Source organism: Oryza glaberrima, chromosome 2 (assembly GCF_000147395.1).
Source record: "Oryza glaberrima chromosome 2, OglaRS2, whole genome shotgun sequence".
Classification (NCBI taxonomy): Eukaryota; Viridiplantae; Streptophyta; class Magnoliopsida; order Poales; family Poaceae; genus Oryza; species Oryza glaberrima.
Genome location: NC_068327.1, coordinates 12212691 through 12273638, shown reverse-complemented (window position 1 = coordinate 12273638; position 60948 = coordinate 12212691). Strand labels below are relative to the sequence as shown.

The 60948-nt window shown below is 45.0% G+C and overlaps 6 protein-coding genes across 7 annotated transcripts in view; 3 read left to right on the top strand and 3 right to left on the bottom strand.

Annotated features, from left to right (window-relative positions):
- The first annotated feature begins 971 nt into the window (after nucleotides 1–971).
- Nucleotides 972–6106, top strand: LOC127763468 (putative F-box/LRR-repeat protein 23). Its single transcript, XM_052288176.1, has 2 exons — nucleotides 972–1392; nucleotides 4529–6106. Exons 1-2 carry the CDS (start codon nucleotides 1085–1087, stop codon nucleotides 5211–5213), a joined length of 993 nt encoding a protein of 330 aa, XP_052144136.1. The 5' UTR covers nucleotides 972–1084; the 3' UTR covers nucleotides 5214–6106.
- Nucleotides 6107–6146: 40 nt separating this feature from the next.
- Nucleotides 6147–10325, bottom strand: LOC127763469 (coatomer subunit zeta-2). Of its 2 annotated transcripts, none has more exons than XM_052288178.1 (7): nucleotides 10154–10325; nucleotides 9725–9773; nucleotides 8929–9088; nucleotides 7954–8101; nucleotides 7786–7863; nucleotides 6463–6547; nucleotides 6147–6384 (listed from the first exon to the last, which is right to left on the bottom strand). In XM_052288178.1, the coding sequence occupies exons 2-7, from the start codon at nucleotides 9740–9742 to the stop codon at nucleotides 6325–6327; spliced, it is 549 nt and encodes a 182-aa protein (XP_052144138.1). In that variant the 5' UTR covers nucleotides 9743–9773; nucleotides 10154–10325; the 3' UTR covers nucleotides 6147–6324. The 2 variants fall into 2 exon arrangements, with proteins under 2 accessions (XP_052144138.1, XP_052144137.1); XM_052288177.1 differs by having other exon boundaries at nucleotides 9725–9842; nucleotides 10154–10324.
- Nucleotides 10326–20824: 10499 nt separating this feature from the next.
- LOC127764506 (putative F-box/LRR-repeat protein 23) lies at nucleotides 20825–25254 on the top strand. Its single transcript, XM_052289389.1, has 2 exons — nucleotides 20825–21263; nucleotides 23644–25254. The coding sequence occupies exons 1-2, from the start codon at nucleotides 20923–20925 to the stop codon at nucleotides 24278–24280; spliced, it is 978 nt and encodes a 325-aa protein (XP_052145349.1). The 5' UTR covers nucleotides 20825–20922; the 3' UTR covers nucleotides 24281–25254.
- Nucleotides 25255–28219: 2965 nt separating this feature from the next.
- Nucleotides 28220–29642, bottom strand: LOC127764587 (uncharacterized). The gene has a single exon (XM_052289484.1). It carries the CDS (start codon nucleotides 29640–29642, stop codon nucleotides 28386–28388), a length of 1257 nt encoding a protein of 418 aa, XP_052145444.1. The 3' UTR covers nucleotides 28220–28385.
- Nucleotides 29643–32436: 2794 nt separating this feature from the next.
- On the bottom strand, nucleotides 32437–33993 carry LOC127762511 (uncharacterized). The gene is made up of 2 exons (XM_052287024.1): nucleotides 32522–33993; nucleotides 32437–32445 (listed from the first exon to the last, which is right to left on the bottom strand). Exons 1-2 carry the CDS (start codon nucleotides 33779–33781, stop codon nucleotides 32437–32439), a joined length of 1269 nt encoding a protein of 422 aa, XP_052142984.1. The 5' UTR covers nucleotides 33782–33993.
- A 25269-nt stretch (nucleotides 33994–59262) lies between these two features.
- The window catches only part of LOC127762510 (uncharacterized), a 2917-nt gene continuing 1231 nt past the window's right edge, over nucleotides 59263–60948 (top strand). The window contains exon 1 of the mRNA XM_052287023.1: nucleotides 59263–59530. Coding sequence (XP_052142983.1) covers nucleotides 59263–59530 — 268 coding nt within the window. The remainder of the gene's footprint in view (nucleotides 59531–60948) is intronic.

The window sequence follows — 60948 nt, the reverse complement described above, 5'->3', positions numbered from 1 at the left end:
GGAAGGATATGTGAATTGTTTGCTTGGTAGAATCAAACAATTCGAGCAACTAAAACAAAACTATAGTTTAATTTTGCTAACTTAACATCCAATATGCTAGACAACACGAGATATTGATCCCTGAAGTCAAATGACCACCCTCTCTCTTCTTCTAAGTGCCACCTCTCTATCTACCGACTATGATGTTTTAGTTTTTTTTTTTCTTGTAATGTATTAGCATCTTGCTAGTAATGTTCTATTAAAATTTGTAACGTGAAAATATAAAAAAATAGTAATATTGTAAAGTTGTGGTGTATACAATGTTTTAAATAGCGGGCTAAGACATTTAGCGGTTAGCTTCTCAAACAGCTATAGCGATAGTTATAGCGGGCTAAATAGAGTTATAGCGATTAATCGTACATGAGAGCAAATAGTAAGAACCCTTCTCAAACAACTATAGCGGGAGATAGTGCAGCTACAGTGGGAGATTTAAAACCTTGGGTGTATATGCTCGCATATTCCAATGGTGTCATATACCGAGACCCGGTAGGATTCCTTCGAATAAACAGGGTTGTGTTCTTTTGGAGGGGTTAGAAACCTCTCCCCTCCGCACATAAAATGGAGTTCTATGAACCTCGTTGGTAGGATTAGGTTGTTTATGGGACGGAGGGGTAAGTATTACTAAAATAAACTTGAAAAATAGATTAATATGTTTTTTTAAAATAACTTTTATATATATATATATATATTACGTAACGTTTAGTAGTTTGGGAAGTGTGCGCGTGGAAAAAATATGAGTTGGGAAAGGTGGTGTAAGAACACAAGCGGTCATCAAACGGACGAAAACCATCGGACCTCGTCATCGGACGGGTCTTGACCCTTCACATTTCGGTCAGCTCGTGTCCCAACAACGTTCAACGCGTTCTGCCACAACCCACAAAGCCACAAGTGAAGCGGCCGCACCGATCTCTCCGTGAGAGGGACGCGTAGCACCCTCCGCCTCCGCGCCTAAACGGCTTCGCTCTCTCTCTCTCTCTCTCTCTCTCTCTCGGCGTCCCCGCCTTTACGCGAGAAGAACCCTCCCGAAACCCTCCTTCCCCGATCGATGCCGCCGCCGCCGCCTCCTCCGCCGGAATGGGCCGACCTCCCGGTGGACGCGGTCCTGGCGGTGTTCGAGCGGCTGGGCGCGGCGGAAGTGCTGATGGGCGCCGGGGTCGTGTGCCGCAGCTGGCTCCGCGCGTCAACCCGCGAGCCGCGGCTCTGGCGCCGGGTGGACCTCACCGCCTGCTTCGACCCCACCGTCGACATGGAGGCCATGGCGCGCGCGGCCGTCGACCGCGCCGGCGGACGCCTCGAGCACTTCGCCGCCGAGCGCTTCGTCACCGATGAGCTCCTCTTCTACGTCGCCAAGAGGTTCTGGTCTTCCATATTTTACGCCTTCTTTTTTTTTTCTCCCTAAACCCTGGGGTTTGGAATTTGGACGACATTGGGTTGTGAAAATTCGGGAGATTTTAGGGTTTAATCTACAGTGTTATTTGGTCGCTCTGAATTCTGATTGTGTTTTTCTTATTAGAGATTAGTGGGGTTTTGTATGATTTTACGGTATGATGATTTAAGTAGAACAAGGAGTATATATAGATAGGAGTTTTTATGCATACTGCATTATTACAAAGTTGCAGCAAAACACTGCAATGTGCCACAACGACAAAAACAAAAGCATAAGAAAATATACTGTAGTGGATTAGTGGCTCTAAGTACACATGTTCTTGATGCCTTGTGGGTTGGCTATGTTATTAGGATTAGCGGGGATTAGAGCATACATAACATCTCGCAGACTTTTTTGAAGCACGGTTCTGTCTCCCCAGGTATTGATGCTGGGTTGATTTGTTTTTGTTTTTGGCGTCACCAGTCCATTTTATTAAACTTGGATCTTGTGTTGCATTCATGCTCTGACAACTGCATTGTCTTCTCCATTGATACTACATATACCAGTTAGGTTTCTATTTCACTAGTTCTGGACTGAACCGAGGCCATCATATTGCTATCAAATTTATTCCAGGCACAAAAGAATAATCATACATTGTTATATGATCAATTAATAGTAATAATAAAAGAAGTTTTATGCCTTTATGCAAATCATTAGATGTCTCGATGCTAATTCTTTTAACCTTTCGATAGCTTGATTGTTTGGTTATTTCTTCTTTTGTTTTGGGCTTCATTTCCTTAATGAACATTTTTTGTCACCTTATTATCAATACTTCTGGCTAACTTTTTTTAGAATGCCTGAACTATTACATTATATACCTCAGATCTCTATATTGTACTCAGTCAAACAAAGTAAAGTATAATTGAAAAGCAAATACCAGTTTCTTAGATGATTATATTGATATGACATGACTTAGATTTGGTAGCTGTCTTGTAAAGATTACAGATCTGGAGTTGTGGAGTCTTTTATTGGTATAGAGCCAGAAAATTTCCGAAATGCAGTCCTGTCTCACAAAAGCGACCACTAATAATCCCATGGTGTATATGATACTTGCTACGAAAATTCTCTCTTGAGATCTCTAGTATAATTCCATGGCTAACCCTAACTTTGAGCTAACATCTCTGGCAAATATTACGGGTGATGAAACTTGAGATTGATCCTGATATCTATAATTTATAATTTACCCCACTGAACAGGAAATATTATTTAACTATGCTAGCTTTTTATATGACCTGATATTATGTTGTCTGTAATCATTTCCAATGGACCCCAATTGGTAGGGTCCTGCTTGATATCATCAGTTGTTTTTATATTTCATTTGTTTATTTTTAAATCATTTTTTTATGAACTTCCTTTTTTCCAAGGTGCCATGGCATCAAGGTTTTCACGTTCGGTTTGAACCGAAATTTCGGAATTTCGGTGCAACCGAAATTTTCGGATGATTTGGAACTTCTTTTCCCGAAATTATTTGAAGATTTAACAAAAATGACTGAACTTGAAGAAATTTTGACCAAATTCACAAAAATTTGGAAAAAAAAAACTAAAAAAATTGGGTGAGATATTTGCTTGCCGGAGGGGAGTGAAGTTACCAAAATTTAGGAAATTTCGAACAGAAATTGGAATCCCTGCATGGCATATGCATAAGATGAGAATTGATGGCGAAATTCCTCCTAGGCCATTGAATGCTATCTAGTTCCCTTGTTTGCCATAAAAAGTTTGTAATTCTTCCGTTTCTCAATTGGTTCATTTTTATCTTTCCTTTCTTGCCTATATCTTGGTTTTAACCTAGGTCAGATGGCAAGACATCTTTTCTCTTCTCCTTTCTCCTCTCTTCCTCTTTCTGTTCAATGCACAGTAGACTATTTCTGTTCATTCGCAGCCTGTCAAGTCAGTTAAGGCCAACCCTGGCAGGGAAGCTGACAATCCTGCTGCTTCTGTGCCAGCAGTGATACCTTGATGACCGACTTCAAGTCCATCAGAACTGGACAATGCGGACGAAGCGGTATTTGGAGTTGGCTGTGGCTGTCCTTGCATCCTCATCTTCTGGCGACATGATGATTCCAATGTGAAAAGGTTGGGCATGACACGGGATGTCTTCTAATGGTACCTAGAGCTAATGGAGTTGACTTGAGTGGCAAATAAGGGAACAACGTTGGAAATGTTTAGCATAGGATGGGCACAATTTTTTAGTGCCATATAAGGGAAGCTAATTCAATGGGATAGGAGGAATTCTCTTTCAGATAAAGACTTCTATGCAATTTTGACTATATTGTTTCAGTGGAAAACAAATGATAATTGGAATTTATTTCTTCTAGTAAGACTCAGCTAGGCTGTCATGGAGTGTAAGGCCAAAGGAAGAATCTAAACTATTCAGCATAGGTGTGTGCAATCCTTCAGATAAAATGTATGTACTTTAACCTTATGGGGGTTAGATGTAATATCGTATATGTAAGCAGGTATTTAACATGAGTTTTGTGTAACTGGGCTTTTTTGGTGTCAAAGAAGAGAGGTTAGTATGCATATATTCAGACTTAACGACCAGCTTAGTGTATTGATCAAAGTGTGCATTGGGAATCTGTAGAATCAACTAGATTGTTTTTCTCCAACCCAGCCCTTATGTTTCTAAATATTCTCTAGGAGCCTCGCTTCCTGTTTTTCTTCCAAAAAAAACACTTAATACTTGGTTTCAGATGTTGTTTACAATTTTCAACACTGATTTACTATTATTTATTGGATCTAACCTGCCAATTGTGTTGCTCATAGATAGATGCCAATCGTTTCATGATCATACATGGATTTAGGATAGAGGGAACTCGAGCATTATATTGAACTAATGAACATGCTTGAGTTCATGAGTTCTGTTAGCAATTTAGCATTACTGAATGCTTCTATATTTGACATAGGATCACTTTGTTCTGTGATTTTATTTCACAACCACAAATATTGACAGTCTCTACTTACAAGTTGTGCCTTTATTTTTTTGTTAGGGAACTAGCCTATTGTTCTTACTGTCAGGTTGCTGATTAATGTCGATTTCTCTAACTTATGTTTTAATATGTGCAGAACTAGCTGCTTGAAAAGTCTTCGGCTACGTGATTGCATAAAAATCTCAGAGAAAGGCTTGGTTGCTGTTGGCAAGACATCTCCCTGTCTTGAGGAACTTGAGCTCACTACCTGCACCATCAGTATTTTGCTGAAGGCTGTTGGCGAAGCATTTCCGAACCTGAAGTGTCTGCGACTGAACCATCATTGGTTTGATGTTCAGTTTGATGAGTTCAGAGATAACTTCCATGCCCTTGGAATAGCCTGCAGCATGCCCAGGCTACGCCATCTTCAGATCTTTGCCAATCGGCTCCGCAACAATGCACTTGCTGCCATCCTTGACAACTGCCCGCACCTTGAGTCCCTTGACTTGCGTCAGTGCTTCAACGTTGATGTGGATGCAGAAGTGAGAGCAAAGTGTGCAAGGCTGAAGGATGTGAGGTTCCCAAACGACTCAACCAAGGACTATGAGTATGAGACTTTTATTGAGACACCATCACTAGATTCGCTCCCACTTCCATTTCCCGCAGCAGTTCCTCAATGGCCCTTCCATGGGAATGACGAGGATGACGACAATGATGGTGATCAGGACGATGACGATGATGGTGATCAGGACGATGATGACTTGGGCGGTCACAGGGTGACAGAGTATGGTTTTATCATCGGTGACTACCATGTCCGCGGTCGGATCATCCACCATGAGTAACTCGACATCTACATGCCGTAATTAACAGGTTTTGATGTCCCAGCGTCTCAGTCTCAGGAAATGGAAGGTAGGTGTTCAGTAGTAGCTTACTACAACAGAAGGGCGCATTTAGAACGGTTCTGTATCCAACTGCAAGTCTGCAACCGGTCTAGTGACCTCATGTGTAGTGGTAAACCTTTGTTCCTATTCTGCGTGTCGCCATAGCGCTTGTGCAAGTTTCTTGGTTTGCGTACGATTGTGATGGTGAAATATGTTTATGTCAGCGGAAAGGCTCCCGCGAACTGGTTTCCAGCCCACGTGCGTGGTGCGTCGGGCTCATGGCTTGCTTTCTTTCCTTTATTATCCGGCGTCCAGCGACAAGCTTAATTGCAAGTTGCAAACCTTCCGGCGTTTTGCGCACTTGTGGACTTGCGATGAATGAATTACATCGTATGTCAGATTTTCGTTGTGAAAACTTTGTACATTTAAACTTCCTTTGTAGAGATCTTCAACATTGGAACCCTTTCAATATAGGTACTTTCCGCACTGAAAATTTTGGTGGAAACTCAAAACGAGTTCAAAAAATAAGTTGAAAAAGGAAATGGTATCCTAAATACTCTCTGTTAGTGAATTTTAAGGAACACAAATGTTAGTCTATTTTTCTATGAACTTTGTTAAAGTCAGAGAAATTTGACATACGACAAAACTAAAACACCAGACAATATAGAACGGAGGGAATACAAACCATTCTACTCTTTATCTTCTACTCCCTCCGTTCCGGAAAAAACAAATCTAAGACAAGATGTGACACATTCTAGTACAATGAATCTGGACAAAAGGTATGTCTAGATTCGTAATAGTAGGATGTGTCACATCCAATCCTAGATTAGTTTTTTATTATAGGATGAAGGGAGTATAACACTGGGGAGAAATTGCAACGCAGAAGCAATCATGGAAACTATCATTAGCACTTGATGAGATAAATCTGAGTACAAGTATTATATCATATTCAACTATTTTTTCCGTCACAATTACACTTTATTATGAGTAAAAGGTAACAATTACATGCTTCAACGTGCACTCGCCCAATCCTCAACGCAGAGAAGTTTTAAGGAGTCAAAAGATAAAAGATTTACTTGAGCAGAGATCTTGCAAGGTGCTCCCTAGCAGTGGCTAAAGCCTGAGATATCGTCTGCAGAGAATAGGCCATGAAAATTAATGAGATTATGGAACTAGAAAAGCAAATTTTCTCCGAATGATAAAGAAATACCTGCTCAGAGAAGGGGGCAGAACCATCAACAGCATTGGTTGCAACCTTCCCGGCAATGGTATTTGCATCTGTTTCCAGAATTATGCTGCAGGAGGACTAATGGTTTCAGTTTATATTTACAAACAGGATGGCATGTGAAACTGCAGCTTCACAAGAGAGCTGCGGCCTTAATACATGAAATTGGCAGCGATCATGCTTTTTCCCAACACCCCATGTATGCATTTAAACGGTTTTGTCCACAAGAGTAAGTTGTGAAAGAACTTCAGGGAATGTACAGCAGTACAAGGATGAGAAAGTAGTTGTTTCTACTGTCCTCCACATCAGAAGACAATTTATGAGAGACTACTTATACAAAGAGTTCTGTCTATAAGCAATAGGTACAAAATAAATACTACTGCGTCCTCTCATTAGTGGATGGAGGTAGTACTCAGTGCTCAAAATTTTACATGTTTTAGGCACTAGTTTCCTCGAAGCAATACAAGCTCTCGCTCTGATATCATATCTTTTGCCCCAAGTCGTTTGTTTAGTAAATAGATGATCTTAATCTCTCTCCTCCACATCAGCAAAAAATCTATGTGGCAGTGCTAATCATTTACTACTCCTATTAAATATCCAACTTTCTTATATGCATTTATTGAATATAATGCAATATTTTTTGATCTCTCCTTAGTCTAGAAGTATGTTCTTGGAAGACAAAAGGATTATACTGCAATGATGCTCACAGAACATTTAAAGTTATCACCATGAACTAGTTAAGCATAAAATGGTTTTTCGGGCAGAAACTTCCCAATAGCTTCAGACATCAGCGTTTGTCATTATGCAAAAGGTTGTCAACTTGACATCAAATGACAACACCTATCTAAAATATTATGCTTCTCCTGTATCTGCCCACATTTGTCAAGAGTTACAGTTCCATCGGTTATTCTGACCTAATAGCTACAACCATAGTACATTCATGTGCAATTTAGGCTTACTAATGGCATGTCAAACTAGGTCTCTACAGACAATCTGTTGTGCTGTTTTTATGCATCAAAAGAACACAATGAACAGTTTCATCCTTCTTTTCCATCTTAAAAAAATTGATATTACACAACAGATATTGATGTTTGCCTTTATGAGCATAACATATTTTATGACAGTATATTTACATGTTTAAAAAAAGTTCAAACAAATAAATAAAATGGAATATCAGATACTACTTAATTAAAAAACATGCAGCAGCGTGTGTACGAAAAAAAAGTATAATAGTCAGGAATGCTTGCATGTGATTTTTTAGAAGAAACAGGTGGTACAAATGTAGCATAGATCACAAGAAACCATTACCCGCCATCTACAATTTCATCGATGCAGAGAAGTATCAAGTCCAGATTCTCGAGTGCAGTCCTCTTCTCAACATCACCCCTAAAGCACAGTAAGCTGACTTTAAAGAAACAGCCTTACCAACATTAACAAAATACAAGTTCATGTGGAATACTGGAAGAAGTACAATACCTGAGTAAAAGACCAACAGAATCAGAGAAGCCCTGTAGTACATTTGCTATAATGAGCTCATTCTCATCATCACCAGCGGTGACAAAAAAATGAAGGTCTTGTACAAACTTATAAACGACAATATAGCCATCAAACAATGTTATCTCAGCTGGAGAGAACCAAAAACAGGTATCAAAGGAAAATTCCAAATTCAACTAAAGAATAAAGATCAGAAAAGTGGGTATATCGAGACATAATTATAACATTGAGCATAAATATGAAGATTTTTGTTCATAAAAATGAGTTGCTGGCAACAGCAAACTAACATAATCATAACAGACTGCTGGATGATTTCAAACCATTGAAACAGTATCATTTTATATGAAGGATATATTTCCTTGAAAGCTTGGAAAAGGGAATCCAAGGTATTTTGCTTTAGTTATCCTGAGTAAATGCTAGGTGTGTTTTTTTTTTAACAAGCATGGCTGAGTAGCCTATATTTTGCTCTTTGTATATTCTTTCTTCTCCCTTGTACATACATCCTTTTATTAATATATTTTCAGTAGGGAAGGGATCTTCCCTCCTGTTTATGTCGAAAGACAGAAAACTGACATGTATCTTGTACTACATTTGGTTAACCTGACCGATCCATTACATTCAACGGATAAAACAATTTGAGTTTCCTACTAAAATGTTTTGGAGTGAGACTTAAAGCACATCCAGTTCTAATGAACATCCAAGGAGATGCAAGCATCTTACAGAGCAATATAAGCAGTATAATGATTGATGGGCTCAACTTAAGACTGGATCTAGATGTGTGTGAAATTTCAGTTAAAGGTGTCAAATATGAATCCACTCTATATACTGACAGTACGACATATTAGGCTATATTCATGAAGCAGAATATGTGATGTGCCAAATTGTCAAAGTGGCAAAAGCATGTGCCATGCATGGTATGGAGGGATAACACATGCAACAAAGCTAAGAATGAAATACCTTCTGAGCGTGCATTTGTCTTCAGAGTTTTAGTAAAGACAGACTTTTCAAAGGCCAACTTTGACGCATTACTAGACCAATCATCCGAGAAGTATTTCACGGCAACACGTTTCCCTTCAGAATCCAGAAGCAAAATGTTCTTCACAGAAGGGCAAGATTCCTGTGTAACGAAAATGGACAATCATGAATCATTACATGAGCTTGTGCAAAGGACAGTAAAAGTTACTTAATGCTGCATTTCATGTTCATCAACAAAAGCATCATTGCATGAAAAAACAAAGTTAAACATTGATAGAAGGAAACAAATAAGAATGCTGATTCAGTAAAGAGTACAAAAATAAAAATAAATGATATGTATTTTTTTTAAAAAAAATGATAAACTGGATTGATAAGGGCCACTTGAACACCCAAGCAAATGGATTGAATATATCATATCTAATAGCAATCCTACTGGGTTCCATTTCTCATATAATAGTGTTTCTTAACAAAAACCTTCGATTACCACATTTTAGTTTCAACATGTAAATATGTAATACAGGATTAACGAGCATTCTAACATGTTACTCAAGCTCCTTAGCTCCATTACAAGAGAGATTTAACATTGCCATTCAATATTAAGGTTGATCTTCCCACAAAACATTACAACCATACCCTGGCATGTTTGGCATTGCCGCAGTAATAATAGTTTCACTCATTCATGATGACCAGATCTCCACCGCTAGTAATTAACACCCAGTACATTTTGCAAAAACCGGTTACCAAGCAACTACATATTAACAAATGATAATCCACTTACCTTGGAGAATTCTCCCATGGCCTCCTCTAGATCCCCGGTGCCTTCCTTCCTGTGGAGGAGACACGGCCACCGAAAGCAGTAAGATCAACCACTTGTTTGGCAAGATCCAGGCTCAAAACTGCAACCAGCAAAAAAAAAATTTTAATTTCTTGGAAACAAACTGCTGCTGCTAGTCAGGGTCGGATCTAGAGAAGGTTAAGGCGAATTAAGAGAAAAACTGCCAGATCTAGGGGAGAAGACAAGGTGAAGGCAAAGAGAAAATGGTATGGGCAGAGAGGGTTGAGAGAGGATGCGTGTCGGGGGCTGATCCAACATTTGGGTTGAACAAACAGACTGTTACTTGTATTAAGGTTAACACAAGCAAATTCGAGACAAAAGTACTCCCGGTTGGAGAGAGCGACGGATCAGAAAGAGGATGTGGATGCTCACCAGGATGCAGCGGGACGATGGCGCACCTCCTCCGCTCTGCTCTGCTCGCCGGATGGAGATGGGCGCCCCTACCAACCCTGCTCTGCTCGCGAGATGGAGATCGGCGCAGGCGCTGGAGCGGAACGGGACGGGAGATTTTCAATGACGCAGAGGGGACGGGGGAAATACTCCAGTACTCGAGATTTATGTGTTTTTCAATTTTTATCATTTGAAAACTTATTTTTCAAATAGACCTCCATAAAACTTATTTTAAAAATGGATCCCCTAGCCTCCTACGATATTTAACTTTTTACCACTTTTAAGATGTGGCAATTAATTATTTGCTACTCACTGTCTATGATATGTGGGGCCTCATGTGTTTATGACATGTGGGTTCAGTGGCAAATCTTTTATCACCACTTATAAGAGTAGCAAATAATTAATTATTCCTTGGGTAGGATCTTATTTTGCACATCTTCGTAATAAAACTTATTTCAAAAATGGATCCCATGGCCTCTCATAAAAGCTAAGATCTTATTTGGCACAGCTTCATGATAAAACTTATTTCAAAAGTGGATCCCCTAGCCTCCTGTGAAAGCTAAGATCTTCTTTAGCACAGCTTCATGATAAAACTTATTTTAAAAATGGATCCCCTAGCCTCTCGTGAAAGCTAAGATATTGTTTGGCACGGCTTCAGATCTCATATCCACGATAGATTTGAAGTTTATATATTAAATTACAATAGTTTAAAATTTTAAACTTCATCTGAAATGTGCGCAAAATAATTTATCTAAATATTATCAAACATAATTGTAGATCTTTTGTGGAGATAGAAATACCTAGCTCTAAGAAATCTTAGATCCATAGTTGTCCCAAAGAGAGCCTAAGCCATGCCAATATCATTAGCGCTGATGACCTATTTGTAAAAAAAATAAAAAAAATACTTATTTGTGATAAAATAATATTTATAAATAGGTAATCGATGCAAGTGTCAGTGACACTGATAAAAAGAACCTATTTGTAATAAAAGTATTAACAAATAGGTCATCGATGCTAATGTCCAACGATATTGGCAAAGTCCCCCTCCATATAAGTGACTTAGCATCCATGGGGAAGCTAGGGGGATTGTGCCAATGTCATTGGTGTTGTCATGTTGGACCACGACGCCAATGATGTTGGCGCTATAAAAATGATCTATTGTTGGAATAAATTTTTTAGTCTGTTTGTAAAATAAGTTTTTAAAGATCTGAAATGTACGGCCTAAGATTTCCCTTCTCTCTCACTTAATTAACCAAGTGTTACTTTGAACCGCCTTGTTCACTTAAAACCAACTATATTATACATTATTTACGATGACGGCTAACCCACACGTCAATAGTACTTGGGAAGAAAAATATAAGGAACTAAGTTAGGGATGTTGGCAACAACAAACTCAAGCCATCGGCAACCACTAACTTAACATTGTCTAGGAACAGCGGTGAAAGTGATAGCTCCCTAGAGATGGTCCACTTTATGATTCTCATGTCGCCGAACCATGCCACCATGCTGGATGTCGGATCCACGTCGATCTGCGCCAGCTTGACGGCGTTGTTGGGCCGCAACAATGAGATGCGGTCGTCCTACCAGTACACAAGACATAAGACATGAAGAATTAAAATGCAAAGCCACCAAGCATTATTATGCACGCTGGAATTAAAGGAAATAACTCAATATTCCATGTCAAAGTGTCATATACTTGAGCATCTCCATTGTGGGACTACAACACGGTATCGTCACCACCGCTTACTCTGTCGTCTCCGTGGACCATAGAGCGGATGCGCTATGCCAAAATGGGGGCGAATTGGGTAAAGGCAGAAGGGGAAAGCGAAAAAGAGAGGGGTCGCTACAGGTGGAAAAGGGAAAAAGAGGGAGCTTGAGGTGGACAATACATATGGCTACAGGTGGGTTTCCTTTTATTCTAGGTGATCGTCTAGAAAGTAGACAATACATTCGATATTCGCTGATATACTTTGGGCTGATTGCTTGTAGGCATGAATCTTGGAGTGATCTAAACTTTTCTAAACCTAGGTGTGCCTGCACCTAGGTTTAGAAAAGACTTTCTCGGGCGCCCATCCTCGTAGGCCTCGAGAGAACCGGTGGATCTTCATGATCCGCCCCGATGACGACGCTGAACTGGTCAGCCTCTGCAGCTTGGTGATCCTCTCTCTCATAGTCTCATCGCCTGCAAAGTTTCATGATGTTCTTCTAGGATGCCATGGCTGACACATACTCCTATTGCGTCAGCTATGGCGGTAGCAAGTATTGTTGCTCACAAATTAAGTGTGCGTAGGTTTTACTCTAGGTCGATGTTTTTAGCTTGTTAAGTTGTTAGGAAGGATTATCCATTAAATCTAGGGAGTCATTTATCTAGAGAAGTAGTTAATCCCCCTTTGAGTTATAAAGGGGGCACTCGATTGTATTCTTTGGCAAGCAAGATTAATCCAGTCAAGTTATTCGCACGTTAAGATCCTCTCACTGGCCAGGAAGAGCCCTGCTTTCGGCCATAGGGTGATTGTGAGCATTGTCACTATCCCCTCTGAAACCATCCACTGGAGCACTTGTTGCTTCGGCAGCCGCTGCAATATGATCTTCACCGTGCGCGTATCACTTTTATTCAGACCTAGGCAACATCTAAATAGAAAACATACCTACTAGATTTTGTAAAATGATATCTGGACACCACATTCAGAGGCCACATCTTAATTCTCGTAGAATACAAGACCATATCTAATCCTTTTTATTGGGTAAAACATACCATAACTGATGTCTTACACACCGAAATTTTTAGAAGATGAGTGGAAACAAAAAGGAATAAAGCAGCAACATATTGTCCTGTCATTCCTCCTGCATCCTGAGATGCTGAGCAATATACCTGACCTCTTCATCTTCCACATGTGCGTTTTGTTGACCTCTACATGGTGATACACGTGTAAACAGAGGGCGATGACAGAACCATAGAGGTAGAGTGGCCATATGTGGACCCCCGTTTTTTATAACAGGAATCATTCGTGTAAACAGTACCATTTCCCTGGATCAAGTAGTCTGGTACACACGAGTTCATAGCTGAAATACCCAAAAGCACATACACAAGAGTCCAGTGCTAATTATTACATCATAAGCCCGCAGGCATTCTCTTAAATCATCGAACCGAGCGGTCCGGAATACATCCAAAAGCAGAAATAGATGAGGCAGCGGAATTCAGGCAGCGGCATGTCATTGCCACAGGCAACGACCGTAACTAAGACCTACTGAGCGCCATCGTCTTCTTCTCCCTCCTGGTAGTAGGCATAGGGATCCTCCGAAGCTTCATCTCCCGCTTCTGATTAATTTTATATTTGCAAGGGTGAGTACCAACCGTACTCAGCAAGCCACCACAGCAAGAAATGCACATGATAGGGGTATTCAAAGGATAGCTATGGTTCCTTTGCGCAAAGCCGGTTTTGTAATTCTTTTCACAAGCCTAAGACCTAGCACAGACTAATCAAATTTTAGTACCAGTGTTCATATTAAACAATGACGGTTCTGTCCACCATCCATTGTGATCCCAAGGATAGCTTCCCGCCATTGAGTCGTCATGGTTTTCTGAGGACGTCCACCTTCCTTCCTCTTAGGAAGTGGCTCCATCAGCATAAAAATCATCATGCAATATCCCATCCCACACAGGTTAAGAATTTAGAGTCTAGCCAAGTGTAATACATGTCCCGGTGCTCAATAACCGCGAGCACGGCTATTCGAATAGATTTGGTTTACTCACACTGCAGTGGATGTACACTTTACCCGCACTCCGCAACTGCCTAACACATGAGCCTCGTCCCAACACATGAGACGCGTCACGGCAAAGCTTTTCGATAACCTCGCATTGGCAGTACCCGCTCCATGAACTTAAATCCTCATGCACTCTAGGTGTCCATGTTTCTAGCAGTGAGAGGAGTTCTGGCGCTCCCGGGAAAGAGAAGTCTCACACACATATTAAATTATAGTTCAAGTTAAGTTCTCTCTCTCACACACTCATGGCAGTCCTACCAATGGCGACACCGATGTAGGGCACGCCTCTCGGCCCTACCTCAACGGCTGTCCCATCGTAGCGCACCTGCCTCACTCAGGGGTGAACCATCTATGCAGGGATACTGCCTCCGCTCGGCTATCTAATCCGCTAGGTCTATACCCATTCGAGAAGTACGGTTGTACGGGGGTCGTTTCATGCTTAACTTCATGGCTCGGTCCTTAATTGACCGGGGACGGTACTAGCCTTTTCCAGATACCACCCAAATCCTCCGTCCGCCCCAGTCGAAAATAGTTGTTTAGTTTTATTTTTTTCCTTTCACAAATCATGTCATCAATATCATGGCAATGTGGCGCTCATGTCTCCACATGCCGCATCTCAATTACCTTCCCAAAGGTAATTGCCCAAGCATATAGCATTTGATAAATATGAGTATGCATAATTCTAGAATAGCATTTCTAAGCAATTGTCATAATTGACTAGGGACTCATACGTAAACATGGTTACGAAGGAATAAGGGCAAACAATAATCAAGGCATGGCATAATCACAAGTAGGATGTTCATCATTGCATGCAATTTTATTTGTAAACAAAATAATTTCGCAATTGGGATCAACATGTTCAAGGAATAGTGATGACTTGCCTTGCTCAATGTCTTGCGGGTCTTGACCTTCGCTTGGATCCGCAACTCCCTCGGGCTCTATAGTTACGTGCGAAAATTGATTTGAATTCGGTTAGAATTCAAATTAAAATCCAAATAAATCCAAATGAAAGTCGAATGCGAAAGTCGATTTCTTTATATTAACTTTATTATTTGCGAACTAAGGCAAACCCAATTTCGATTCAAACTATTTTGCGGGTATAAATATTTTGTTGTCATAAGTTTTTAATTTAATCTAACCGAGCATTATATCCATATAATAGGTTAGAAATTTTCTATCGCGAGCTAAATATCGGACGGAATCCTAGAAATATTATACGATTTAATTTAGTCTATGACTAAATGATTAAATATAATACACGGGTAACACCCTAGTAATTAAATCCGAATCGCTACCGTTAATCGATTACTTATAGAGATTACCCAGAAATAATCCATAATAATTTACGAGAATTCATACATTTGTTTAATTATTAATTACATCTAAATTAATACCGCGAATTGATTTCTTATGGAGAGTACTAAAAATAATTTATAATCTATAGGAATTCATCCAATTATATTTTCATCAATCCTATATTTAAATGCTAGTATTTTAGGTATTTAATTAGTAAGATTTCATCTAACTATATTTTCATTAATCCTATAATTAAATTCTAATATTTGTAAATATTTTTAAATTTCCCCCTAAATTTTTCCCTTTTCTTTTCCCTCTCTCTCTCTTTTCTTTTCTTCTTTTCTTTTCTTTTCTTTCTTTTCTCTCCCTCTCTCTCTTTTCTTTTCTTCTTCCTCCTCCCGGCTCCTTCTTTCTTTTCCTTCTCTTCCTCTCTTCTCTTTCGGCTTCGTCTCCCTCTCTCTCTCGTCCTGCCTACCGAGACCGGCTGAGGAAAAAGGAAAGAGGCGGCGGCGGCACGGCTTACCGGCGGCAACGGCAACGGCGGCGGCGCACGGCGGCTGCGACGGCGGCGGCGCACGGCGGCTGCGACGGCGGCGGGGAACGCGGCACGGCCAAGGCGCGGCGCGGCGCGGCGGCTTCGTGGCGGCGGTGTGGCGGCTCTATGCGACGGCGTGGCGGCGTGGAGGCGACGGCGTGGTGGAGTGGGTAGAGGAGAGGAGGTGAGGATGGAGGGAAAGAGGGGGAATAGTGGGGTTTATATAGGAGAGGGGAAGAGATAAGGGGGGGAGAGGGGAGACGCGACGGCGGCGCGGGGCGCGAGGTGGGGGCGCGCGGCGCGAGGTGACGCGACGGCTGCGGTGACTCGCGATGTGACAGCGGTGGCGGCGGCGCGCGGCGACGGGACGGCGCGCGGCGCGGCGCGGGGCGCGGAGCAGCGACGGCGACGGCTCGGCAGCGACGACGTGACGGCGGGCGGCAGCAGCGGCGATGGGACGGCGCGACGGGATGGCGGCGAGCGACGCGTGACGGCACGGGCGCGGGGCGCGAGGCGGCGGCACGGTTCTCGGGATGACGCGACGGGCGGCAGCGGCGACGCGACGGCGGCGGCACGAGGCGCGGGACGATGGCGACCCGCGGCGATGGCGACGGCGCGCGGCGCGACAGCGGCGACGCGATGGACGGGCGGCGATGGCGACGGCGCGGCGACGTTGGCGCGGCGCGGCAGGGGCGGCACGGCGCTCGGGGCGGCGTTGGCGCGGCAGCGGGGGAGGGTTAGGGCTAGGGGACCTCGTCGAACACTTTAGGTGCAATGAACAGTGCCGTTTTCTAATTAACCCGATTTTGGCCCATTTATTATTTAAATTTGATTCTTTAATTCCCAAATTTTGCATAAATGAAGTATACTCAATATTTGTGCTATTCCAATCCATGGATTCATTCTAGATTAATTTATTCCATGTTTTATATATTATTATTATAATTTACTTGAATTTAATTAGAGTTAATTCTCATTCCATTGCTCTTTAAATTTGATGGATATAAATATGGTCGTAATAATATTTTACTCATTTCTATCCATACCTAATCTTTATTTTAATTTATATTTATTTTACCAATTTATTTTTAAGGTTTATTCCTAATTAACTATTCTTTACTCACGATTAATAAACTTCGAGATCAAATCCAAAAATAGGAGAATAAGATCATCGGCATGATGCAATTGATTAAAAAAAAGTTTTTTGAAAATCCGTATTTTTAGAGTTTAGATTTTTTTTTGTCGGTCGAATTTTCAGGGTGTTACACCATAGCAAGCCATCAAAGAGGCATTTGGGTAGTGAATAGCCCCTGCCAGACAGCAAACATATGTTAGAAATTTTCGATTAGAGAAACAACATAATTCACTGAAAAATAGGCTGCTTTTCAATACAATAACATAATCAGAATTGTCCAAATGTGAATTCATTTTTATGATCTAGTAGTTTTTATAACCTAAGATGGTCCAATATTATTGGATTGAAGCCGCAACACAATGGATCTGAATTACCTATCCTCGTTCATGTTTTTTTGCTCAGAGATCCATCTCTCTAGTTCATCACCTAGGGCGAAGACATGTTTGCCAACTTGTTTAGTCAGCCTAAGGGTGTTGCCACAAATTTGGCTCTGCTTGGTGCTAAGATCAATATAGAGGGCGTGGTCTCCCAAGCTTGCGTCTAGCCTGATGCCTTTATCCACTCCGCCCAGCTCCATAGGCTCGGCCGCTTCATCGTTGCTCCATCACAAGTGGTGTTGCACCCGGATCCAGAGAAGATATGAGAGAAGGAGAAGGAGAAAAAACATGTGCAGATTGCACTAAATCTATCAAACTCACAAATTGATATATGACCACATAAATGGGTAAAAACATCACATCAGATAAGGACTATTGCAAGGGAAACGAGAACCAATTACCATCATCCTCCATGGCCATGCGGGGTGCTCGATGGGCACTCTACGTTTGCCATCACCACCTCTGGTGCTGACACCACCTCTCCTAAGAAGGTCCCTAACTAACTCGATTGTGTTCTCCCTCTCGCTGCGGTCGCGACTACCTTCTCAACAAGGCTGAACCCTGGGCGGAGGACAACACAGTCCATCTCCCCATTCTCGACGGGTTGCTAGGTCTAGTCACAGGTGATGGAGGCCATGAGTTCCATGGTCTCACCGTCGATATAGTAGACATGACAGAGCCAAGATTCCAAGCACAAGTCGGTGATGAGACAGGCACATGGATTGATGGTGATTTGGTAGGAGAGGTTCCGCGAGGCAACACGACACGTGGTGGTGGCGATGGTTAGGGTTTGATTGGGTAGGGGGTGCGAGCGAAGCTGTCGACGGGTTGAGGGGCCGATGGCAGGGAGAAGCCGATGGTAGGGTGCGGTGGAGGGAGAGCCAACGCTGTAGGATCAAGATGTCGACTAGAGGGGAGGGTGAATAGGTGATTTAAAACTAAATGACACCTAATCAAAACTAACCTAAGTTGCTAGGCTCGGTGAGGGTTAAGTCTAACTAAGCAACTAAGTTATGTTTTGCAAACCTAGGGTGATAGTGGCTCAATTAATTCTCTAGGAAAGTAAATCACACTCCTATGTCAATGTTTTGCAATCCTAGGGTGATATGATCTCAAGAATGTCTCTAGGAATGTAAATTGCACAAATGTAAATGCGACAATCAAATAAGACAAGGAGACAAGAGATTTTTCACTGAGGTTCGGAAACTCGCCGGTTTCCTACTCCCCGTTGAGGCGAGCCCAACTCCACCGCTCAACCACGAAGCCACTGCACGCCCCCTTCGTCAAGGGGTGGGCAAGGCGGGAGCCGGCCCACGGAGAGGACTACCCAAGCCTCGATCACTCGGGGTAGTTCTTCCTTCACTCCGAAGGTAGTGAACTCCAAACCACTCAAAAACCGGCACCGGGCCTCCTCCACAATCTTTTTGGAGAGGTCACCAGGCAACTCCTCCACAATCCATCTAGGAGGCGGCAACCTCCAAGAGTAACAAGCGATGACCCGGCGTGGAGATGATCAAGTGCCACACTAGCTCTACAATGAAGCAATGCACTTAACTCTTGGCTAATCAACCCTCAACACTACAATGGATGAACACTAAGCTCAAATGTGTGTGAGAGAGGTGCAAGGGGTGTATGCAAGTGAATTGGATACCAAGAGGGTCCCCTTGCTGTTGGAGGGGGAGTATTTATACTCCCACCAACCAAAACTAGCCGTTGGGGGTGAAATCCCCCAACTCTGTGATCTGCCGGTCTGACCGGAGGTATGTGGCCGGTCAGACCGTGCTACTCTACAACGGCTAGTTTGGGCTGTCATTGGGCCCCACAGCCCTGGCCGGTCAGACTGACATGGGGTGGCCGGTCAGACCGGCCTCAGCTCGGTCAGACCGCCACCAGCTCAGTCTGACCGACTTCGGCTCCGGCGGCTCTGTATCGCCACACCGAGAGCAACCATCCCGGCCATATGGCCGGCCGGTCAGACCGGCCCGCGCCCGCTGGTCATACCGGCCTTGAGGCGGTGGTCAGACCGGCTGTGACCCTGCGATCAGACTGGCTGCCCTGGCCGATCAGACCGGCACTTGGGCCGCGGTCACACCGGCCCTTGTCAGGCCGAACTCAGTGCAATCAGTGAATAGCAAGAGTTGTAATGTGAAATGTGAGCACAAGTCTAGATGCAAATGACCTAATGTGGCAATTAAAATCATCTCTTTGCTAGGTCATTACCCCTCTTAATAGTACGGTGAAGCTAAAATTAAACTAGCAAATTCGATCGCCCTACACCTCGATCAATTTAAATATAAAGCACTAGTTTACCATCTTCTCATCCTTCGCTTTGCGCCGTCAATTTTAATCCATCAATGATCATCCATGTGCACACAATAAATGGAACTAACTCAAATAAATATCTCAAAGACAACGGTTAGTCCATAATTAGTGCTTGTCATTAATTACCAAAAATTAACAACGGGGGCCTAGATGCTTCAAACGTAGGGGAGATCTCGACGACAGGTTGGGAAGGGAGAGCAGCTGGTAGCACTCTGCTGTTTTGTGGGAGCAGAAGAGGAACACAAGGATTTACGCATGTTTTTTCACGGTGGTGAGACATGGGGCGATCAAGAGAGATGGGGTGGATCATGGGATGAATCTCAGTTGCTGGATCTAAAGTGGAAGATCCTGAGAAGGATGTCAGTGTTTGAAGGGAGAATCACCATCATTATTACGATCTTTTAGAGCAAGGTCAATAAGAGAGCCAACTGTTAGCTGCACTGGCTTGCTATGTCATCTATAGTCATCTATAGTAAGCACTATAGCTAGTCTATTCAATAGAGGTACTGTATCACAAATATTATTTTACTATTTTAATGGGATCCACTATCTTCTCCCATTCCTTCTCTTTCTTCCTCCCACCTCTTCTCTTTCGTTCTTCCTTGTCTTCTTTGCCTTCGGCGGTTGCTAGCTCAAGAGACAGTGATGTCGCCGGCGGTTGCTAGCTCAAGAGACGGTGATGACGGGGGTTGGCATGACATGATGGACGTGAGCAACGATATAGTAGTGTACGGAAGTGACAAGAGTGGTTGAAGTGGACGAGGACAAGGATGACGACAACAGCGGCAAAATGAGGGCGATGGCCTGTGGGACGCAACGGTGATGACTAGGGGCAACCCCTCGTCCTCGAGCCAATCGTGCAGCCGAGCGACTAGAGTGGCTAATTTGTCGCTCGCCCATGTTCTATATATCATATCTATTATTTATTATTATAGCTGCTCTTATAGTAGTTTTTACTTTCTCCGTTTTATATTATAAGACTTTCTAACATTGTCCATATTCATATATATGTTAATGAATCTATGCATATATGTGTGTCTAGATTTATTAACACCTATATAAATATGGATAGTGCTCAAAAGTGTTATAACTGAAACGGAGGTAGTATTATTTTAGAAACCTGAAATGAATGGCAAATCTTTCAGTGTACTTTTTTTCCCCCGAAACTGTTGATGATTGCCAGAATATCACCGCGCGAGATAGGAGTAGGTGTGAGTGTGACCGTGTGGGGGTGTGACGAGCGTGAATGAATGAATGAATGATTTCTTCCACCACCTAACCCCCACCGTCTCTCCCCCCAATCTCACAAACCCTAGCCCCCATGTCATCGCCGCCGCCGCCGACGGAAATGGCGGAGGGCGAGGTCGAGAGCCGCGACTGGGCGGAGATGCCGTCGGACGCGCTCGCGGCGGTGTTCGGGAAGCTGGACGTGACCGACCTCCTGGTCGGGGCCGGGGTGGTGTGCCGCGCGTGGCGCCGGCTCGCGGCGACCGACCCCACGCTGTGGCGCCGCGTGGATATGAGCCACCAGGGAGACATCATGGAGGTCGACGAGGCGGTGGCCATGGCGCGCGCCGCGGTGGACCGCGCCGCCGGCACCATGGAGGCCTTCTGGGCTGACTCCTTCGTCACCGACGGCCTCCTCCTCTACATCTCCGAGAGGTGGCAGCAGCATTTCCCCCTCCCCATTGCATTTCTGCTTCTTGCATGTTGAATAGGACGGACGCATTAATTTACCTCTCATGCTGTGTTGTACTGTTTTGTGCGATCTTAGCCAATCTAGATGAACTCTGTACACAGTTTTATTTAACGTCTCTGTTTGTGAAAATTAAGATCTCAGTAAGTTGGATTGGTAGGAGAATGTTGACCTGTTATTTACATTTACTAGAGTGCGTTTGATGTTAAATATCCCTTTTCTAGTTAGACCCTTCTCTTATTAATTTCCATCATGGAACCACACTGTTCTTTAAATTCACTGTGTTTGTTTGGAATTTTCAATCATGTTTCTCTATTTGAACGTGAACTTTTGTTCATGTCGCCTTTAATGTGTTTGTTCTAAGTAATTCCTGATGGAAATGAGCAAGTTGTACTAACCTTCCCAAAAACTCTAGAAATGGCTGGTAGTTATTCATATAGAAGAAGGATCAAATAAACATGCTGAGGCTTGGGAGTCTGAACTGATCCAATAGTACTGTAGGTCATCTAAAAAAATATTTTTCGCATATGAAATAAATCAATCAGAGCTTAATGTTATTTTAGTGATAATCCAGTTCTTGTACCAGAAAATTGCTTATGTCTGTAGTCCTATTCCTGCACCTATCTTGCCTCCATAGAGCAAGATATTGTTTAGTTCCTAGCTTTGGACAAACTTATAGGAAACTGCATTGAACTCCTTATGAATTCCTAAATCATACTGACATGATGCACTTTCATTTGTACCAAACATATTCCCTTATACAGTTAGACATCCCTATAACATAGCATCGATATGTATTTGGGGTGGCAGAGATTTGTTATAATTGAAGAAAGTCTCTTGACAGCAAAGTATGCAATACACAGCTTTGGTATTACTTTTTATGGTTATATATGCGTTAATGCTAGTTTTACAAATATAATGATTTTGGTGTACTTTGGATGACAAATTTAATATTATGTTAAAGGTTTCACTGCCTATATGGTTAAATGACATCTGTTTTTGAACGGAGGTACCATAGCATGTCCTGGAAACTTCAATCCATTCATTGATAGAAAATCACATGCTAGATGCTGGCTCTCTCCTTATGTACTACCTATTGTGCAAGACCCTTGTAAACTTTGTTAGTTGTGGTTTAATTAAGTAACACTTATTTGCCTTTTCCTGTTTATGTTCTTCACCTAAAGGCAGGTGGTCTGACAGTCAAGAACTCCAGATCATATCTCTCTTGTTCCACAGTAATATGTAGAGCGTATATAACTTGGTAACCTCCAAAACACACATCCTGTTATCGATTTACTTTAGAATTTGTAAGGGCATTTCCAAAACAACTGTATGCATTTAAGGAAGAACATTAGAGTTAGGTTGCTCATTTTTTTATCATGTTAGGATTGTTTGTAACAAGAGCCTGATGTAAATTGTTGAACTTGACGAAATGCCTAAGCCAGGCCTGCCAAAGTGTTGGTGATACCCCCATGTTTTTGGCTACTGCTTGGATGCATACCAAATTTTAGCATGCCCACTGATAGGTCTTGCCCTTGCCCTTCCTGTCAAATATTGGCTGAGATGTGTGTAGTGGAATCTTCGCCAAAATTTTGGATAAATCGAATCACTTCTCACACTTTTGCAATATCCTTTGTTCTTTACTGCATGGTGTGATTATTTGATTAGTTTTCAAAATAAATACAATCAATGAAGGACAAACAATCAGAAAAGCACAAGCATGGTTATAAAACTGGCAATATATTTCATTGATCCAGCTCCCACACTAGCGATTTTACTAAATAAAAGGGCAAACAGTATGGTTGCAATCCAAATGAACTTGTATTCCCACTATTTCGGTTATGCCTTGGTTTAAGTCATGACCAATATTAACATAGCATAGTGTAGGCTTGTTATCACTGAAGAAATTGGCCTTTTGACAGCGCAGCAACCAATACACAGTTTATCATCCAGCTTAGTATGCATGGATTATTTTGTTTCATCTGGTCATCTAGACTACTAGCTCTAGAGACATAGACTTCTTAGTTAGTAGCTGAGATTATGTTGTCTCTATGATATGGATAGTTCGTTCATTCTTCTATGTATTGTTTCTAACTTTCTATGGTTTGACATTGTGATATAATGACATCCGCATGGTATCAGCTCAGGTGATGTTAATTTTTAGAACTGTGTGTTGAAGCTAGTTAGGCATCCAGCAGGTCGTGTATACTGCTCTGATTATTATCAATGTTTCTGCACCCAGTACTTTACTTAATGGACCATTTTACTTATTTCTACCATGAATGTTCTATAAGTGACCTTTCTTATTTTGTCCACTTACATGGATATATCTATCTTTCCATGTAGAGCCTCATTGAAGAGCCTTCAACTCAGCATGTGCCTTAATGTCAGTAATGAAGGGATGGCAGAGGCAATGAAGGGCTTTCCTCGGCTTGAGGAGCTGGATATTACATTCTGTTCTTTGTATGGTGATGTATGTGCATCTGTTGGCAAAGCTTGCCCAGAGCTCAAATGCTTCAGGCTGAACGAACGTTATACTTTACAAATGGATTATGCAGCCCCTGATATCATGGATGATGACACTGAAGCATTAGGGATTGCAAGCAATATGCCCAAGCTCAGAGAGCTTCAGCTGATTGGCAACAAGCTAACTAATGATGGGCTGATGTCAATCCTTGACCATTGCCAGCACCTTGAATCCCTGGACATACGCCAGTGCTACAGCATTCAAATGGATGATGCTCTGAAATCAAAGTGTTCTAGGATAAGAGATCTTAAGCTTCCTCATGACTCGATCTCTGATTTCAAGTACCGGGCTTACATTTTCAGCAGCAGTGCCTTTTCTGGTTCTGATTTAGAGCTTGATATGTATGATGATCTGCTGGATGTGGTCACTGATGACGATGATGCTGACTTTGATGATATGGATGATTATGATGATGGGGGCTCAGATGGTGGCATGTACGATGAATTTGATATCTGATGAGAATTGCACTGTGCATGTGAAAATCGAGAGCTAGAACGGTTTGGTGCTTCTGTGTGTTGAGAATATGGAATTAGGTCTTCATATCAGCGGCAATGTTTATCACTTACAGCAGATCTCCTGGTGTTTATATTCAGTGTTCTTTTCTGGCCTCATTATCCAAGAATCTAATTGATTATATGTTGACTTTGCTACGAGTTGTAGTTTTGCAGACATGTTCTGAGTAGGATGCTTGCAAATGTGATAATATTGCATTCCTGAGAAGCAAACTTTGCGATGTGTTCATCTGGTTCCTGAATCGTTTTGATTTAAAGTTTGTTATGGTGAGTACCACTAAAAGATAACTCGTCAGAAAATGCTGATTCCATTTCCATTACAATGTCTGGTTATGGTGAGTACCACTAAACGATAACACCTTCACGGCCTAGAAGGCTTCCTTGACTTGGTACTTGGTCGATGAGGCAATTGTAACAATGAAAAAGGAGTTTGGTTTTAGACTTTCAGTGGGGAATGTTATCTAATTCCATTACAATGTTTGGTTTGGAAGAGTCTTGTTTCACTCTGCAGCCCTGTAATTCTAATGACGGCGAGCAGATAAGAAATACTATAACAAAAGAACACTAATACTACTTCCATTTCACACCGGATAGATGAGAAAATGGAGAGCTTTGCATGCGCCAGAACTGAATTGCGTCGCATTCACCTCCATGATTGGTAAGCAGGTCATCGATTTCAGATCCTATGTCATCTTTGTGCTCTAACTTCTTCGCGCTCCTCATATCATCGGGTAATGGACATTCCGCCAGGAAACTGCGAGACGTATTTATTAAGCCTAATTAATCCGTCAATAGCAAATGTTTACTGTAGGATTAAAAGATTCATCTCACAATTTACACGCAATCTGTGTAATTGGTTTTTTTTTCTTACATTTAAACATTTGATGTGATAGCGTGAAAATTTTTGTTTTGGGAACTAAACAGGGCCTAACTAAACAGCTTGCATTCCCTCTTCTTCAGCTTAAATATTGAAGGAAATGCCACACAGAACATGCTAATTGACATTGCATATTATCCTCATTTCAGCTGAAATGAACTCATATTATGTACCGTGAGACTTATCACAGTGATATCTAGAGAATAGTTATGTGGCATTGCAAAGCACCAATGACTGTAGCACATCTGATAATTTTTCTCAGGGTGAACTGTACTTTTCCCTGTAGATATTCAGTAAAAAAATATCACAAATGTCCAGTGTTTCAAACTTTCAATAAGACTCAGGAATCCGACGCTCTTATTGTAACACTAGTACAATGTATTCTTACAATTGAGCAATTAATATTCAGTTTCTTGAAGAAAGATAGTCCAGGACATTCTGAACAAGAACACACGAAATGTAAATAGGTGCAGACAAGTAATCAAAAGACTCTACATATAATCAATACATCCAACTTTCCAACACCCAATAAATGCTAGAGAAGCAGATAATCTACCATCCTAATTCTGCAGTATTAACAAAAGGACATTCATTTCTAAAAGCAGTCATTTGCAACCAGACACAAATTATGGCTCACATTGTAATTTGTCAAATGGAACTTCAAACATTAAAGAAGTGCTACAAATGCCATTCATGATTACATCACAACTACACTGAAATGGAAAATATTCAATTCCAAACATCTGAATTCAAAAGGATGATCACATGTATTGGACAAACTCATCGAAATAAATATAGCAAAAAAAAAAAAAACAACGGATATTCCATGGCTAAAGGAGAATACCCAATTCAGCAAGTACCACCTGATATCCAGCACAACCTGAACTTCTTTGCCAGAATGGCCTAAGAAGAGGCCATCGAATGGTATTAAGACCGAGGAAAAAAATGTTGTGAAAATTTTTACAACGATAGAGGCTGTCGAGGTTGGCCGTGCACCATAGCGCGCCTAGGAACTATGCACCAACAACACAAATACAAGCCCTTGAGAGGGGGAGCCTAGCACCGAACGTACCGCCGCTATGCGTGGCCAATCGTTGCTAAGCCAACAACCACACCACATGATAGAATCTCCAAAAAAAAAGACGCCTCCACGAAGGTTACGATGTCAAATACGCCGCCATCGCCGGTCCAGGAACCTAGTCATGGTTTTCACCTAGAGATTCCCGTCAAGAGAGGCGGAAGGGAAGTACCTCTACAGTGCCCCAAGGAGGTTACGGTGCTCCGCCGGCGTCACCATTGCTGGCCCAATGAAACACTAGGCTAGACTTATGCCTGGACCCCCTCAACCCTCACGCCGTGCTCTGTCGCCCGCCATCTCAGTTACCACTGTCCAACTCTACCACAGCGAACTGATGCCCTTCGTCGGCCGACTTCCAATCCTGCCCCTGATATTACCATCGCAACATCCCGTCGCTAGCGCCTTCTACAATGCACCACCCCCTGCGCGCCGGCTCATGCCTCCTCCATCCCATCGCCCACCTGCCTCATAGCCGGATCCAGCTAAGGAGAGCACGGAATGGGTGGCTTTGCCTCGGCAGCCTAAGCTTATGAATTATGTTTTGTTTTAGCACTGCAAATACCAGCTTGCTTTCCATTTGAAATTCAGAAAAAAATATTTGAAATAATATCTGAGGAAGGAGGGGAATAATCAACAGGAACATGAAAATCGTAAGTTATTAATCAGCTGCCAGAAGTGAATCATCACAGAACAGACGCATCAGGCATGCAGGCAAGAAACAGGAACAGATAAAGGTCACAACCACAGGCTGATGCCTGATTCCTCGGTACGGAGCACAAGTGCACAACCTTTATGGGTACCCGAAATCAACTCCCATCTAAAAAAACTTAATAACAACTTAAAATCTATACCAACTTCTTACTGTGAGCACGTCGTCGATTGCAGACAATCTCAAATTTTCATCACTGCCATTCATGTCTTAAATTAGACGATTAAAATCAGACACTTAAGACTCACATTGTGAATAGAAAGCTCCAAATGAAATTTCAGGTCCAAGTGCACAAAATGCCATTCCTGCAGAATTTCAGATGTACACTGACATGCCAAATTTCAGTTCCATCCTAGTTTTAATTCAAAAGGAACATAACTTGTCCTTGACAAAAGGTTCAAAACAAATGCAAAAACTGCAGGTATGCCATGGCCATCTGACTTTCAGCACAACCTGAACTTCGAAAGTATGTTTCCTTTTAACACACCAAATGTCAACTAGCTCCACATTTCAAATTCGTAATAACATTTGAAAGAATCTCTGAGAAAATACTGGAAAAGAATCAGTAGGAATGTAGCAATCATAAGTTATTAATCAACGACTCAACTGTCACAAGTATATTCACTACAACATCAGCTGTCAGAAGTAGGAAAACCTGTCGGTTGCATCATTCAGTCATTAAACAAATGCAGAGATCAGGATTTCTCTTTGTAGAATGTTAAAATGATTAGCATCACAGCAGAGGGCCAGAGCCATTCATGTCTCAAATTAGACTTATGAATCACATTATGAATTGAAATCTCAAAACTTCAATGAAGTACTCAAAATGCCATTCCTGATAGGGCACATGTACACAGACATGCCAAATATCAATTCCAACCATCTGAATTAAAAAGGACCATCTCTTGTATCTGACAAACTGTTAAGAAAAAAGTAAGAAACCACATCCATCCCTGTTAAGCACACCAGAACTGCTGAACTGTGTTTCATTTTAGCACTGCAAATCTGCAATTATACCAATCAGGCTCACATTTGAAATTCGTAAGAACATTTGAAAGAACCTATAAGAAAAGAGGAAAACACCAACATGACCGTAGCAGCCCAAATTTATTAATCAACTGTATGAGGTGAATTAGGAGAATTGTAGCCTGCATCATTCAGTCATTAGGCATATGCAGAGATGAAACTTCTCACAGTAGAATGTTAAAACGATTAGAAGCCCACCAGAGGCATCAGGCATCACATCAATGGAAAAAATAGCAACAAGGATTCATGGTACTCAAACGTATTGCGCCAAATTTAGAAGGATTACCAGAGCTGAATTAACAGAATGCTGAACCAATCTGCACAAAATTCTACCCATCCTGATGCACATGCAGTCTCTGCTATTCCTGTTGTTTGAATACGTGCATCTCATACCATTCACGAAGGCCATCGTTTTGGGGCAGGTAGAACCAAGTCCACGGCGAGGAGTTCGATGGCGGCTCTCGCGGTAGGCAGCGGACGATTCCCTGCTCGCAGCATCTGCCGGTGTCGCCGCAGGGGAACGGCCCCTGGACCTGCTGCGCCTGCGAGGTCGAGGCCCCCGCTCCGTCAATCCTCGCGGAGTCATCCAGGAAGTAGATGCTGGGAAGGCAGGGGTTCCTCATCTCGACGACCATGGAGAAGCCTCGCACGAGGAAGATCCTCCGATCTGTGAAGGCGTCCAAGGTGATTTTCTTCCAGGACAGCGGCTCCAGCTCCAGCTTGAAGACGTCAAACGCCACCGTGGCCTTCTCCGTGGAGACGAACCTGACGACCATGGCCAGATCCCCTTGGGATTCCACGAGGTAGCGGCCGAGCACCTCCCCTGGCCCCGGCATGGTCGATCGGGGATTCCTCCGGACCTCGAACTTCTTCACGGACGACATCGTGAGCTCGCCGTGTTCGTCGTCGGCCTTGGGCGTGTACACCAGCAGGTCCTCCTTGTTGTTGAGAACATAGAACCCTCCTCCGAGCGGGCCGCCATAGAAGTATTTCACGTCCTCGATCGGGTCCTTGGGTAGCATCTTCTGCCAAATCTTGAACCCCGAGTCCCACTTCAGCATCGGCGGCGCCCATTCGTTCATGTTGTTGCTCCAGAACATGAGGTTGGGTTTGCCGGACACTATGGCGGCGACCCAGTACCGGTAAGTCTGGGATGGGGAATCGGAGAGGACGAGGGTTTGGATGCGGTTGATGGCGGTGGAACCAGGGTTGTTGGTGCGGAGGTGTCTCGGGAGTAGGACGCGCTCGCCGGTGCGGAGGTTGAGCAGAGCGGGGAAACGATTCCACGGCAGAGGCTCATCATACGGGATCTCGGCGGCGGCGACCCAGCACTCGAGGAAGGTGCCGCAGAAGCGCGCGCCGCGGGCATCGTCCGGCAGGCGGGGGCTCTGGTGGTGGTGGGTGCGCTCGCAGGCGACGCAGAAGAAGGAGGTCGCGGTGGCGGACGGCATGAACAGCCACGGTTGCATAGGCGTCAGGTGCGCCGAAGCGACGCTGCGCCACCGTCTGCAGACACCGGAGAACATGGCTTTGTCAGGGAGGCAAGGGAGGTAGCGGAGGATGCCGGCGAGGCACTCTTCGGGGAGCTCCGCCCACGCCATGTTCGCGTCGGCCATGGGAGGGGGGGGGGGGGTGGGGGGGAGGAGGAGGAGTTTCTGGAAACTTTTGGATGTGATTGGGAATGGTGGGAAGATTCGTTGAGGAGATGGATTGCTGCGGTTACAGAGAGAGCAGCTCATATTTATAGGCTTCTCGTTTGAAGCCACGCGCCCACGCGGCCTCTAATCCTTTTCTTCTTGGTTTCCAAGTTATCCTGTAGTAGTTCCATAGTTATTAGGGCCGGACCGGACCGGTGGTCCGACCGGTAAAAACCGGAACCAGAGACTACAGCGGCTCGGTTCGCTTAACAGACCGTCCCTGCAATCGAACCGCTAAAAACCGGGCGAACCGGCCGGTTTTTTGTGGAACCGGTGAACCGGGCGGTTCTGTCAGGACCGGCCGGTTTTGTAATGTGACCTTCTTAGCCCCAACTTTTCTGGCATTACTCAAGTGAGGGGTGGGTAAAATCGTAAAATTTTAGTTTTGGGGTTCCTCTCCTATCCCGCACGCACATTATCGATCCCCAAATCCAATGCATCGGCGGCGGCGCCGGGCTGGAGAAGGCGGCGACGGCGGCGCAGCCGTAGCGTGCCAGCGTGTAGGAGCCTGGGAGGCGGCGACATCATAGGCTTGCATGTCGCAGCATTGCAGCCGTGCAGCGGCGGCGGCGCGGAAGCTAGCAGTGGCGGCGGCGGCGCGTGAAGCTAGGAGCGACGGCGGCGTGCGGCGCGGAAGTTAGCAGCAGCGGCGCCTAAGCTAGCAGTGGCACGCGAAGGTCGGAGCGGCGGCGACGCCGGATTGCAGAAGGCGGCGACGGCAAGCTCCAGATCCGGTGGCTGCTTCTCTGCTCCTGATCTTCTGGTGTGCCATGGCAGATGGTAGTATGGTACGTACTCTTTCTTACTATTGCAAGCTGCTATTTTAGTTGTGCTTTATTGTTTGACACTAAAAATTTACAGCTTGATAGTTTTCCTTGTAGTTTCATACTTAAAAAAAATCAGATTTACTGTAATATTGTTAGATGTTAGAGCCTTAGAGGTGCTTATCGTTGATTTGTTTCCACACACAGCAATGTATCAAAGAGAGGAAGAAAAAGAGGTACTGCTACACCTACTATTGGCACTTTCTTTTATGCATGTGTGAGTGTGATGTTGGTGAAATTGCTTTGTGAGGCTTGCATTTTTGATATTTTAGTATTTGATATAGTATATATGTATTATGTTGGTAACTTTGTCACCGGTTCGATTTGACCGGTTCAAAACAATCGAACCGGCGGTTCAACCGGTTCATAACGGTTGGACCAATGAACCAGTGAACCGACGCTCTCGCCGGTTCAATTACCGGTCCGGTCCTAATAACTATGAGTAGTTCTGTATTTCCATTGTTCTACACTGATCTCCAGACATTCCTCTGCTACAGTATCTGTTTGTTCTGCATTTTAGTTTGTTAGAAGATTATCTTTGTTTATACTGCAGTGCTTTCACTGCTTTCCTTATTCAAAGTAAACAATTCTTCTGTTTTGTTCTTTCACAAAATTTACAATGCTCTACGATGGACTGTTGCCCCACATTCCTTTCACTGGTTTGGAAGATTCAGAACAGGAATGGTCCTTCAATCTTTAGTAAATTTCAATAGGCACATGTCACTGCCACCATTTTCATTTCCCTTCTGTTGATTCAAGTAACTAAACTGCTTTCGTTTCCCACTTCTTCAGTGCAAAAATTGAAGAATAAGATAATTGTTAATGGATAAAAAACTTGCCACATATTCCAATTATACTTATTTCATTTCAGCTGAAATTAATGAGCTCACATAAACTTGCCACGGTATTATCCAGAGAATGTCACGACACCCTGTCAATGTAGCTCACCGAACAATATTGCTCCGAACCGGTTTTACTTTTCCCTATCGATATTTGGTCAGATATGTAGCCGGAGTGCCCAATGTTACGATATGATCAATAAACACCTGTTTTGTGCAGTCACAAAGAAAAGACCCATTTTTGTGGAGTGTTCTGAGGTCATACTATCTGCAGTTCTGCAGTTACTAAAATGCTCACAGTTTTAATCTTAAGCAGGCTGCAATTCTTAAGCATAGTTGAAAAGCTAATAAGGAAAATGATAGGGAAATAATTCTAATTTGCCTTCAGTTGTTACTCAATCAAGGGTCATACAAGTTAACGTGCCAGTATAATTCTAATTTGCAATCATACAGGATATCAACTTCTTCCTGTCGATGGTGGCATGTCCTCAAATTCAGGCAACTCAGTGCTTCACCAAGCAGCAACAGCCAGGTTCTACATTTCCTTTGTTCTACACTGACCAAATTAAACATTTGCAGCCAGGTTCACATACATCCCTGTTCAGCACACCAGGACTGCTGAATTATGTTTCATTTTAGCACAGCAATTACAAACCAGGTTCGCATTTGAAATTCGTAAGAACATTTGAAAGAACCTATAAGAAATGAGGAAAACTCCAACATGACTGTAGCAGCCCGAATTTAATAATCAACTGTATGAAGTGAATTAGGAGAATTGTAGCCTGTATCATTCAGTCATTAGACAAATGCGGAGATCAAAATTTCACACAGCAGAATGTTAAAATGATTAACAGCACAGCAAAGGCATCAAGCATCATATCAATGGAAGAAATAATAACAGAGATCACAACCTTCATGTGTTAGGAAAAATCAGAACTGCAACTCTGCAAGTCTAAAATATTGGCATCATCGATATCAAATCTTTCATGCATCTCATGTTATAGTAACAAGGATTCATGGCTCAATCCTTACTCAAACGTGTTGCCAAATTTAGAAGGACTACAGGAGCAGAATTAACAGAATGCTGAACAATATGCACAAAATTCTACCCATCCTGATGCACATGCAGTCTCACCTGTTCCAGTTGTTTGATTGCTTGCGTCTTAAACCATTCAAGAAAGGCGACGTATGGGGGCAGATAGAACCAAGTCCACGGCGAGGGGTCTGATGGCGGCTCTCGCGGCAGGCAGCGGACGATGCCCTGTTCGCAGCATCTGCCGATGTCGCCGCAGGGGAACGGCCCCTGGACCTGCTGCGCCTGCGAGGTCGAGCTTCCTGCGCCGTTGAACCTCGCGGAGTCATCCAGGAAGTAGATGTTGGGAGGGCACTGGCTGGATTTCCTCATCTCGACGGCGAAGGAGCAGCCTCGCCCGAGGAAGATCGTCTGGTCTGCGAGGGTGTCCAAGGTGAGTTTCTTCCAGGACGGCGGCTTCAGCTCCAGCTTGAAGACGTCGAACGCCACCGTGGCCTTCTCCGTGGAGACGAACCTGACGACCATGAGCAGATGCCCGCGGGAAGACAGCACGAGGTAGCGGGCGAGCACCTCCCCTGGCTCCGGCATGGTGGGCCGGGGATTTCTGCGGAGCTGGTACTTGTTCACGGATGACATCGTGAGCTCGCCGTGCCTGTCGTTGGCCTTGGGGGCGTACACCAGGAGGTCCTCCTTGTTGTTGAGGACATAGAATCCCCCACCGAGCGGGCCGAAGAAGATGTATTTGGCGTCCTCGATTGGGTCCTTGGATAGCTGCTTCTGCCACATTTTGAACCCCGAGTCCCACTTGAGCATCGGCGGCACCCAATCGCTCATGCCGGGGCGCCAGAACATGATGTTGGGCTTGCCGGAAACTATGGCGGCGGCGTAGTACGGGTGAGCCTGACATGGGTTATAGGAGAGGATGACGGCTTGGATGTGGTTGATGAAGGTGGTATCAGGGTTGTTGTTGCGGAGGGATCTCGGGAGGAGGACGCGCTCGCCGGTGCAGAGGTTGAGCAGAGCGGGGGCAAGATTCCCCGGGACAGAGCGGTCATCATGCGGAATCTCGGCGGCGGCGACCCAACCTTCAAGGTGGGCGCCGCAGAAGCGCGCGCCACGGGCGTTGTCCGGTAGGCGGGGCCCCTGGTGGGTGCGCTCGCAGGCGACGCAGAAGGAGGTCGCGTTGGTGGACGGCATGAACAGCCACGGTTGCATAGGCGGCAGATGCCGCATAGCGATGGTGCGCCACCGTGTGCAGACACCGGAGAACATGGAGTGGTCAGAGAGGCAAAGGAAGTGGTGGAGGATGCCGGCGAGGCACTCTTCGGGGAGCTCCGCCCACGCCATGTTTGCGTCGGCCATGGGAGGGGGAGGAGGAGGAGGATGAGTTTCTGGAAACTTTTGATGGGATTGGGAATGGTGGGAAGAAGAAGAGGGCAAGTGGGAAGATTCGTTGCGGAGGGGATTGCTGCGGTTTTATAGGCTTCTCGTCTGAAGCCACGCGGCCTCTAATCCTTTTCTTCTTGGTTTCCAAGTTCTCCTATTGTTCTGCATTTCCATTGTTCTATACTGATCTCCAGACATTACTATGTTACAGTATCTGCTTGTTCTGCATTCATTTCAGTTTATTGTAGAAGATTATCTTTGTTTATACTGCAGTGCTTTCCGTATTAAAAGTAAAAAAAAAACTTCAGTTATGTTCTTTCACAAAATTTACACAGCTCTAAGAGGGGCTGCTGCCCCCACATTCCTACTGATTTGGAAGATTCAGAACATGAAATGTCCCTTCAATCTATAGTTAATTTCACTAGGCAGACATCACTGTCACCATTTTCATTTCCGTTCTGCTGATTCAAGTAACTAAACTGCTTTCATTTCCCACTTCAGTGCAAAAATTGAAGAATATGATATTCGTTCCTGGGCAATGCATGCTGTAATCATTTCATTTTCAGCTGAGATTAATGAACTCACGTACTCCTATTGTATGTAAAAACTTGCCACAGTATTATCCAGAAAATGCCAGCTAAAATTAATGTAACTCCGTAGCCTTGTGATTGAAGTACTGAACCATTAACTTTCTTCAGTTGCTGAAGTTTAGGGATGGCAGGCAAGAGGTAGAAGTCCTATGTGCAGTCACAAGCAACTGAAGTTCAGACAAGCAACCAAAAACCTGTCATCAACAATTGGTCAATAAACACCTCTTTTGTGCAGTCACTAAGAACATCATAGACACCCTTTTCTGCGGGGTTCTGAAGTCATACAATCTGCAGTTACTGAAATGCTCACAGATTTAGTCTTAAGCAGGCTACACTCACGGTAATGCTATAACTTAATGCGGAGGGGGGAAAACGGACAAGGACCTCACCGAAAAACAAAGGCAACCGGAGAGGGAGAGGTGGCGACGACGATCCGGCAGCAACATACGGTGACGACGATGATGCTAGACAAAACAAGATTTAGATTAGATTAAATCATAGGGAAAAACCTTAGCGGTGAACCGTACCGGCGAGATGGATAGGAGGGAGGTGAGCTCACCGGTGAGACGGTGGCAGTGACGGCTAAGGCGGCAACGCATGGGAGAGGAGGAGGCGGTGGCTAGGGTTTTGGCGGATGTGAAAAATAGAAAAATGGAGGGGGGGGTATGTTACTTATATAGGTGGTGGGATTAACCTAGGGTGGGGCTGGTGGCGGCGCGCACGATGGAGAGGGAGGGGAGGCGGCTCGGCCGACAGGGGAGAGGGGGAGGGCACGCGGCTATGGCAGGGGGAGGCAAAGCGAATAGGATACGGTACCTAGTTAGGAAATGTCACGCCCGGAATTTCTATCCAAAATTCCAAACGCTTACATGTGCGTAAACCCTCGTCCAGGAATCAGCCGAGGCACACAATAACAAATTGATAATAGAGTACAATTATTACTCTAATTAATAAGCAAATATAAAGTCATTACAGAGGTAGATAGTTCCTCTTAAACAATAAAAGATCTAAGCAGCGGAAAATAAGATAAACGGCGCAGACGACTCCATCCCACAAGCAGCTTGACCCGGGCTACGCCTAATCCTCCACACCTTCGGCATCAATATAGAACTCCTCCTCTGATGAATGATTGCAAGGTGAGTATATGACATATTCAACAAGCCACGCAGCAAATATGCAAATGCAAGGGATAACAAAGGATGGCATAATATAGTCTCATTTGCATAAACATCATTTAATAAATACTTCAGAATTTAATAAAACAGTAAAGTATTTAATTAAACAATATCAATCCAACGCTATACAACATACCCGTTGCATAGGCCCAACCATTCCGAACAACCATTCCCGGCTGCACAGTTCTATCTCCAAACCAGGGATATACCATTCCAAACCAGGAGCTAAACAAGTCATTACCAATTACAACATCATTTATTATAGTGAGAGGTATGAGACTAATCACGAAAGACATTGTTAGACCTGCCCATAACCGCGGACACGGCTATTCGAATAGTTTTACTCTGGCCAGAGGTGTACCACTGTACCCACAAGACACAACCTCAATATCATGTCAACCATGCGTCGCGATACTTAGCAAGTACCCGAATAGAGATTGTGACAATACCCTTCGCATAACACAATTCAAAGCAGTGCACCGTTCCTGGATCATAATCACCCCCTTATAAACAAGGCATGGACTCCCTAGCGACCCCCGTGGGCTTATCTCCGCCACTTCACAGTTTGGTGCTCTACAATGAACCACACTATACAAAAGGTAAAGCCGTTGCCCACGCTGGCTTGTGGTTGGCACGGTTAATGTTTCACAACCGAAAATCGTGAACCGGTCCTTAATTGTCATGAGCACGACCATCAAAACCATGTGCTCACAACCCACCATTATCAAGTTTTAGTTGACATATTAATTAATTAACCAATCACGATTAACCATCGTGAGCTATCATTAAGCCATCATTAAATAATAGTGAATCATAAGTTATCCCATTTATATGAGCTAGTGTCTCTAAGCACGGCTAAGCATCCTAAGCACTTTAGCTAAAACCATATAATGTTCTAGCTAATCCAATTATTAACCAAACGACAAAGAATAGGTAATCAATAACAAAAAGGCTACAACAAGGCAATAGGTTATTCCCACCCGATGACATTGAAAAATAAATGCAATAGTTGAATAGAAAGAATAGCTTTAAACGGGATCAACATGCTCAAAGGGTGGTTTGGTATCTGTGTGACTTGCCTTGCTGGCCTTGGAACTCTTCAAAATCTTCTCCTGCAAATTCGGACTCTCCGGGAACGTCGGAATCTAAGCAGAAAAGAGCAAAATCACCAAAACAGTACATAAACAATCATAAACAGTACATGTGGATATTTTTAACATGTAGATCTCAATTTTAGAAAAATTTAGAGACTTGAACCAACTAAATCCGAGCTAAGATGAATTAGTTATGAATTTTTAAAGATTAAATCGGATTAAATCATTTATATAGATTTTAATTGAATTATGACGCAATAAAGAATTATTTTTGAAAAGGAAAAATGATTTATTGCGTCAGCGGCTCGGGTTTACGGTGGACCGGGTGCACGGAGACCGTCTACGGAACGGACGGCCGAGATCTAATCTTAACAAAACGGACGGCCGAGATCGATTCGATCCACCGCGGGTCTACGGATGACGCGACGCTGACGTCAGCGATGACGTCATCACCGGCGGCGGCTCGGCACCTCGTACTCGCCGGCGAACGACGGCGCGATGGCACAAACGGAGGGCATCTACGCGTAGAGGGTGACGCGGTGAACTCACCGAGTGCTTGGACGACGGCGGACGGCAACGGACGGCGACGGCGACGAGGTCAAAGCGGCGGCGGTGTTCAGGTCGACGACGACGGCGGTGCTCCGGCGATCTTCAGCGGAAACGGAGGGTGGGACGAGGACGGCGACGACTTGGCGATCCCGACGGCGGCCTTCTCGAGCGACGACGACGACCGGAGCGGCGGCGACGCACGGCTGAACCCGCGGCGGCGACGGCGGCGCACGGGATAACGCGGAGGCAGCGCTACAAGCGGCGGCGAGCTGAGGCGAGGGTGGTGGCGGATAAAGGAGGTCCCGGGGGTCCTTTTATAGGGGCTAGGGGGCGGCGACGGAGGCCCACGGCGGCCGGCGGCGACGATGGAAAGCTTAGGGTTAGAGGAGAGAGATCGATCTGAATCGAACTCGAATCCTACGATTTCCAAACGAAATTAGCTGAAGTTTCTATAGGAGAAAAGATAGAGGAGATCAAGGGGATCATTTCCCCTCTACCAATTTGACCAGATCGGGAAAGGGGCAACGAAATTTGGAAGGGGGCGGCGGCGGCTTGCGCGGCTAGGGTGCAGCTGCGGCGGCGCGAGGTGGACGACGATCGTCAGCGGGAGAGAGAGAGGCGAGCGGCGGCTCGGCTCGGCAGGCTGACTGGCCCGGGGCGCGCTTGGGCCGGGGAGAGAGAGAGAGGTTTTGGGCCGACTTTCGGCCCAAAGCCAAAAGAGGACTTTTAAAACCTTTTTCTTTTTAAATTACTAGAAAAAATTCCCGTGCGTTGCAACGGGTAAAGATGTTTTTTTAGTCTTATATTAAGATATGATCAATAAATTAAAATATTGGGATCGCTATACAATATAATTGAAAAAGTTAATGAAAATCCTAACATTGGGATCGCCGTAGATTATAATTAAGAAAGTTAATGAAAATCTTTCCTGGGTTTTGGGCCGAAAGCCTTCCTTCCATTTTTGCCCTAGTGCAGTCCGCTCCCTCCCTCCGTTTGGCCTGCTTCCCTTCGACCCAGCCACAAGTGGAGCCGTAAGCCCAAATTCCTCCCGAAGTCCCGTACGCGTAAGCCCAACTCCCTCTCGAAGATAGTCCCTTCCTCCGTTTGGCCTGCTTCCCTTCGACCCAGCCACAAGTGGAGCCGTAAGCCCAACTCCCTCCCAAAGTCCTGTACGCGTAAGCCCAACTCCCTCTAGAAGATAATCCCGTGCCCGTATGGTTGCCGGAGCAAATCTCCCCATCAAATCCGGGTGAATCTTTCTCAATCACCCAAAATTCCTTGAGGGTTATCGATCCACTTGATCTTCTCTTCCCGTTTTTTTTTCCAAAATCAGAGCGTAAAAACTCAGGATAAAAATGACCTGGAAAGATTGCCGTCATCATCCAATATTGGTTGAGGGTTTTCGATCCAGATTGCCGTCATCATCCAATATTGGTTGAGGGTTTTCGATCCACTCGATCTCATCTTTTCGTTTTTTCCAAAACATAAAACTCAGGATAAAACGACCAACGAAGACCGCTGTCATCATTGGCAACTCTTAAATGGAGATTAAATCCGATGAATTACAGACGAATCAAAAGAGAAAATCATCGAGAAAATGATGGGAGAGGAGTAGCGAATTCATTTTTACAATAAAATTGGAGGAAACGCACGATCAATATGACGGCGGAACGGCGCCAGGGTTCAACTCGGGAGGCGTATAGATAAAACAAATCGGATTAAAATACCGGATGAGAAAAACCAAAAGTGCACGGGAGGCGCGCGGTGAACAGATCGGATTAAAAAACCGGACGAGAAAAACCAAGAGCCTTAGCGCGTGCGAAAAAATAAACTCTTTCACGTGCAAAAAAAATTGGAAAAAAAATACCGGTGTCAACAAAAACCAAACGGACTTTTTTTTACTGGTCAGAACGTTTTTTTCCTTTTTTTGGGGGAGTAGGATAATTTTTTTATGACGTTGTTTTTTTTACGGACGGCTTTTTTTTATCGCTTTTTGAGTCGGACTTTTTTTTTTACCTTTTTGAGTCGGGCTTTTATTTTTCTTTTTTACAGACAACAAAAATTGCTGGTTCTTTTTAAGGAGTAGAGATAGAGATTAAAACTGAAACATAATATTAAAACGTACCAAAGTATCGGCAAAAACATCTTCAATATTTATAATAGTAGAAATTCATGAAATGCAATTCCATTTATTAAAAATACTTCCTTGGCTCAAATAAATCCCAGAAAAATCTAGGAACTATAGAATCAAGTAATCCCAGAAAAAACTAGGAACTATAGAATCAAGTGAAGTATTTAATAAAATTTTATCTAGCCCACTTTTATATTGGAATTTATTATTTAAAATTAGATCTTTTCTTCTAGGCTTTTAAAATCATTTCTAATAATTACATTTAAACAACAATTTATAAATTTAGGATTTTCAGGGTGTGACAGGAAAGGAGAGGGGGAAATTCACGGTGCTAATTTGGGAAAGGAAAAGGAGGCAGAAAAAGAATAATAATAGGACTTGGCTTGCGAATACAAAGCGAAACCAAGGCGACAAAAGGTCGGCGGATACGGTGAACCGCGGACGGGGAGTGAACCGGGAACGGTTCACGACTAAAGCAGGGAGAGGAAAGAATTATTACTTTAAATCCTAACATTTTAAATTAACAAAGTTATTTCCACTACTCTGAAAACTCCGGTGAAAGTCCTGTTAATAGTTTAAAGCAAATAGAATTAGAAAAAAAATTCTCCCTGACAAATCCGATTATTGGTTAAACATAATGTTTTCTATAGATAATTTATTGATGGATTAAAACTACGGAAAGAGGAAACTCCGGGTGTGACAACAATGAAGGCATTTGTTTTGGCCAGCCAATAGTCGTCGTCCTGCCGAAACGTACGTTAATAAAATATTAATAATACCTATCTATTTGTTTTGGTATGACAAACGGAGTCGGAAACAAAGAGCAAATACTAATTAGATAATCAGATAGATTATTATTATTTGATTGGATTATTTCTACAACTCTATTTTAGAATATATCTTTCTATATCTGTCAAGAAAGATCTCAACCGTTATAATTTGGACCCACTATATTCTAACGGTGTGTATTTTTTTTTCCTTTTTTTCTGATTAATGTGGAAATTTCTAGCCTCCACAGCAAACGTGGTGCCTTCTTTCAAAGCTACTTGGCAAACCTAATAGCTTTAGAGAAAATCACAGGATACCAAACCCATCACAGGCGGTCCACTATAGCCATATCTTAACTTCTTAAAAAATCAGTAACTTTCCAATCGTCACAAAATATTTGACTGTCAAGTCCGACCGAGCGGACCCCGTCTTTGAATTGACGGTCCTTAAATCATAATATCCGACCGTCAATGCCTGCATATAATAAAATAAAATATGGTATCAAACTTAGTGGTAGGGATTATTATTAATCATTTCCACTAGTGTTGGTCAAATGTGTGTATGAAAGTATTTTACGGATGAAAACAGCCCATCATGCGAAAAAATACACCTCCGGACAATCAGGATGCGTTTTGCACGTATTGGAGGCCCCAAAAGTCAATAAAAACCACCTAGGATTGAGCCCAACCATAGTACATGTTGTTGGGGGCCCATTAAGCAGTCTACCATCCAAAGGGGAGGCCGGGAGGCGGCCTAAAAGTTTGACCGAACTCCAGGTTCGGCCGAACCCATTCTGATTCTGTTGATCGCCATTTTCCACATGTACGTTCATGATTACTCCTCAATGATGGTTGGAGGGCTTTTAGGACATTTCCCATGGCTGTAACCGTCATATGGAGCCTATAAAAGGAGGAGCTCATCTCACTTCCAAAACATACAACTTTAAGATGAATTACAAAAGCCTTTATTGTATCTTTTGTACATTAGAAAATAGGTAGAGAGTGAGGGGAAGCTCTGGAGGAGTGCCCGGAAATTTGGCGCTCTCTCCGACTTCTTCCTCAGCGAGTGTAGCTTTCTAGGAGAAATTCTGGAGGAGTACTGGAGCTATCGGTACACTCTGCTCCGAGTTCGGAGAATCTTCTTCTATAAAGTAAGCATTTGGGATCCTTTCTTATGTTATTTAATTACTATTGGTATTTCTTAACCTCACAGATAAAATCCGCAAGTGTACGGAGAATACCGATGTAGCACTTCACCCGGGAGTATTCCAAGGTATCTGTCAGGGTTGCGGGTCAGACATACCCTCTACCCTTCGATATAAGTTACGTATCGACATGGCATACCCACGCGTACGCGGATATTTCCTTTATGATCTAAGGAAACTTTTCACGAAATCAATAGATGGGAAGAGTCCTTCTCAGACAGAACTGGGTTACCTACGTATCGTATTGGTCTGGTATGTTCGAGTCCTACTCGGAGAGACCCAAACTCGCGATATAAAAGGGACCCCCCCGGGGAGGGCATGGATCATCGAATCTCAGAGCCAACACAACCCACACAGCCTACGAAGCCGGAGCCTGCGAGGAGCCAAGTCGTCGAGAGCTAGTCGAATCAACTCGACTACAATCTCGCCGGATCTGACAAGTTCCATCTTTCCTTTGTAACCTGTGTTTTCCACCATATAATCCCATATCAACTGGATTAGGGCTATTACCTATCAAGGGGCTTGAACCAGTATAATTCTTGTCTTTTGATTGCTCGATGTCGTACTACGTAGATCCTTGTACCAGCGTACCCCAATACCCTCTATATCCGGCTACGGGTATCCCCTGTCGATAGTGGCGCGCCAGGTAGGGGCACTTGGTACTCAAGGTTCTACTACTATGCCATCAAGCTTCGTCGACAACAACGTCAACACCAGCTTCAGCCAAGCATTCTCAGCTTCAACAATGCTGGTATGGACTCAAGTCGGCGAAATCGTCTTCCCGGTTTACACCACGATGCCGATCTCAACCGGTCCTCCAATGACTGGAAACGAGAACGTAGTGGCTACGAACCAAGACGACTCCATGTCGAAAAATCCACCCGTTGAAACGGAGAACGGATTACCGACTACATCCAAACTCGGGAAGGATTCTGATGCGGCCAAGCCTTGTCCCTCCGATATAAATCACGGGCCGACAAAGATGACTTCCGAAGCTATCAGGTCTTGGTGTCCTATCCACAAAACCAAGAAACATACCCTTCAAGATTGCTGGGTATTCATCAACGTCCGTGCTGAAATTCGCGCCTACAAAGAACGTGGAATTCAGCGTACTTCTCCAACTCGGGATGTCTATTGTCCTATCCACAAGACAAAGAATCACGACCTCTCGAGCTGCAAAGTTCTCCTCGGCACCATGAAAACTCCGTCTCCTAAGTCATACGTCCCCGTCAGGGATAACAGCAAGGAACAAGGAGCGACTCCAGCCTCAGATCGATTCGTTGGGGTAATCGATCTCGATCCTCACGAACCATCGGTCTTACATCTCCTCAAAGACTATGGGTCATCGACAACAAGTGCGCCGCGGGAGGTATTGGCTGTCGATGACGTTGGCACGTCAGCGCAAGCCAATGCAGAAGCGGCGAATCAATCGACTACTCCAGCCCAGCACATCAGGGCTGTTCAAGCTATATTGAGGGAAACTCCTTACGATCCCGTTCTGAACGACGACCTCGAGCGTTGGACAGAACGATTACGGGAGTCGGTGACCAACCTCAGCAATGCGTTTGAAGAAGTCGCTACCGCAGCACACCAAGATCAGCTACCAATCGGCGACGCCAATGGTGAAGATCCGGAGCGGAGGGAATTACCTCGACAGGCTACCCCTCCACCTCGTGGCACTGGCGATCTTCGAGATCAAATCAACGGTCGCCAAGAAGCACGACGCACACGGGACGACGCAAATCGCTCTCGGCGTCATGTCTCTTCACGGTGCCATGGTCGAGGAAATCGCCCAAACGAGGACCGAGACTACAACGATCGCGAACGGCGGTGGCCAGACAATACTGGTCATGGCCGTCGCCGCAACGACGACGACGAAGGAGATCGGCGCCGAGACAACAACGAGAGACAACGACAGGATTCCCGAGATCCAGGTTGTCATCCTCGTAATAGTACGCCAGAACCAAGCGACCCATCGTCATCGTCATCGTCCGCATCCTCTTCATCGTCAGACAGACATCCACGAAGGTCACGCGACCGCCGACAACCCACCGCCCCTAGTGCTGGGTGCAGGGCTTTCGGTCGTTCCCTACGTGATGTCCGATAGCCTGAGAGATTCCGACCCGGAGCCATTGAAAAATATGATGGGAGCACCGACCCAGAAGAATTCCTTCAAGTCTACTCGACAGTGCTCTATGCTGCCGGAGCAGATGACAACGCGTTAGCGAACTATTTACCAACCGCGTTAAAGGGTTCTGCACGTTCATGGCTGATGCATCTTCCTCCCTACTCAATCTCTTCATAGGCAGACCTGTGGCAACAGTTCGTCATCAATTTCCAAGGACATACAAGCGCCACGCGATCGAAAACGACTTACACGCGTTAACACAGAACTCGGGGGAATCATTGAGGGAATACGTTCGGCGCTTCAACGAGTGCAGAAACACAATTCCCGAAATTACCGATGCTTCTGTAATTCGCGCCTTCAAGTCCGGTGTCAGAGATTGCTACACTACCCAGGAGTTGGCGACAAGACGCATCACAACTAATCGAAGATTATTCGAGATCGTTGAGTGGTGCGCCCATGTGGATGACGCGCTAAGATGCAAGAACGACAAGCCGAAGACTAGGGGAGAGAAGAAACCAGCCGCAGACGCATCTGAGTCAAGCAAGAAGAAAAATCGCAAAAACGGGAAAAAGGAAAGCTCAAGTGGAAGTCCTCGCAGCAGAATATGCGAACCCTCCCAAGCGCCCAGACCCACAAGGCAGCGACACAAAGAAATCATGGTGCCCCATACACAAAACGGACAGACATTCTATGGAGGATTGCCTTGTTTTCAAAAAGTCGCTCGAGAAGCACATGGCATTTGAAAAAGGCAAGCGAGTACGCGTTGTCGAGAAGAACGAGGAGACACCTCCTCACGAATCGGATTCTGCGTACCCAGATTCCGACCTCCACGTCTCACACATCTTCGGCAGCTCCACAACGTACTCCTCCAAGCGAGAATGCAAGAAAGTGGAACGTGAAGTCTGTTCGACGTGGCAGGGGGCTGCACCCAAGATGAAGTGGTCTGAGCAGAAAATAGAGTTCTCAGAGGAAGACCACCCCAAGACCTCTGTTATCCCAGGACGATATCGGATCGTGGTCGAACCCACTATTCGGAACGTCAAGGTAGCGCGAGTTCTCATCGATGGTGGCAGCTCGATCAATCTCCTCTTTGCCAGCACTCTGGATGCAATGGGAATTCCGCAAAGTGAGTTGACACCAACCGATCAACCCTTCCATGGAATTACTCCCTAATCATCGTCCAGACCTTTGGGCAAGATTACGTTGCCTGTGACTTTTGGCCAAGCCAACAACTTCCGAACAGAGCAAATCACCTTCGATGTCGCTGAATTCGATACAGCTTACAACGCCATCATCGGGAGAACTGCACTTGTGAAGTTCATGGCCGCATCCCACTACGCATATCAAGTGCTCAAGATGCCGGGACCGAAGGGAACAATCACTATTCAGGGGAACGCAAAGCTAGCGGTGCAGTGCGACAAGCGGAGCCTCGACATGGTCGAGCAAACGCCCACCCCACCCGCCACGTCTGAGCCACCCAAGAAAGTGAGCAAGCCAAGTAAGACGCCGAAGCCGGACGGCGCCATCAAGATCATTCCGCTCTCCAGTGCTAACCCCGACAAGACTGTCAAAATCAGGGCTACACTAGACGAGAAATAGGAACTCGCGCTCATCACCTTCCTCTGCGATAATGCCGACGTGTTCGCTTGGCAGCCGTCCGACATGCCGGGGGTCCCCAGGGAGGTGATTGAGCACAAACTTATGGTGCGACCCAATGCCAAGCCAGTAAAGTAAAGACTGCGGAGATTTGCACCAGACCGAAAACAAGCCATACGAGAAGAGCTCGACAAACTTCTCAAAGCTGGCTTCATCAGAGAAGTACTTCATCCAAAGTGGCTAGCCAACCCAGTTATGGTGCGGAAGGCCAACGGAAAATGGAGAATGTGTGTCGACTTCACAGACCTCAACAAGGCGTGCCCCAAGGATCACTTTCCTCTCCCTTGAATAGATCAGTTGGTGGATTCAACAGCTGGTTGCGAGCTATTAAGCTTCCTCGACGCTTACTCTGGCTACCACCAAATCAGCATGGCAAAAGAGGATGAAGAGAAGACAGCGTTCATCACGCCGTTCGGGGTATTTTGCTACGTTAACATGCCTTTCGGACTGATAACCGCCGGGAATACTTTCCAGCGCACGGTCCAGGGCGCACTTAGCAACCAGCTTGGCAACAATGTCGAGGCTTACGTTGACGACATCGTTGTCAAAACCAAGACAAGTGACTCATTGATTGACGACCTGCGGGAAACGTTCGACAACCTCCGACGATATCGCCTCATGCTCAATCCAGAGAAGTGCACGTTCGGAGTACCGTCGGGCAAGCTACTCGGATTCCTTGTTTCTGGCAGAGGAATAGAGGCAAATCCCGAGAAGATCAAAGCAATCAAGAACATGAAGTCGCCCACAAGACTCAAGAAGGTACAAAAGCTAACCGGATGCATGGCAGCATTAAGCAGATTCGTCGCTAGGATGGGAGAACGAGGACAACCTTTCTTCGCTTTGTTGAAGAAACAAGACAAATTTGTATGGACACAGGAAGCCGAAGAGACATTTATTGCACTCAAGCGCTACCTGTCAAACCCCCCTGTACTCGTTGCTCCCCAACCTAATGAAGAATTATTCCTTTATATTGCCGCCACGCCATATTCCGTTAGCACCGTCATTGTCGTCAAGAGAGAGAAAGTACATCGACCAGTTTATTACGTCAGCGAAGCTCTCCATGACACAAAGACAAGATATCCACAGATTCAAAAACTGCTCTACGCAGTCATCATGACATCAAGGAAGCTACGCCACTACTTTCAAGCCCACAGAGTCACAGTTGTCTCCTCCTTCCCCCTTGGCGAAGTTGTGAGAAACAAAGACGTTGTCGGCCGCATCGCGAAATGGGTAGTCGAGCTAAGCCAATTTGATATACACTTTGTGCCGCGAACAGCATCAAATCTCAGGTACTCGCCGACTTCGTGGCCGATTGGACCATGCCAGATAACAAGTCAGACAACCAAGGAGACAATGAGACATGGACAATGGCGTTCGATGACGCACTCAACAGCCAAGGAGCAAGGGCAGGATTTATCTTGAAATCTCCCTCCGGAGATCAATGCAAGCACACAATCCACCTCAACTTCAGGGCAACCAATAACACTGCAGAATACGAAGGACTACTCGCCGGGATACGAGCTGCAGCCGCACTTGGGGCCAAGCGACTAATCGTCAAAGGGGACTCTGAGCTAGTCGCAAACCAGGTGCACAAAGACTACAAATGCTCCCAACCCCGAGTTATCCAAGTATCTCGCAGAGGTCAGGAAGCTAGAGAAGAGGTTCGACGGGATCGAGGTCCAACACGTCTATCGCAAGGACAATGTCGAGCCAGACGACCTAGCACGTCGCGCATCCAGACGAGAACCGCTCGAGCCCGGCACCTTTCTCGACGTCCTGATGAAGCCATCGGTGAAAGAAGTTAGCGGCGAAGTTGCCCCGAACACCCCCGACATCAGCTCGGAGGTCACCGAGGCAGAACGCGCCGTTGCTGACATCGAAACCACAGACGACTGGCGCATCCATTAATCAAATTCATCAGCAGCGAGGAGTTGCCCGAGGACGATACAGAGGCCGAGAAAATAACCCGTAAAGCAAAGATCTACTGTTTGGTTGGTAATGATTTATACAAAAAAGCGCCAAACGGGATACTTCTCAAATGCGTCTCTACCGACGACGGCAGACAACTCCTCCTCGACATACATGAAGGCATATGCGGGTCACACGCCGCCGGTTGAACATTGGTCGGCAAAGCTTTTCGACAAGGGTTTTTCTGGCCAACTGCCCTTAAAGATGCATGCGACATGGTCCAGCGATGTGAAGCTTGTCAATTCCACAGCAAACACACAAAGCTACCTACACAAGCGCTCCAGACAATCCCTCTGACTTGGCCGTTCTCGTGCTGGGGGCTAGATATACTTGGGCCATTCCCACGAGGACAGGGCAGCTACAGATTCCTATTTGTGGCGATCGACAAATTCACCAAATGGATCGAAGCAGTACCCACTGGGGAAATCAAGGCCGACAACGCCATCAAGTTCATCAGAGGGATATTCTGCAGATACGGACTACCGCACCGCATCATAACCGACAACGGCTCTCTCAATTCATCAGCGCCGACTTCCAGGATTACTGCATTGGTTTGGGAGTCAAAATATGTTTCACCTCAGTCTCTCACCCTCAAAGCAATGGACAAGTCGAAAGGGCAAACGACATAGTACTACAAGAGATAAAAACCCACGTCTATGACAGACTCATGTCACACGACAAAAAATGGGTTGAAGAACTCCCATCAGTACTATGGGTCGTACGCACCACACCGACAACATCCAATAAGGAAACACCCTTCTTCCTCGTGTACGGCTCTGAAGCCATGCTCCCCGGTGAGTTACGACATCAAAGTACACGAGTACAGAAGCATTCCGACGAGAACCAGGAGGAACAACGAGACATCGATGTAAACCTTCTCGAGGAGCATCGTGAGCGAGTTGCCGTTCGAGCAGCTAGCTATCAACAAGCCCTCCGCCGTTATCACGAGAAGCGCATCCGAGCACGCATACTTTCGATCGGCGACTATTTCCTCCAACAAGTTCAAACCCAAGCAAGGCGAAACAAACTCACCAAAATGGGAAGGACCCTACACGATCACACAAGTCTTGCGGCCAGGCGCATTCAAAATCGCAGACGGCGACGGTCGCGAACTAGCAAATTCGTGGAACATTGACCAACTACGTAAATTCTATGTATGAGTCAGTACCGCTGTACCTGTAAGCCCCTTACAGTATCAATAAAGCCTATTTCTAGGCCTCATATCACGACCAAAGTGTTTTCACCCGATGATCCCTTACTCTGATGACACCTAGCGTTGAAACCTATCCTTATGTCACTTTACGCCATCTCAACAAGGCCTCTGAGGAACCTAAGGGATCTTCGGCTGGGGACGCCCAGAGCCGATAAGGCCTTGTCAGATCCTTCAGAGACGAAAGACCATGTAAGATCTGGTCGTGTAAGAGTTCTCGCCGTACGTATTAACCAAGCCGTGTAATCGGAAACCGAGCTTTCCAACTTCACGGCTGGGGGCTAGGATTAGAGCTTATTCAACCAAGGCAGGTCAAGGGTCCAAGAGCCTTATCATCCGAGAAAATTCCTCCGACGACAAGGCTGGGGGCTAGGGAGAGTGTACGACTCAAACGGCCGAGGTCGTTAACTGAGAACACACTCTAACACATAACATCCAGAGTAAGATACATTTGTTTAAGGAATATCTCTTTATTCACAAAATAATTCTTACAGTTTTTACATAGACCTCCCACTGTATTACACTTTTTCCTAAGATATCTGTGGCAGGCCACGAGTACTACCAAGAGGGCCAATGCCAGTCCATAAATTGGAATACCTTCTCGGCCAACGGCGGCATCGACCTCGCAAGGTGGTCTATCTCCGCCGGAGTCCTCTGAGAACGAGCAAAACCTTCATGGAGGAATTCGAGATCCAGGCGCGGGCGGTGATCTCGCAGACAAGCTAGCACATGTCCTCCGGCATATCGGCTCGCTCGACGACACTCTTGCTTCAAGGCCTCGTCGATACGCTTGCCGATGCCATCGAGTTGGGCACAGGCCTTGTTGAGCCACGAGATGTACCCGGCCGCCGATTCTTCAGGATCGCCGCGGACTACTCGAAGCTCCCTGCATACCCTGGCCATTGAGGTGCAGCAACTCTTCAAGTATGACGCAAACCACACCTCGCGGCCTCGAAGCGTTTCCACGGCTTCCTCTTTCTTCACGGCTAGCATGGTTCTCTCGAGTTACGCCACTTCAAATTTCGTCTTCCAGTATTGGATACGACGATCTTGGGTTGCAAGGGCATCCTCGAGATCTGCTAAACGTAACGACCACTAAGACAAGCTGGAAACTCCCAAAACAACACAAAGGTAAAAAGGCTACTCACTTGAGGTAGTTGTTGTCACTTCGACCTCCGCATCAAGAGTTTGGTCCTTGACGTCATGTGAGACGTGTGGTTCAAACTCGAGTACCGGAATTATCGCCAGTGACTCGGGCTGCCCGCGCTGCTGGACATCCTTGTCATCAGCATCTCTACAATCAACAAGAAAAACTTCCGAGATCAACGGTGAACAAGGATGGTAATCATACGCACGAAGGCAACCAGAGTTCAAGATTTACAAATCACAAAAAAATACAAGAAGTCCTACTCTTCAAAAAGGGGAAGGACAGACTCCCCCAAGTCACCGACTTCTTCCATCACTTCCTTACGCGTGTCGCTTGCCGCCCCCTGATCCAAGATCTCACGCAGATCGAGTTCAGGACGCGACAACCTTACACACGCGAGGACGTGACACGCCCCAGTGTAGATACTGTTCGACGTCTCCTCCGCGATCCTGGCCGCATGCTTGGAGGGGATTTCCTCCATCACCGTCGCCAGCTCCGCAAGAGAAGAAGTCAACGAGAACTCGTCGGGGTTCGCCGGGATCGTGGACTTGATGCCGCACTCCTCGACAAGCTGGTGGAGGCCGGTGTAGGTGACCCGCAGTGAACCACGGATCTCGGAGAGGTTGTCCCCAAGTTCCGACATGCGGTCCTCGAGCCCCTTGCGTTGGCGCTCGTTGCCGGCCACCAGCTCCCTCATCTTCGTGAGGTCCTCGCGGGCCTCGGCCAGTTCCCACACCAGCCTCTCAGCACGCGCGTTCGCCGCTGCCGTCTCCGCCCTCGCCTCCGAGATCTCGCGGCCGATGCCACGAGCACCAGCCTCGAGAAGGCGCCCCATCTCGGCTTGGAGCTCCTCCCAGGTGAGGACGGCCTCTGGCAGACTACGACCCCCAGCGGGATCGCTGACGGGGCCGCTCGGCGTCGCCTCCCGGCTCCCGACCACGGGAACGACATCCGTTGATGCCGTGGCAGGAGATACGTTGGACGTTCCCCCGGACTTGGCCCGAGCAGCCTTCGCCCGCGCCTCCCTACGAACGACCACGAATCAAACCACCATTTGAGTAGAAGACGCGAGAATCCAAAAATCTATTTACTTACTTCTCGCTGATCGTCACAATACGCTGTCGTCGTGGAGGTGGAGGGGACGCGTCTGAAGCCTGCAAGACAACCAATGTGGAGTGAGAATAAACCTCCCTTGCTACATAACCTAGCGACAAGGTGAAATTACCGAGGGAGTCGCTGCCTTGCGGCGATGTCCAAGCACAGACGAGAATTTCCTCGCCTTGGTCGGAGCTTTGCCACCACTGCTGGTGGCAGCGTCAGACGCCTCCTTGACGACCTTCTCCTTTAGAGATGTCGCCACCTGATGATCCGCGAGCGGTCCGACGACATCAGTCAAAGGAAGGGCCTACGCTAAATCATGTCATAAGCTGATTTCGAGCAGAGAAGGCGGGACGCTTATCGAATGAACTCACATTGATCGCTTCGTCACGCTCCGCCGCTCCCTTTTTTCACAAAGGGGCGCGGGGATGTCGCTCGCAGTGGTCGGACCGCTGATCATCACTTGACCAATACGCCGCTCCACGGCTTCGCTGCTCAGACCTGTCAAGAAGGAACCAATTTTTGAAAAGTCGAGAGGAACGCGAGTACAAGCACGTCAAAATGAATGCGAGAAAGATACCCCGAGGAGAAACCCGGGTCGCGTCGTCTGGCCCGGAATAGTTATATGCCGGATGGGCCCGAGCCTGGAGCGGCTGGATTCGCCTACCGACGAAGTCTGCAACGACTTCATACCCCGATAAGCCCCGTTCTCGGAGATCATCGATGATGTCGATAAACAATTGAAGAGAGGGGGTCAAGGGGGGCTTAGCGGTCCAGACCGGAATCTTGTCCGGTTGTTCCTCGGGAACAACGACGACAGGATTTGAGTCCTTGATTTCGAGGTAAAACCACTTGTTCCGCCATTTGCTGCGAGAAGAGGGACACTGGAAGGAGACATACCGTGACTTCATGCCATCACGAAGTCGGAACCTGACGCAACCAGACACCCTATTGGGTTCCATCCAGCGCAACTCGTAATAGAAGCGGAACAGATCAAGAAAGGGCTCTACCCCAATGTAGGCCTTGCAAAGATGCACAAAGACACTAAGGAAAGCGATGGAATTGGGGTTCAAGTGCAGAAGAGAAAGCCCATAGAAATTCAAAACCAGCAGAAGGAATTCGGAAGGTGGAGGGAGAAACCCGCAGAGAACATAATCTTCGATCGCAACCATGCGACCTAAGATGGGCTGAGGATTAGTACCTCCTGTTTCTCTCTCCGCGTTTTCACGGCCAAGAAGGGCGCCGTCCTCCTGGAGCTTCTTCAGGGTTGCGCTGGTGGAAGCCGACTTGCCGAGATCCATCGCTGCTGGAAGATCGCCGGAAACGGACCTAAAGCTGGCGAAGCTAGGGTTCTTTACGGCAGCAGAGAAGGCGAGGAAGCGCTAACAGGCAGTGTGCGTTTGACGGGGTTGGCGGACTTCAAAATGCGCACCCGAAACCCCTTTAAATAGACACACCACCGACGGTGCGAATTCCAAGGAACTGAGAGAAATCCCCGCCGGAAATTTGTAGGTCCGTTACGCGTGGCAGTTTTTGGACTTCAGTTCAAAATTCACTCACGACCGTTGGGCTTCAAACGGTGTGCTCGACTACACTTCATCTTCACAGTCCTCGCACCTAGAATGATAACGTTCTCGACACCCAAAGTCGTGAATGGCCGCACGAGTTCATCTTTGAGCAGAAGTCGGGGGCTACTGTCAGGGTTGCGGGTCAGACATACCCTCTACCCTTCGATATACGTTACGTATCGACATGGCATACCCACGCGTACGCGGATATTTCCTTTATGATCTAAGGAAACTTTTCACGAAATCAATAAATGGGAAGAGTCCTTCTCGGACAGAACTGGGTTACCTACATATCGTATTGGGTCTGGTATGTTCGAGTCCTACTCGGAGAGACTCAAACCCGCGATATAAAAGGGACCCCCCGGGGAGGGCATGGATCATCGAATCTCAGAGCCAACACAACCTACGAAGCCTACGAAGCCGGAGCCTGCGAGGAGCCAAGTCGTCGAGAGCTAGTCGAATCAACTCGACTACAATCTCGTCGGATCCGACAAGTTCCATCTTTCCTTTGTAACCTGTGTTTTCCACCATATAATCTCATATCAACTGGATTAGGGCTATTACCTATTAAGGGGCCTGAACCAGTATAATTCTTGTCTTTTGATTGCTCGATGTCGTACTATGTAGATCCTTGTACCAGCGTACCCCAATACCCTCTATATCCGGTCTACGGGTATCAGCCATCGACAGTATCGATTTCCACAGGGAACATGCGTGCTCATCTCCCCGTCAGGTTCATTCAAGGACACGAAGCAAAGAATAGGCAAAGGATAAAGAGGATTTAATAGTGAGAAACAGTGTCTACAAAAAGCTTTGTTTAATCCTAACACGATGCTTTAGGCACTGGCCAGCCCGCTGCTCCTAGATGTCGCTCTATTGCGTACCCGAATAGGGATGAATTCAGTGTGAGGGCTGCCACTACCTCTACACGCACCTCAAACCTACTGTGGGATACGAAGCAATCACTGGATAATAACTATCCAGACACCACGTCTATGCAATTAATAACTAGTTTAGAGGTAGCTAAACACTAGAACAACCACTATATTTTTACTGAATTATAGTGATCAATAATCATGCACGCTAATTAGGAACTAACCAAGAGATAATTCCCACTGAATAAATCTTAATTGTTCAGAATGATATTTCTTAAAATAGAGTAATTAACAGAGTAAAATAAAGAGAGGATTACCGACAACTCCGAAATTCCTCTGACTTCTTCTATTCTAATCTCTCCATAATTCTCATATACAATAAAGTACAGTAGAGCCTCTTATAATTCAGCTCAAGCTTGGAGTGTGAGAGTGAAATGAGAAAGCGATATCCTTATATAGGCAGGTAATGACGGTTGAATAACGCAAAATGTCTGAAGTGTCCCTCAACCACCATTATGAGAGAATCTGGAGCATCCATGCCAAACCTCAGCCTGGACGGCTGATATTGGGGGTTCGTATAACACCCTGAAAATTTCGATTCTAAAATACGAAATTAAAAATTTAGAAAAATCAAAAATCATTTTAAACCTTTTTGCACGCTGGAATTTATTTAGTTCGATCTGTCGTTTTTCAGTTATGCATGGGTTAAAAGACGAACGTCTGAGAATATGTCGTATTTGATTTCGAATATTGTGTATTCAAAGAACCATGATTACGAAATGTCCTAGTATTTGCAAATGCCAACTATTTTATAAAACCCCTTCTCTATATATTAGAACCCTTTCGGCATAATGATTTTATAAATAAAGCTACATATAAATATATGTCACTATTTTGGATAAATCCCTCTATGGGATAGCATATTGAAACAAATACTATTTTAATACAGAAACATAGCTATGGCTATTTTATATGAACCGTTGAAAAGGAATTTGCCTTCGGAAAATTATCTGCAAAATAATATCTATTAGTAAAGTATTTACTGAAACCCTCTATGCGAAATATAATTCCAAATAGGCTATTTTCAAATATAAGACTTCCTCAGACAGGGTCTAGTTTCCCCAGGTATAGCCTAGCTTGTATGTTAGGATTTATTGTTTATTTGTGTGTGTTAGGATTTGTGCCAAAGATCTTGATTTAATTGTATCTCCTAAAAGGACGCCCTCTGCCCGACGTTCTTTCCTGCGTCCTGCTTTTCTTTCCTTATCCTTTCCATCTCCGTCTGTTTCATTTAAAGCATTTCGGTGCTAATTAAATTACAGACTCAAATATCTTTCCGCCTATCGCAATGGTATCGCCCTCTCAAATTCTTATCCCTCCCCCGACTATCTACAACCGATCAATGTATATATTTATCGTGCATCGATTCGAATATCTCCGATTCTTTTCCTAACATGACGATTGGATTTGTATGCCACGCGTTGACCCTAAAATCCTTTCTTCACTACCGTCGTTCGTTCGTGCGAACGCTCTCAGAATAATCCTACGAGGATCGACGAATTCGCTTATCAGGCTTTAGGCCTAAATTCCTATTTGACAACACGGTGCATCCGTCCAAGCAACTTCAATTCCAGGATTAACCCTCACCCACTTATTACCCAGCTAGATCCAACGATTGACAAAATTTGGTAGGTACCTCGAGATATTTTTTTTTTTCTGGATCGGAACAAACCTCATAAGTTAGACCTCTCATTTTATTTTTAAAGCTTTTCCTCCTTTACTGGTTTTGATTAAACAAGCTTCTTTTCTATAGCTCCGATAAGTGTTTGACGGTAATCATGACAACCTCAAAAAACTATGACTCATGACGACGATTCGAATGTGTGTTCCAGACAAAGATTCCTTTTTTTACACTTGTTGGTAAAAATAAATCGCTGCAACACTACACAGTCCTTCTCGGAGTTAAGTGAAAAGGTGAGTCTAGTCTAGAGTGATTACCAGCGGGAAAAAAATAGAAATACTTAAAAAAGTTGAAGAAAACAATTTATAATATCTAAAAGTACAAGTTCTAAGCTTTGATAGTAGGTGATATAAAATTGCGATTGTACGTGACACATAAGTTGTTATGTACCAAACATGACAAGGATTTAATGTATAATTTATCTAGCTAGATCACATGTATGGTTTTAATGGATATTGAATAACTACACTAAGTGGTTTTAGTGGATATTGAATAACTACACTAAGGTTGTGTTCGATGTTCTGGGTTGGGAATATATTTTTAGCGCCCGGAAAATAGAGCGGTCCATTAGCACGTGATTAATTAAGTATTAGCTTTTTTTTCAAAAATTGATTATTATGATTTTTAAAGCAACTTTCGTATAGAAACTTTTTGCAAAAAATGCACCGTTTAGTAGATTGAAAAGCGTGTGCGTGGAAAACGAGAGGGGAGAGTTGTAAACTCCTCCAAACGAACTCAGCCTAAGAGCAGGTACAATAGCAGGCTATAAGCCAGCTGCAAACATATTTTAAGGAGATAAATGAGGAGAGAGAAAAACAGCGGGCTATAGATTTGTAGCCAGCTGTAGCACGGACTTTAAGACGCAGCGTGTGTATGACAGGTGGGATCAGGTATTAATAGTATAGTATGTAACTATTGTATGAATGAGCTATTAGATTGGTTATAAATGAATTGGAGCTAGTAGTTGGCTATACTATTAAACTTGCTCTAAGTGAGTTGTAAATGCACATGACACATGAATGGTTAAGATCAAAGCATGAGATAATCCAAAGGCTAATATTAGGCTACACTTCAGGACTGATCAGTTTAGGACCATAGTGACATAGTGAGATAGCCAGGTTAGAAAGAAGTTATCTTCATGGCTTATTGAACTCTGGTGACTTTCATGTGAATAAACCTCAGGATACAAAAGGGTGATAATTTTTTTACACCTAGAAATTTTATTTTTAATTTACAACAGGTATACTTGTTGCATTGAGATTGCATGCCTCCCAAAGACCTACGCAACTAGCGGCAAATTCTGCCAAATTATAGAATTTGAGTGTTTGTCAGTTGTTATTCGCAAAATTTCTTAAAAGTTACTTCCTCCGTTTCATATTATAAGACTTTCTATATGAATGTAGGCAATGCTAGAAAGTCTTATAACCTGAAACGGAGGGAGTATATTGTTCCCATTGCAACGCATGGGTACCCAACTAGTCTTATTAATAATCAAATCAACAATCAACCAAAATAAATTTGAAATAATAATTTGTTTCCCTTCTTTTATATGTATTTTAGACATTTGCAAACATAATGTTTTTATCAGGCTTGATAGATAAAATTTTAAAACCACTTAAAGATCTATTCAAAATATAACTTTTTTCAAATAAATAATACATATTACATGTATTTACTATACAAATATGGTTTATACAAGCTATATGGATGGCGTGCCGACTGCACGCATAATTTATATTGCTTTTGTTTTTTTTTATCAATTGTTTATCTTTAACTTTAGTTGTGTTATTGATCTGAAAGAATAGATGAGCTGTGTAAGATGCAGCTCCAATAACTAGCCTGATATATGCTTGATCTGTACAATTAAATTTCTATTGCTTCAATGCTTATAGATAAGCATTGATATCATTGTCCAAATTATGTTAATCTTCGTGTAATATGTTTATCAAGGAAATAAACATTCCTAGATTTCTCAAAGATTACCGTCAGTTGATTCATTTTTATTCCAACTCATAGATACTTAAAAAGTATCTATATCTATATCTATCTATCTATATACCTATAAAAAAATACGCAAGGCTTCCGGTATTTTGTGGTCCGTCGTTTTCTTCCATAACGGATTCACGCACATAGTTTTTCCGCCGTTTTCTTTTTATTCTCGAAAAGAGGAGATCGAGTGAATCAAAAGCACTCAACCAATTTTTGGGAGATTGAGAAAGATTAGGCTGAATTTGATAGGAGAATCGGCTCCGGCATCATACGTGCATGGGACTGCCTTTTAGAGGTTGAAGACATCAATATGTGCGAGTTAGGCCTACGGCTTCACTTGTGGGCTAGATCGAATAGAGACAAGCCGAGCGGAGAGGTGTAGCGGACTGAACTGGGCGAAAGAAATATTAGGCTTTTGATCGAAAACGAGGAATAATTTTCATTATTTTTTTAATTATAATATATATATAACGATCCAAATCCAATTTTTCAATTTATTTATCATCTCCCAATCGCTATTGTACTACTACAACGCATCATTACCCGTTACAACGCACGTGCATTTTATCTAATAACATATAATATTTATACATTCTGAATAAATAAATTATAATATCCACGGGCACGCCAATCATTTTCTAGTTGGGGGAGCTATAGTGAACTTATTCCTTCTCCGGTAGAACACAACGAATTGGGTCTACTTCGTGAAGGGCTCAGCCCATCTACGGCCCATACATCCAGCCTCCCCCTCCTTCCCTATATAGAAGAGGAATAAGTTCATCCGAGGTCCCTTAACTTTACACCGAATCCGATTTTCGTCCTTGAACCCTAAAACCAGATATAACCGGTCCCTAAACTATCAAAACCGGTACAAACGAGGTCCCTCGGCGGTTTGGTAGGTGGTTTTGGCTGACGTGGCGCTTACGTGGCTGGCTTGACTAGGTCTTCGTTCCACGTGGCATTGACGTGGCGCTTACGTGGCAATTCTACCTCGAAAAAATAATAAAAACCATGGGCCCACATGTCAGGTTCACAAAAAAAATAATTTAAAAATGATGGGGCCCACGTGGGCCCCACATGTCAGCCTCACTCCTACCCTCTCATTCCTCTCTTCTTCCCTCTTCCCTCTCCCCTCTCTCTCTCCTTCCCGGGAGCGAACGGGCAGGTGGGCGGCGGAGCAGGCGAGGGAGGTGGGCTGTCCGAGCTCCGGCGGCGGCGGCTCGGCGTGCGCCGCGGCGTACACCTCCACCAGGATACTCCTCTTGAGGCAGTGAACGGCGGTGGGAGGAGGACAGTCGCCGCGGCTGCACAATCCGGCAGCTCAATAGCGGTCTTCACCATGGCCGGCGGTGGGAGGAAGACCGATGCCGAAGCCACGAAAATTCGGCAGCTCACGGCGGTCTCCACCGCGGGAGGCCGTGGCCGGCGGCGGGAGGAGGACCATGACCATCGCCGCCGCGGATGCACAAATCCGGCAGCTCAGCCGCGGGAGGCCGTGGCCACGCACACCGTCGTCGTCGCCGGCCGTCACGCCGCTCGTCGGCGGGCAGAAGTCCATGTTGGCTTTGGCCAAGGATCAGAACAAACTCACACTCACACAAGCAGCAAACTCACGCGAGGGCTCGGTGGATAAACACAAAGTAATCACGCACACACAGGCTTCGGCAACGAATGCCTTTATATTTTCTCTGCGCCCCTTGCTGCTCCCGGCGCCGCCGCCGTTGGTCGTCTGGAAGCTCACCGGCACGTTGAACCAGTCGATGAGCGACAGGTGGAGGAAGTCGTCGCCGGCGCCGGGTCAGGAGCCGAGCGTGTAGCCGTGTACTCGGGCAGCGTGGTGGGCGGCTCGCCGGAGGCGGAGCAGGACAGCACACTGGCGCAGTCGCCTGTGACACAGCGGCCGTCGAAGGAGCCACCCGTGCGCTCCGCCCCCTACCTACCCGTCCGCTCCCCGGGAAAGGAGAGAGAGAGGGGAGATGGAAGAAGGGAGAAGAGAGGAGTGAGCCTGACATATGGGGTCCACGTGGGCCCTATCTTTTTAAAATTAATTTTTGTTTGTAACTGATATGTGGCTCACGGTTTTTATTATTTTTCGAGAGTAGAATTGTCACGTAAGCGCCACGTCAATGCCACGTGGGACGAAGATCTAGTCAAACCAGCCACGTAAGCGCCACGTTAGTCAAAACCGCCTTCCAAACCGCTGAGGGACCTAATTTGTACCGGTTTTGACAGTTTAGGGACGTATTGTATCTGGTTTTGGGGTTTAAGGACGAAAATCGGATTCGGTGTAAAGTTAAGGGACCTCGGATGATCTTATTCCTATAGAAGAAGGCAAGAAGCATAGTATAGAGGTATTAATTAAATAAATAAAAGCCCAAGCTGACCTCCCTCTCCCCTCCTCTCCTTTCCTCTCTCGATCGATCTCCACGGTGTTGAGGGCTGCGGCGGCGGCAGAGGAGGAGAGGAGGTAGGAGGCTCTTGCTATTTGCCAATTCCTTCCTTTCTTCCAACCTGATTCAGTCCGATCTGTTTCAATTTTATGGACTAGGTTTGGGACTGAACCACCATGGAAGACATCTTTGATCTTCCATTGTTCGTGGAGGACAACGACGAGGAGGAAGCGGCAGAGGCGAAGCAGAGGCGGCGGGAGGAGAGCCTGAAGCCCCGGTGGCCTCGGGAGCCGTCGTTTCTGGACACGCCGGACATGAGGGAGAGGTCAGCGAGGAGTGGTGCTTTGGCGGAAAAGTATTGGGAGCACGACCCCAAAACGGGAATCAGCTACTACACCCGCGCCTGCTTCTGCGACCTCACCACCTTCGACCTTGACGAGGAGAGTATGTACCCTACACAATAAGACCTCAACTATGTTATTATCATCACACTGCAAATTTCTAATAACACACTGCAAGATTACGGGGATGATGTTCCTATAATTATTCGAATTGTAATAATAAAGGTAGTATGTGGTCTACTGATCTCTAGCCATATTCCCATAAAGCAATGCTTACTACGCAGGATCAAATTGTTGACAGCTCTGAACCATGAAATCGAGAAATCCAATTGAACACACTCAGCAAATGGCAGATCAATAATGTGAAGTACATATGGACATGAAACAACGCAATAAGCACAGAAAAAAAATAGTTAATTAAATAATAAACATTTTGTTCACATTATATCAAAAATAGATTAGACAAATATATTCTTACCATTCGAACCCTACCATGTATCTGCTTGGGAGCTGTTGTTAGTGGAGAAAACTGTTTCCTTAAGATTCACTAGGTGGGATCCTCACTAACTGGGGAAAATTGATTATTCCTTTCTTCACAGTGGTTCTTGATCATTCCCCCCTCCTTATGTTGCAATTGATCACTTGCCACTCTCCCCACAAGGCAGACTATTTGCCACTTCTGGTCTGAAATGGTCGTCTCTCCCAATTCCTTCCTCACCTCCCTTGCGGCAATGGTGACAGTAAGCTAAAAGTGCGATGGTGACTAAGAAGAAGGAATTTGCTTCGATGGCACAATTTCACCATCTTGCCCTTGATAGTCAATGTTAGGACCACCAGCTGCCATGAGCCAATCCACGTGCTCATTGCTAGGGGCCTTGTTTCTGCAGTGATTGTGAATTAGCAGTGAGTTGTATTTCTTCCTGGAGACCTTGCACTGGAGGGCTTAGATGCTGGCCATGAGCTCTAGATGCAGGTGCATAGGCATGAAATGTTGAGTGCTTAATCCAGGGTGGAGGGTGAGGAGGGAAATCATTGTGCTGTTGTCTACCCACACATGCTACGTCTAGGAACGCTATGTCAGGGATGAAGCGGAATACCAGGCGGAGACGTTGTAGGTTGCCTCAGGTGGATGAGATGAGATGCAAATGATCAATTTTCTCGATTGGGGGTCAGTTCAAAGTCAAACACAGATAAGCTGTGTTATATGATGAATTAGACAGCTCATACTGGCTTTGCTAAGATAAGCAGGGATTGGCAATTTTCCTTACCAATATCCAAACATACCCCTTGGTGGTAAAATACCAGAATTTAACTTGCATGCAGTATGCTATTGAACATTGAACTCATAGATCTATTTGAGCAAATGGACAGGTATATGGTAGGAACTTTCTCAACCATGGTTGATGGCATAAGATTAAAAATGGCTGAAATACTCTCCCAACTACAATAATTTGATTTCTGAAACAGCTAAAATAATTTTAACAACAGCTCAAAACAAAGGATAAACTCTATTTACCCTAT

Coding starts and splice junctions, on each gene's coding strand:
- LOC127764506 (XM_052289389.1), top strand. CDS start 20,923: ATGTCATCGCCGCCGCCGCCGACGGAAATGGCGGAGGGCGAGGTCGAG. Junction 21,264..23,643: donor CTCCTCTACATCTCCGAGAG/GTGGCAGCAGCA, acceptor CTTTCCATGTAG/AGCCTCATTGAAGAGCCTTC.
- LOC127762511 (XM_052287024.1), bottom strand. CDS start 33,781: ATGGCCGACGCAAACATGGCGTGGGCGGAGCTCCCCGAAGAGTGCCTC.
- LOC127764587 (XM_052289484.1), bottom strand. CDS start 29,642: ATGGCCGACGCGAACATGGCGTGGGCGGAGCTCCCCGAAGAGTGCCTC.
- LOC127763468 (XM_052288176.1), top strand. CDS start 1,085: ATGCCGCCGCCGCCGCCTCCTCCGCCGGAATGGGCCGACCTCCCGGTG. Junction 1,393..4,528: donor CTCTTCTACGTCGCCAAGAG/GTTCTGGTCTTC, acceptor TAATATGTGCAG/AACTAGCTGCTTGAAAAGTC.
- LOC127763469 (XM_052288178.1), bottom strand. Junction 7,864..7,953: donor TCTGTTGGTCTTTTACTCAG/GTATTGTACTTC, acceptor ACTGTGCTTTAG/GGGTGATGTTGAGAAGAGGA. Junction 6,548..7,785: donor GATGAAATTGTAGATGGCGG/GTAATGGTTTCT, acceptor GTCCTCCTGCAG/CATAATTCTGGAAACAGATG.